Source organism: Lissotriton vulgaris, chromosome 4_1 (genome assembly GCF_964263255.1).
Source record: "Lissotriton vulgaris chromosome 4_1, aLisVul1.2, whole genome shotgun sequence".
NCBI lineage: Eukaryota > Metazoa > Chordata > Amphibia > Caudata > Salamandridae > Lissotriton > Lissotriton vulgaris.
This window is the reverse complement of record NC_141691.1, coordinates 1,926,867,839-1,926,939,927: the sequence shown is the minus strand read 5'-3', so window position 1 is coordinate 1,926,939,927 and position 72,089 is coordinate 1,926,867,839.

The window sequence follows — 72,089 nt, the reverse complement described above, 5'->3', positions numbered from 1 at the left end:
CCACAGAGGAAGGGTTGCTCATTTTCCTCTGGAATGAACACAAAGGCTCTCCACAAGGGGAGAAGGGTTTCACCAACTTGAATTTATTTAGTGGGAGGAACTGTGGGGTGGTTTGCTGTAGGAAATGCGGCAACCGTGGTGTAGGATGATAGCTCTTTATATAATGTACTAAAACAAAGTACACAGTGCAGAGAGTCCAGTGAGTTCATTATTGGTTTTCAGAGGCAAAAGTAGAAAATACTAAGGCTCTATTTGTGATAGAAGAGGCGAGCAGTTATGCTTATTAGAGGATAGTGCTAAACCTTTGCTGTACTCACTGAGGCAATTAATGAGACACACACTCAAGAATAAATCTGAGACCAATTTTTAAAAATAGCATCAATTTCTATGTGATTTTTAAAACTAAGAACTTTGATTTACAGTAAGTAATTTCAAAGTTGCGATTTTGAAGAGGTCAGAAAATATGTCACTTTTGTGCACAATTAATCACCATTGAAGTCAATGGGGAAAATCAGACTAATGCATATAAATTAAGGCAAGGCTTTCACAAAGTTTACCTTCTTGTTTTAGACCAATAGCCGGATCAAGTCTAAACTTCCAGCAGTAGAATATCAGATTGTCCCAGAGTGCTGAGGGTGATGGAAGCTGGTGCGCTACAAGGAAGGGGGCCACCTAGATGGACACTGCACAGGAGGACTTAAAGGTAAGTGCAGTGGGTCCCACTCAAGGGAGGAGGTTGCAGGAGAATCAGGACCAGGGAAGTGTCTGAAACCGGTCCCAGGATGCTTGTTTCTGGTCAAGGGCAGACATGGCTTGGCAGTTCGGGCTGGACTGTTCCTATGAGGCACAGGGTCAACACTTATTTGCATATAGCTGTATCTGAACTGGTGGAGGCTAAGTGAGCTAAAGAACAATGATGGATTCAACCCAGGTCTGTAACTGTGTGTGAATGTCTGAAAGGTTTCAGCGCTCTGTCCGTCCGTCCTTGTATTAACTTTCTAAAATAGCCATTTTTAGAATTAAGACTTAAAATCCGACTTTACCATTAAAGAGGATTTTAAACTGCCAATCATTTGAGCTTAAACCATATTTTCTAACTTCCCAACCCAATGTTATCACTTGTTAAATGTAAGTAGGTAACCCAGTGTTAGTCAATTGTAGGGATATGCCTTTTAATAGTGAAAAACAACCCTAGGAGTTTTTCACTGCCATGACATTTGAAACTTAAACACATATGTCCAAATTTTAAATCCAATGAACCCTGTCTTAGGACCTATCTTAGCGGTGAGTTATTTGTTATGACAATGAGGGTAAGGTGTAGGCCTGACAAAAGTAAAAGGTTTATTTTGTCAAGTTGAAACAGCAGGCTGCAGTGGCAGGCCTGAAATGTTTCAAAATGCTACTTTAGTGGGTGGCAAAAAGAGTGCTGCTGGCCCACTAATAACATTTAATGGGCTGGCCCCAGGTACCTCTGCTACAAATCACTGAAGACTTAGTTTAAGTGTGACAGTTAGGTGTAAGCTTATTTTACTACGGAGTCCAGATGTCAGCAAAAACCATTTGGCAATAGAAGGCAAGCATCTGGGGGAATCCCTGCAAAAAAGATCCAGGTACAACAGTGAACTTTAGAGGAAGAGTTTCTTCCAGAATGTTAAAGGTGCTTCGTTCCTGATTAGGTGGGTCTATTCATTTTATTTTGTAACTAGATTTGTACTATCACATTTGATTACATTAGTTCAAGAGGGGACAAATTATTATAATAATTATAATATTTTTTATTTTGATCTGATGTTATGTATTGTTGCATTTTGTTCTGAATTGTGATTCACTAAGCCTATGTAGTATTGTGCTCACCTTTATGATGACTCTGTTTGCTGTATATTTCCCTATAAAAGAAGGCACATTTTGGAGAAGAGCCAGATTTGCTTTTTGATTTGCCTTGCCTGTCTCAGAAAACTTTCTCTCATACATGTGGAGAAATCCTCTTGATTTATTGAAGAAGACTCCATGTTAGATCTCATGCTGCTTTACTCATCTCTGAAAACTGATTGAGCGTTGCGCTAATGCCCTATTTGAGCTCCAATTTATCTTTTGTAATGATTCTGAATTTTCAATATCTCTTCATTATTTCTAACTTTTACTTGACTCGATATGGCTTATTTCACCAACTATACTACTTGCTTTATAGACAATTTTGATCTTGTTAAGTGCACATTACCTTATACTTTCTTAAGGCTAACAACGCCCCCAAATTTGCAAGGTGGTTTATCTTCTATCTTATCAGATATTCAAAGATAGCGTCAACACATGATGTAGACCTTGACTATGATGCGGCTTGAAAAAGCAATATACCCTGGCAGAGCAATGACCTACTAATTCCCTGTCAATCAAAAGAAAATGAGAAAGCCTTTTATCTCCCTATCCACACACTGCAAAAGCGCAAATCCCTTTCTATGAAATGCACTAACTTAAACTAATATCACAGTCTAACACTGGAAACATTATCTAACAGACAGTAAAAACACTGATAACCAACATGCAAGATACATGATAATTCCTACAATTTGATTGATGGTTGTCCTAATACTGCACAAAATGTCACCCACATAGAGAAGGTTCTTGGATGTAATATGGTTAATTTTGCACAAATATGAACATAACATTACATAACATATCGCAACATAACATCACATAACATAACATTATAACTTAAATTCAAACTTGCCTGCCAGCTACACTTCTTATGTTACAAGAAAGGACAACTGAGAAAAAGAGGCATAATAGACACCAGAAACTGCCTCTTGAATTGATAGGGCTTTCTGCAGAGAATCTTTGACAGTTGGATGATGGTTGCTTCAGAAACACAAAACCTGCAAGAAGCCTACTTTACTGAAGAGCCCGGGTGATAAAATCCTACTGGAATTGCAATGGGCTTTGCTGGTGGCTTCTTCTAGAGTGAGTCCTGACACCTAAGAGGCATTCTTAATTTCCTCAGGGCTTTGAATATGTGTCAGAGTATACTCCTCCTACCTAACCCTAAAAGCTGGGACAATTTTTTCAAAACTATTTGCCTTGAGAACTGCCAGAAGAAAGGGACAAACATGCCATGTCAGTCTGACAAAAGTGCATTACTGCGGGGCTAAAAATTGAGGTTGCTTCCTCTTGGAGCTTTTCTCCAGTAGCAAATCTGTTTCAGAGAAGACATCGGGGGAACGTTTACAGCTTTGTGAAACTCTGTGTGGCTACAGCTATGTCCCCATGGGGGCATATGAGTACCTAAAGTGACTAATTCAGAATGTAGAAATCTTCACCAGATGAAGGTGCCAAAAGTATCCTGCGGCGAAGGCCCTTCTTTGGGTGCAAATGTAGATTTTCCCTGCTCTGAGCTTCCGCGCCAAACATCAAAGGCTTCACCAAGACTTCATCTGAGGCTATCCTGCTTCGTGGAGTCTACCTCAGATGAAGCCTGCTGCTTTGCCCCTCTGAGGATCTTTTACTTCTATTTCAAACGCTAAGGACCAGATTTACCAAATTCTCACACAACACAGCTTAGCATCCAAAAATGCTGCACTGTGTTACATGAGAAGGAGAGAGCAGCAGAGCACCATATATTCAAAATTATGGTACTTTCCGCCCCTCCTTATTGCTCCGCCCCAGAATTTTGCTGCCAGATGCCACGCACACGTCTTTGCGCAATAGTGCAAGCGTGTTCATAGGTCTTCTACTGGAAGGGTATTCTCCCAGTACAAAATAATATGCTTAGACTACATTTAAAATTTTTCATTGTATGTGTGCTGTACAGTGCAGTACACATGCAAAGTTGGCTAAAAATGAGAAAGGATTTTTTTCCCTGTTAACATTTGGCGGTATGTTTTATGCAAAACCTTGCCTCAAATTTTGGGTACATGGGTTTTGCATTAAAAATCATGGGTGGTCGCATGAGAATGCCAATGTACCACCCATGGCACGCCCACTTGGTGCTAAGTAAGGCAAACGAAGGAAAGGCTAACAGTTTTTGCACTGGAAAATGTGAAAAATATATATTTTGATTTGGCTGTAAAAAGTCATATCTCTGGTTTCACCTATTCAATTTTAGTCATTTTATTGTCATTTCGTTACATAACATATTTAGTATTTTTTAGAATCTAAGGGGGTCATTAGGATGACGGGCGGACTTAGTCCGCTGCCATCCTATCGGGACTAGGGACCGCCCGCCATAAGGGCGGGGGTCCCGATGGTGGAATTAGGATGCGCCCGCCACTGTGGCGGGCGCATCCCTCCGTGTTAACATTATGGTGGGCGGTGCTCTTTGCACCACCCGCCACAATGTCAAAAATGAATGTATGCATTTGCATACAAGAAGCGGCAGGCACCCCTCTACTCACCTTCACTCTGGGGGCCCGCAGGGGGTCCCCAGAGTGAAGACCGCATGCCTTTCCATGGCGGCATCGCTGCCACGGAAAGGCATCTCCTTTGGCCCATCATAATATGTCTGGCGGTGTCTATTAGACACCGCCACCATATTATTCTATTTCCGGCCCGGCCACAAGGCGACCGGGACGGAAAGCGACGGACGGTCTTTCCATCCACCGCGGTCCCCCCGACCATCCTAATATGGCGGGGAGAATTCTGGTGATGATGTCGGGCGGATTTCCCCCACCAGACCGGCGGTGGATACCGCCAGCCTGGCGGGGGCAATCCGCCCGACATCATAATGGGCCCCTAAGTTTCTATATCTAAGCTTGTCTGCTCTGTGCCATAGATATGAGGGGTTGAGTTCAAGTAAAAATTACTGAAACCTTTATTAGACCTAACAAGAATAGTAACAATATTATTTGTAGTGAATTACTATTCACCCCAAATAATTATCTACTTTTTCACATTGGTGGTAGAGGTGGGATTCCAACTCATGCCTCCCAATAGACTGCAAGGCTGGGTGAAGGTTATTGTTGACAATTAGGATGGACAATTTGGGTATGTCAGAGCACATCTTTAGTAATTGTTCTTCAGAGTTACACAAGCACCTAGTGGACTCCAAGCTTGCTGACCCAGAAAGCTTGGAAGGGCAGCTGATGAGTGGGTACACATTAGGGTGCTGAACATATCCGAGGGGGTGACCCTAAGAAAGGGGAGCTAGGCCTACATGACAGAATCGAGGGGAGCAATAAGCCTCAAAAAGAAAACTCCTTATGGTCCCAAACATCTGACTAAAGGGAAAGTCCTATCTCACTCCAGACAAGCATGAAATTGGGAACCCAGGGGAAAAGACATCCTTTAGGAAGAGTAAGTGTTTTAACTGTCAGCAGCGAGGGCACAGAATCGGGGATGCCTCTTGCCTAGAACTGAAAGCTAACACTGCCAGGCACTCCACCGCCTTGACTAGTATAGCTTTGGGAGAGGGCTGACAATAGGAGGCCTTTATGACCTATAATAGGTAGGTGAACTGAGATGGTAACCAGCTAATGCCTGAGGGCGGTAAGAATTACTCTCACAAGATCACAGTGAATGGGCTCTCTTTTACTGCTGTGAGGGATACAGGTGCCAGCTACACCTTGGTGTTGGAAAGGCTGGTATCCCCAAATACGAATATGCCGGAGAAGGTTTGCAGGTTAGAGAATGCCAGTGGGACAGAGTATGTCCACTATGTGGCCTTGGTATACTTAGAATTGTTTTTCCCAAGATGAGGGTAGTTGTCAGTCTGGACCTACTTGTAGACTGCATCCTTGGCAGTAACTTCCACAGGTGAAAAAAGAGCCCAGGGCACCCCATAAACCCAGATTTCTGGGGGTACTCTTCCTAAGTGAAAGGTACTGAGGCCCTGGAGAAGAGTAAGGTGTAGGAGGAGGAGGTGTTTGTGCATAGTGGGAGAACAAGGGAGCCTTTGCATACCTGCTCTGATAGGAGAGGACACCTAGACTGATAATGGTAAGGCCACTGAAGACCTGGGACTTCTGTCTGTACTATCACATAGACAGGAGCCAGGGGACCTTGCCCAGATAGAATCCCCAAACACACCATCAGAGTGTGTCACCCTTTAGGGGGACTTTGTGTCGACCTTCCAAGTCCTGGATTGCCAGCCACCTGCATATTTTCATAGTAAAGACCCTGATAGAACAGATTTGAGAGTTAAAGGAGGGTGTCCAAAGGGATATCAGGAGCAATTGGATGACTCATAACAAGTCCCAAGGCTGAAGGTGAGGCCTATTCCAGGTACGAGATTGGAGCTTCAATCTGTCAGCGGATGACTGAGGCCCTGGTTCTTGACACTGACAGATGGTAGTGGTTTCTCATAGTTACTTTCCTTTAGGGCAACACTGACCCTCAATTGGAGTCAGAAGCCTGACCTGAGAGGCAAGATGGGCCACATTACCTTGTTGACCATGCTGGTGCACTTCACCTGCTGGGTCGTCTCTTTAGGCAGGCTACAGGTAGATAGATCACAAGTGAGGTCTATAGATGAGAAGGGATTCTCATAGACCAGGAGCAGCATGGGCAGTCACACTTTCTGGGTGTGATGTCATCAAGTTGCACCTGAAGAGCAGATTCGCTAAAATTGCGATTTCTTATTTGCAAATTCGTAAATAAGGAATCGATAATATGCAGTTCGATTTTTAAGGAATTGCTCAATTATTGCGAATATTTACTTACATCATGGTTTGCGATTCTCAAATTGCGATTCGCCTAAAATCACAATTTCAGAATCGCAAATAGCTTTTTTTTATACATATGCCTCATACTGTGTTTACATATATATATATATAAATATATATATATATATATATATATTTATATATATATATATATATATATATATATATTACCTACTGGCGGTCACCAGTAGGTAGTTATAGTTAGGACCTATTGTCCATAGGAAATCTGCAACATTCTATTTGAAATAACTTTGGCGCCGGTGGACGAATCTTCGTTAAAACTGGTGGCCAGCTCCAGTTTGCTCCTATCCTGAAAGTCTCGGGGTGATTTGTCAAGCAGGGGCTGAGAAAAAAGAGGGGTCCCAAAACCTGTTTTTTCCCATACAATTTTCCATACGAACTGTTAATCGCAGCTACAGCATGAACTGCTGAACGAAATTACACCAAATTTGGCAAAGAGGTAGAGCTTGATTCAGACTTGTGCCTTTCGGTTAAATGATGAAAATTCACTCAGTAGTTGCTGAGAAAATCAAAAGAAAAGTTATGGATATATCTATGGCCGCTGTGGCCCCGCGCATCCTGAGAACAACCTGTGCGCACCCTTATGATCACGAGCTGCATGCTAATTGGCTGTCAACTGTTTGTTAATATTCTAAACCAGGAAGTGTTGGCATCCATTTTGTAACCATCCATATTAAAACGCAGATTGTAGTGGTAAATGGACCCCATCCTATAATCTCGGAGAAAAGCAGAAACCGATTTATTGACCTGTTTTCTAGCTTTCTCAATCTGTGGATAAAATTGATTTGACCAGTTCCATTTCTGCCTTTGGCATATGTTAGAATAGACAAAGGCAGTTTGGGGGAAAAGTGAAATCAATTTTCCAAAGGTGTCCATAATAATAATAATAATAATAATACTAATAATAATAATAATAATAATAATAATAATAATAATAATAATAATAATCCACATTTGTAAAGCTCAAACCATCACCCGTTAGGGTCTCTAGGCGCCTGGGGCCATCGGGAAGATTAAGCAAGCTATTGCCCAGAGCCACATGGTGTTGGGCTAATCTGCCGCCAGCCCCGGGGATCGAACCGTGACCCCAGATTTAAAAATCAGTCACCCTGGCCGCAGTGCTACACCTCTCCTCTCCTCACCTCTCATAAGTATTTACAGACCTACCCCATTAAAAGTGCCTAGGTTATTGCCACCACAGTGAACAATTATGAGGTCAGGGTGTTGGAGATGCAAAAAGGCTTTAACCAATGGCATCAATTGATGCCACTTTAACCCACTCTGTCCAATCCATGTAATGTCGACATTTGGCACTAGGTCTTTGTCGATGCCTTTATTTTCTACATACCTTTGGCTCCAGAAAATATAGCTGTGTCCCACAATCTACACTCTAAGCATCTTGAAGTGAGGTCTGGATGTACTCAGAAGGTGTTTGTTTGAGAAATGGCAGTTTGAGAAGTAAGATTTTTCTAAAATGGTGGATAAGATGCAGTTTTGAAAAAAGAAAATAAATGATTGGCTGTTTAACAACATTCGAGACAGAAAAGTAGGCTGCATGTTTCTGTTTTTTAAAAGCATGTTGCTTATTGGTTAAGAAAAACTGTTTGAAAGGAAAATTACATAGGATCAGCTGATATTTTGAAAATGCAAGCACAATTGCTGTTTGGATTAGCAAGATTGTGTGCTGAACTTGTGACCTATGTGCTCAGTTGAGTGTTCAATGAACTGTTACCATGGTAACAGGCAGTAAGCAGATTGGGGATAGGGTTCAATCTTATGCAAATTGGAAAGTATTGAAATGTGTAACCAATAGAAATGTGTGTTAGCTTTTCAATTAATGTCGGAAGCAATGTGATTTGATATTTACATGTATATGTGTGCAGAATGAGAGGGAAAGTTTGCAATTTTTTGGTTTTGCTAAGATCAGTGCGGTACAGAGATTTTGATTAAGCAAATCTTGTGTGGCTGACATAGTTCTTAATCTACAAATCAAGTTGAAAGGTGAGTTATTAATTTGTTTTTAATAGGAGTAATGTATTTCTCCTGCTAAAGTGCAGGGGGCAGTCTTGTTTGTCCAGAATGACAGTGGGGCATATTAACTACGGCCATTTCGCCACATTTTTGGCTTTGAAAGCAAAAAATGCGGCAAAAATTACATTGTCCTATTCACTATGCACCTCTAACATGCATTGATACATGTTAGCAGCCGCTTTGCTAACGCCTCGCTTCGCATCTGCCATGAATTACAATGTAGAAGTTCCCAGAAGCAAGGTAGGTGTTCCTATGACAATAGAATATGGAAGAGGGCGTTACCTTAACAGCGGTATATTTACAAGGCGGCTTTAGACTTGAGGAGTGACAGCAAAACTCATGCTAACCATATTAACAAGGTTTTCACTTGCGAACATGAATTATCGCTCTATTTTCCAAGATATTGGTGCTTCTCGCCGATATAGCTGGATTTTTTTATCGCTTTTGAAAGCGCGTTGGTAATACTGCGCGGGCTCGGCGTTGAAACCCAAGGATAGCTGGTGATAGGATAAACAGCGCTGGGTGTGCTTTGCAGGCAATATCGCAAATTGTTTTTAATATGGCCCTTCATGTGTTTGCTGACAGATAAGTGATTTAAAATGAGTGCATAAGTACTCATGCACTGATCAAGGGCCTTAGCAACTACACAGCGCCAGCCGACACGTGTTTTCGTCAAAGTATATTACACTCCGACTCTTCAGGGCTTCCTACAATTAGAAGCGAAAGGTTAACTTCCACTAAACCGGTGATACTTCCGACCCGGTTAGGGTTTCTGTAGAATATTCCGATGGTTATGTGGGTCAGGATTCTTGATCGCTGTTGCGGCGTCAACTGTATATCGAGCTGTAATAGGTATCGGGGCAGAACAGGGCTATCAATTCTGTTGCACAATATTGTTAAAATCGACTATCCTTGTTGTCCGTATCTCTAATTCTCCTGCTGTTATCTTCTCCGATTGTTGCCCTGCCGGCCTGTCCTGCCATGGATCCGGTGTCTCCCTCAATGGTGGAAATGCAGCAGCCTGCACTTTGTTGTCGGAGGAAATGTACTAATGGACATAATATATGTTTTAATTGGCTGTGTGTGCACAGGATTGTGTTCATAAATATGGCCTATGCATGTCGTCATCTATATACCTACACTTGTGTTTCAGGCCTACAATTCCTTTGTCAGTATCCACACACTGCTACAAACACTCTATCAGTGCTTGTATTCCTATACAGTTATGTATACACTTTGAATTACAATTTTAATTAATAATATTAAAAGAAAGTGGTTACATGGTTTTTATATGAAATGTGTTTGTAGTGTAATAGAAAAGTATAATTTATACATTTATTTAAATACATTTATTTATGTTAATTTTTTACAGATATAGTTTATCGTCATTGAAATAAAGCTATCATGCCTGAAAAATCAAGAAAGAGAAAAAGACTCCCAAAGGACAATTATTTGAAGAAAATTCAACAACTAGTATTGGATGACCAACATGATGTGGGTAGAAAGAAAAAATCTTCTGGTAACTTAACAAAGGATTTTATTAAAAAACTTGCAAAGCCCACAAATAGTGTGCAGAATTTGGAAACTAGTGACAAAGATTCAACCAGAAAAAATTAAATGAGTAATAGGAAAGGAAAAAAAGTAATTTTGAAGTCAAAAGATTAGTTGTACGGTAAAAGAATGCAAAATCAATATAAAGAAATGGTGATTCTTAACTTGCTTAAAGAGGTGAAAAAATATAGAAAAAGAGCACTATTTTACAAAAATAAGTATATTGAATCAATTGTCTAAAAGGCTTTTGAAGTAAAAAGAAAACTTTTTATTTTAGTTTTAAACAGAATTAGATCACTAGATAAACCAATCCATTTTACGAAGGCAAAAAGTAAAAGGAAAAGAGTAAATAACAGAACTAATTTTTTTAATTTTTTTGGGGGGAATGGAAACACAGTTCAAGTTCAGAGCCTTTAATTAATGAAGAGAGTTATTTTGAGACCAATGATCTATTGCATGCCGTTGATATCAGTGGTCAAGCTTATTATGAGGTTAGAAATGGTTGTCCAATTGAGAAAGAGAAGATGGTTCCTATAAATGCAGAAGTGTTAGCTGATGAAGTTCTAGGCAGACGTCCTAAATAACCCTGGGTGAAGCACTATATTACGCTCGCGGAGTTTGTGTAGTTTGCGCAACTTCGCACTACACGAGCTGCACGTAGCACAGTGCGAACACGCCTAGTGCAGCGTAGCATAGTGCAGCGGTTATTTTTTGCTTGTTTGCGGTCCTCAACGTCATGTTCGCGACCGCGAGCAAGCAAAATGACATCCCAGTGAGATTCTCAATGCAGGGAGGTCAGGTTTCTCATTGTGAGTGGTTGCGCATGCTCGCGACCGCTCTCAATGAGAAACTACCAGTTCGCTTTGAGAAAGCTGCCGCTCGAGTAATAATCTACTCGAGCAGCAGAAAACTACATCTTCACTGAGCAAGATGCCATTTTCAATGATTGCACAGTGCTGGATACTTGTCCACACTGTGCAATCATTGAAAATGCATCTTGCACAGTGCGAACATGCTACTACGCAGCTCGCATAGTGCTACGTGAAGTTCGCGTAGTGCGAAGTGCAATTCGCGTCGCTTCGCAAAGTGCACTTCGCGTAGCTTCGCGTATCGATACTTCGCGAACTACGCCCACCCCTAGTCCTAAAGCCCTAGTCCTAAAGCCCCAGTGTACACTTGAGATTGCAGTAGTATCTATTGATATTTTACGCAATGTCTTATGACAATACAGTAAAAAAAGTATTAAACAAAAGATAAAGATGTTGCAAGGACTAGACCCTTGCAGACTGAGAAAAAATACTGGTATGCAAGATCATTCTCTGGCTGGTCTTTCTAGGAAAGTATGTCAAAGTGTTTTTCACCATTTCAGGATGTTAGCAGTACATCATACTCAAATGCAGAAGTTAGTCAGAAGATTGTATTATGCAAAAGTCCAGCACTAAAATTAAATGAGTTGAACGGTGCTCTTTTGCGTGGGTCAGTTTCAGATGTGAATATGATTTGTGATGACATTGAGTTTTGTTACTTTGGTCCTGAACAAGAGAGTGCAGAAACTGAGACATTATTAAAAGAGAATGTTCAAGAGAATGTGCAACATAGTACTACCAGAAATTTTGAGGAAGAATTTACAAGGTTTAAGGTGATTTCAGGTGAAAGGCCAAATCTTGTATTTGTTGTTGACAAACTCACTATAAAAATAAGAGTGTTAATATGTTTCAGGCTATTGTTCGTATCGAGCCTAAAACAGGAAAATTGCCTCCTTCAGATTTACAGAGAGAATTAAAAGGAAGAGTGGTATATTTACCTCCAGATTTAAAGAAAAATGTTGAAACTATTGGTGTAGAGTGTGTAGAAAATGAACCACTATTTATTCTAGTTAATGGCATGCCTACTAAGAGTAAGAAAATCTTGCAAGAATTGGTAGATGTTAGAAAAGTGCAAAAGGCAACTTTGTATCTTATAAAAAATAATGAGTACTATAAAATGTGTATATGGGAGAAGCAATACTTTTAGCAGAAGATACTGAAACCTCAAGTGGATAAATTGAAAAAGTGGACATGTCCAGAAGTGAAGAAATCTATGAACATTACAGTATACATTCACTTCATTCAAAAGAAGTGATGGGGAATACTATTGAGTTATTCCAAATGAAAAAAGCAAAGGAAAGTCCCATGAGTGTATGGGAAGAAGCTTGTAAGCTTGTTGTTTTCCACAGTTATTCCCAACTGTAAAAGGAGGACGGTATGATGAATGACCTGTGCAGATACCTGCATCTGAATATCGGATAACAAGATTGTATGCAGAAGATCCAAGATTTCAACAATGTATCCCACATATATATTTCATCTTTCGTTTGAGAGTGACTTGTCTGGACTTTCATATGCAGTCAATCACGTATTGAAAACGAGAGTACAAAATGTTTCTGCAAAGGACTTTATGGATAAAGTGCACCAGAGAAAAGATCATTTAGAACATCAGCTGATTAATCTGATGGCATGTTAGCGTGGCACTAATGAGTATTGGTATCGTCATCATGGAGAACTTAAATGTATGCTAAGGAACTTAGGAACTCCTACATGGTTCCTTACCCTAAGCTGTCTGAATACGCATGAGATGATTTACTTGAATTTCTTCTAGAGGCAAATTCAAATATAAAAAGTATTGAGTACAAGACAACTGGAGAATTGTGCTCTTTGCATCCAGTTGATGTATTCAGGTATTTCAATCATAGATTTGAAGCTATGATGTCTTTTATCTGCAATAAAAAAAACCCTCCTCTTGGAGAAGTTGTAGATTTCTTTTGGAGAAAGGAGTATCAAGCAATAGGTGATTCTCATATACATATGCTAATATGGATCAAAGATGCCCCCACATTTGAACAGATTCGGATGATACTGTTTTGTCTTTTATTGAAGAATATGCCACATGTGCTATACCCAAAAGCACAAAAGAAAACAACTTAAGACAACAAGTCTTACAATTCCAAAGACATCGATGTGGAAAATACTGTCAACGAAAGTACACGTCTAAGGAAAAGTTTTATACCAAGTGTTGTTTTGGATTTTCACATCCTGTAATATCCAAAGGAAGAGTAAACAGTTTTATGTCAGCTATGCAACATACCATCACAAGAAAGTCTCATAAAAAAATACCTGCAATTTGAGAAGAAGCGAAAAATCCAAATATATAAATGATTACAATCCGGTTATTCTGTCAATGTGGAATGCTAACATGGATATTCAGTACGTTGCGGACAATTCCATTTCTGTTGCTCGATATGTAACGTCCTACATTACAAAATCAGAAAAGACGGAATTGAAAGAAATGTTGGAAGAGACTTCTCACGAGAAGTTTCTAAGTAAGAAATTATACAGTTTCAGTTTGAAGATGTTATTCTATCGAGAAATCGGAGCGTATGAATGCTCAGATCAGTTATCATCTGCAAGTCTATACTCAAAATCTAGAAGAATTATTTGGGTGAGTCTAGGTCTTGCTCAAATTGAAATCGGGTACTTAAATCTGTTCAAGAAATCAAATATTTAGCAGAAAAAGATCCAGAAAGTACAGATATTTTGAAAACAAATATGTTGGACACATATTATCCAAATAGAAGTTATCATCTTAAGAACATATGTCTCTATGAAGTGCTGCAAAACTACACTTTTGAACGGAATACTACAGAACACATCAATGAAGGTAAATATGCAGTTATTGGTTCTGAAGGATGTTTGGTGAAACAAAGGAAAGGAAATTTAATTAATCACAGAAAATTGAGTTGCGACACTGCTGATAAAAGAGAATGTTACTATTTAGCCCTTTTGCAACCGTGGTGTTCAGAATTGGAATTACTTGGAGATTTTCAGAGCTAGGAAAATTCCTTCAATGCTTGTAAAAATACTATAGAATTTACTGTTTTTGCAAATCATGTAAAAACAATGAAATTGATCAAGGAGCTACTATTGCAGCTGAAATTGCTACAGACAGTTCTCAAGACAGTCAAACTTCTACTCTGCTGAGTCAAGGTCCACTAGGACAACCAATTGTTGAAAATGAAGCAGCAATTGCCATGAATGAGGTGGAAACAGCAATGCATCAAGCACATGAAGATATTTTGGACTTAGAAAACTTGAAAGAATAACTAAATGTTGAACAGAAAGAAATATATCAGCAAGTAAGAGAAAAGATTGATTGAGCATGGATTACTTCATGAAAAGAAAGAATGTACATGCACATCATTTCAACCTATCCGAATGTATGTCAGTGGTCAAACTGGAACGGGAAAACATTTTTTAATTAAAGTAATGACCAGTTATCTACAGAAAAAAATGGACACACATTTGTCTTATATTTTAACTGCTCCAACTGAGTTAGCAGCACACAACATTAAAGGAATTACATTGCATCGTTTACTTATGCTACCTGTGGAGCATGAAAACAAATTGGAATATCATCAGTTATCTGGAGATGCTTGTTATAACGTTTCAAGAGTGATTAAAAAAATAAACTTCTGATTGTTGATGACGTAAGCATGGTCTCAAACTTAATGCTTGCTTTTGTGCATTTAAGAATGCAGCAAATTCTTAAAACAGAGTACAATGTCTTATTTGGAGGAAAACATATCATAGTTTTTGGAGATCTCCTGCAACTAACTCCCGTAAAAGGACAACCAATATTTAAAATACTTGCGCATAAAGACACCAGAAAGTCTTTGTGCAGCGTTGGAAACGTTAACATTTGGTCATATTTTGAATACAAAGAACTCATTACAAATATGCGACAGGCAAATGATGTTGATTATGGAAGTATTCTTCAAGATATAAGAATTGGACTACTGACGGAACATGGCAAAGAAGCTTTGCAGAGGCGATTACTTTCCAATTTGTTTCCAAATGAAAATATAGTTCCTGAGAAAATATATATTAAAATTGCAGAAAGCAAATCTGTGATCTGCTTAATGCCAACACTGCGTGAGTGTTCTATATTCAATTAACAACTTTTGAAGCTGGAAAAAGAAGAAATAATAAAAATGGAAGCTATTGATAAAATGAAGCTTGGAGGAATCACTATTATTTTGACAGAAAAATTGAAAATAAAATTAGATTCTTTGGAAAAATTGATATCATAAACTGTTGTTTTAGAAAATAATCTATATGCATGTATAAACTGTCGCGTAATTCTAAGGCATAATTTGGATGTAGAAAAAGGTTTAGTTAATGGATCAATGGGGAAAGTTGTGGATTTTGTTAATTTTTAGAATGAAGATGGAATTGAATTTTTAAAAATGAAATTTGATAAGATTGAATAAGTGAAACAAATTGATCATTGTTCAGTTTGTTTTCTGCTTGTGAAAGATTTATATGTCCGTAGAAAACAGTTTCCAGTTTCTCTGGCATATGCAGTCACTATTCATAAATCTCAAGGTTTAAGTGTAGGCAGTGCTTTGGTGCACATTGGAAGTACTGTGTTTAAAGAGGGTATGGCATATGTTGCTTTGTCCCGAGTCAGAACTTTATCTGGATTGTATTTGATTGATTTTGATGAGACAAAAATTACTGCAGATGCAAACTGTGTAAAGGAGTATAATAGATTAAGAAGAGCATATGCTCCCAATTTAGGTCAATATCCTTTGTTTAAAAAGCGTGTGGTAGGTCGTAAAATAAGGTATGATAATACCTGTAGTGAAGGTATAGAGATGGAAAAAAAACAAGATAATGTTGTGAGTGAAAGCAAAAAGAAAAAGGATACTCTTGAAGAGATTGTTGGTTATCAGTTTGAAAATAGTTCAGGTGTCAACTGCTATGCTAATGCAGTGGTCAATGTTATTTTTTTTGTTGAAAGTTTGCAACAGCAAATTATGGAGAATCGGGAAAAAAGATTTTCTTCCTTGTTGCAATGTATTTATGAAAAACTGAGAACTGATAAAAACAAAATACAAAGCGTTTGTGATATTCGTAATCCTTTGGATGTATGTTCTGGCTCAATACAATTTACGCAGGATATCCAACAAGATGCTCAGGATTTTCCAAAGTATATGCTTGCCATATTGGAAAATGAAGGAATAGGAATTGAACATCTTTTTGGCCTTTGTTATAAATGGGAACATTATTGTGAAAACTGTATGTATACATATAGCACTAATATAGACACTGAAAGATTTATATATTCGACATTACTAGACTGTAAATCAGTATCTTTCAATAAACTAGTTAATGCAGCAAATCAAAACATGGAGTGTAGCCAATGCAAATCAGAAATGTTATCAACATTATTTATACAAAGATATGGACAATATATAATTTTAATGATGCAACATTGTACAGCTGATGGAAGAAAATTGGACACTTTATTAAAACATTTTGTAGCAAGTCAACTAGCAATATCAGGAAGGACTTTTGTAGTAGTAGCAATAATATTCCATGATGGTCCTTCCACAACATCTGGACATTACACTGCCTATCTAAAATGTGACAAAGGCTGGACATATTGTAATGATGCTCAGTTGGTTTTTAAACAATGTTTGCCTAAAGAATTACCAAATTACTACCTAATATTTTTAAAGTCAAAGGTTTAGGAACATAATTCGGCCTCTAAGGAATGTATTATTATGTATTATTATGATTACTATTGGACAATTTCAATATAAAGGTATTTAAGAATACCATTTGGTCAAGAGGAAAGGTGTTTGTTTGAATTACGGACTTTTTCTTGCACATTCTCTCATCGTCTATTTTTATAAAACAACATTTATTGTGTATATAAATTTACATTAGAAAATTTTCTTAGGAGTAGGCATTTTATATATGTGTGATTTGCATTATTTGCTATGTAATTCAGAATGTCGTCTTGTTTTTTTTTAAACAATCCTATTGATTGGCTTTTTTTTACCCGCTGTTATGTGATGAGTACGATTGAAATAACTGTTTCAAGTGAAATTCAATATATTCTGAGAACAGCTAAAAGGCAAAGATAATAATTTGAAATTTTTTCAAATAAAGCTGTATTGTAAAACATAAAATAATATATATTATAACTATATTTTTTCTTCTCTTTCAAAGACCCTAATTCTAAAATGTTTAATTTTCAATAATTCAGATTATAAAAAACAACTGAAAAAAATGTGTAGAGTTTTTTATTTCTATTACTGTGAAGGTAAGTTTAACTAAGTATTAAAATGCACAATGGCCTGTGTTTGTACACAGTTAAAGAAAGGGGAGATGGACGGAGTAGATATGTGTGACAAGATACTTTGTGGGCGTTTTAAGTTACAGGATAAAGTTACCATAAATACTGACTGTCACTTGGGGCCAACTAGCCCACCAGATATGTGCATAAAGTGCCAGAGAGTTGCATTGCAGAGAGGTATAAAATAGGACACGCCTTCAGAGCACCTCTCTGCAATGCTACTGTATAGTATTTAATAGAGAGACGTGATGGGATAGTAGGGCCCAAGGACTTTCAGGATTAAGAGAGACAAAACCCCTCAACTTAAAATACGTCACAAAGTTTGTTTGCACTTGTCACATCAGGCCCCATCCCTTCCCTTCATTATTCTATAAACGTGTACTATCAGTTTGCCAAAACGTAAGTCAAAGGGACAAACAAAACAATGCATTTTAGGGCAAAAAAGAAGAAAAACTCTAACAGCAATGGTTATCAAGTGCCCTGCAAACTAAATCAACAGACTGCTCCCCATAGCACAGGAATCTATTGCATTTTACGCAGTACATTTTTGCGTTAGCCAGTTGAGGATGTATGTCCAAATTGGAGCTTGAAGTGGATGCCCCAGAAGTGCTTTGAACTAGCGGTAGTGGTGGCAGACTCTCCTGCAGTCTTCTGCATTCCTCCCTGGCTAGGTTTAGTGGATGCAAACTTTGCAAATGTTTCAGCATGCTTGCTGTGCCACAAGAATATTTTTTGTTGGGGTCTCCACGAGATAAAACTCCTTTGCAAATTTTGCATGTTACTTTTGTGGCATTGACTTTTTTAAGTCCCTCTTGATAGGTAATATTTCCAGACAATGGAGACATACTTTTGGGGACGTGGTGGTTCTGGAACACATCCCTCTTCATTGGAGTGTTCAGATTCGGAAGATTGTTGTTGTTGTTGTGAAGCCATTTTTTTAATGTAGAGCAAAACTAAGTCTGCAATCCCAAAAAATGTGGTTCTTATTGCCACAGGTCGGCTCTCAAGGAAGTTCTAAGAAGAGTGATTGAAATTAGCGGGGGTCCCTCAATAGTTTTTTCTGGTCACATGGGATCTGCATAGGGTGCGCACATGCAGCACGCACCCACCGCGACTTCGTTAAAAGTAATATAACTTTATTAAAACTAAAATAATATTATTTTTATGGTTAGCTCAGATAATGTCTTGCCTTAATATTTATATTAAATACATATATATATGTTTTAGATATTAAAAAATGTTGTGGGAGTCGCGCACCCACCACGTAGAATACGTATATGATGTCACGTGGAAACATGCGAGCATTGCATAGCGTAATACGTACATGTCCCTTATGTGCCAGAAGTCGCGTACCGGTCGCATAGCAATCGCACAGAGAAATACGTACCCATCACACACCCTGCGCGGATCCCACACAACAATCCGGAAATGGCGGCTAGGTTCCGTGTAGTAATTGAAGAAGGTGCGCTTTGGGTGCGCGACTCCGGAAAAAAATTGAATAAAAAAAAAGAATACAGAAAATATTATAAATATACATTAAAAAATATAAAATAAAAAATATAGCATATCAATATTTTTAAAAACATTTATTTTTTCAATTTAGGTAAAAATCTAAAAATAAATAGTTTAAAAAATGTAGTAAATCAGTATCAAAAAATAAATATAACAATTAATACATTTAAAAATTGTCATTGAAAAAAACCTTTGAAATTCACTGAAAAAAATAGTTTTCAGACATAATATAGTTAGAAATTAGCATTTAAAAAACCTTTAAAATTCACTGAAGAAAAGATAGGTTTTGAACATGTTATAGTTAGAAATTAGCAATTAAAAAACCTTTAAAATTCACTGAAAAGACCATCAGTTTCAGGCCTGTTATAGTTAGGAATTAGCCTTTAAAAAACCTTGGAAATTCACTGAAAAAAACATAAGTTTTAGAAGTGTTTTAGTTAGCTGAACATTTCACTAGTACAAAACCAATGAAATTCCTCCGTTATAGTTAGTTGTACTAACTATAACTCGCACGCCCGCAATCCACTGCTGATGATGTCACGTATTACATCATTCATGACATGGTCAGTGACATCACTCATGACATCACTGATGACATCTCAAATTACATCACTGATGACATCACTGATGACATCATCCACGTGACAACCAGGTACACCTAATCATACTCTAGTATAACCTTTCAGCACTCACTATAAAATATAGAGTGCCATGTTTAAACCATTGATACACCAATAAAAGTTTCTAAAAAACAACTCACTGATTCCTAGGTCTACACTCACATGTAAACACTTACTTATAAATTCAGTCATACTTGTTGACAAAGATCAATAGATCAATATCAATATTACCCACCAGCACACATTTTATTGACGTATACAGTCATCCTACTCACTTATAGAAACAATTGATCATATTTACATTTAGTCAGCTACACACTTCTACTAACATCACTTTATTTATTCATATAGATAGTAACTCATACTTAATGACTTATAAAATCACTATTACAAGTATACATTTATCTGTACAGTCACTCATAGAATCACTGATCTTATGTATACTTATTTATATACAACAACTGTCACATACACTGCGTTTTAAATTTCTACTTTGTTGGACATGTATCGTTGAAAAATATATTTACTCATCAACACACCCATAAAGAGATTTACTCACCCAATCAACTGTTTTCACATGCAGTCTAAACCTCAAATACCTATGAAATCAAATCTTAACTAAGGGTGGGCGTAGTTCGCAAAGTAGCGCTACGCGAAGCTATGCGAAGTGCACTTCGCACTACTCGCACTTCACATAGCACTACGCGAGCTGCGTAGTAGCATATTCGCACTGTGCAAGATGTGTTTTCAATGATTGCACAGTGTGGACAAGCATCCGGCACTGTGCAATCATTGAAAACGGCATCTTGCACAGTGCGAGCTGTAGTTTTCTGCTGCTCGAGTAGATTATTACTCGAGCTGCAGCGTTCTCAATGCGAACTGGTAGTTTCTCATTGAGAGCGGTCGCGAGCATGCGCAACCACTCACAATGAGAAACCTTACCTCCCCGCATCTCGCCGGGATGTCATTTTGCTTGCTCGCGGTCGCGAACAAGCAAAAAATGAGCGCTGCACTATGCTACACTGCACTACCCCTGTTCGCACTGTGCTACGTGCAGCTCGCGTAGTGCGAAGTTGCGCAATCTTTGCAAACTCCGCGAGCGTAGCGTAGTGCTTCGCCCAGGGTTACTCTTAACACATCTTTGTACAGTAACACACCTCCACACACACATTCACTCTCCTATACAAATACTCACTTAACTATTAAAAAACTAATATACAGTTTCACATTGCTAATAACCAACTTATACACTAGTTTACACAACAAGAGACAGAGTAATACAGATATTCACACAGTTAAATCACTATCCCATATATTAAGTGAGACACTTTAAATGTGTCACTTAGATAGTCAATTACAGTGCTACTAAATACTCCATCCAGACACTTATATATCCACTTAGTCTTCAATGCAGATTGGTTTATTTATAATACTTATTAAATATTGAACCAAACCACATTCACTGGATGATGTCATCAGTGATTTCATCAGTGGTGTCACCAGTGATGTCAATGACCATGCCATGAATGATGTAATATGTGACATCATCAGCAGTGGATTACAGGCGCACAAGTTACAGTTAGTACAACTAACTATAACTGAGAAATATTCAGCTAACTGTAACACCTCTAATACCTATGTTTTTTTTCAGTGAATATATTACCTACTGGCGGTCGCCAGTAGGTAGTTAGGACCTAGCTACTATAGGAAATCCGCAACATTCTATTGGGAATAACTTTGGCGCCCGTTGAGGAATTTGCGTGTAATTTTCTAAAATTTTGGCCAGCTCCGCTCCGCTCCTTCCCTGAAAGTTTCAGGTGGATTCGTGAAGTGGGGGCTGAGAAAAAAGGGGGGTCCCAAAACGTGTTTTCCCCATGTTAATTTCCATAGGACGGCCTGACAAGTCAACAGCCCGAACCGCTGAACGGAATTACACCAAACTTGGCAACATTGTAGGGACTGGTACGCAGATGTGCCTTTGCTATGTTTGGTGAAAATTGCTCCAATGATTTTTATGAAAATTAACTTCGAAAACATATATATATCTATAGGCGCGCTCCAAGTGCTCACCGGTACGCATACCGGGGAGCGCACCCGGCGCGCTACGGGAGTGCGCGAGCGGAAAGGTGATTGGCTGTCAGATGTTTGGAGAGTCCGCCATCTTGTGTCTTGGTGAAATCGAGACACCTGAGGTGAAAATAAAAAGGGGGTAATGATTAAAAGGGGCAGGGTAGACACCCCCTGACCCTCTAGGTTTTCTGAGGGGGGCCTACAAGGACCCTGAAGGGCAAAACAAATATTTCTTTTTTTTTTTTTCTCGGGGTAAGCGCTGGGTGCGTTACCATGTACTCTCTCCGGTAGGCGCAACCTGAGCGCACCACAGGGTAAAACAGTGAATGAAATTAATTTTAAATAAGATTTTGGATTGCTTAGAGGTAGGGTAGCTCTAAAAACAGCTGTTGTTTTATGTGCGTGATTGAAGTACCTACAAGTAGGTACTGATGTAGAGTCTAAAATTCAAGAGCAAAACTCTGTTCTATTCATCTAAGAAATGTACATTGTCTCCTCTGTAGATATCTTGCATGTTGTAATGCAAGTTATTGTGGTATATTCAACTCATACCATAGTTTCTCAGGAAAGCAGAAACAGATCCTTTTGGGACCTCCTGAGAAGGTCTAGGGGCTGAGGGGCACTCTACCCTGCTTTCTTTTCAAGTTTTGAAGTATTACATTTCACTCTCTTCTGTTACTTCACAAAATGGTGGCAATAGGGTGCATCAGAGACAGACAGTGAGAGAAAGGAGGCAGAAGATGAAGAAGAGATGTCAAATATACATTGGCAAAAATACAGTGGGAGAAGGGCAGTAAATATGAGTAAACTTACTATGTAACATAAAAATGTTGCACTCTATACTATAAGTATTACATTATACTACATTCACTTGGCTTTTACCGCATACATTAGAAATACAAAAGAATAATATGGCAACTCATTTTTAATTTGTAATTAATAATTTATTGTTTAGATTTCTCATAATTTAATAGAACTTGTAGCATGTCCTCATCTGGTATTTCATCTTCATTCATATATTCAATCTCCTCATGAAAATGTGATATTGATGTTTGTTGGTATTCTATTTCATCCAAACATTCAATTAATTCTTCATCTAGAGATTGTTTCAAAAAATATTTTAAGTCATCTTCTCCTTGTGATGAAATTGTGCTTTCAATATCCATGACATTTTCATTTTCCAGATATGTTGTTTTAATTTCAAAAGACATTTCCTTTCTCTGCTCCATTTTAATTTCAAATTTCTTGCTGTAAATTGCAGAAAAAAATAATCACTTTCATTTATCGTTTTTGGTAATACATAACATAAAAGTAGCCTAATCAAGTATTTATTTCTTTAAAATTAATTGGGCATTGTATAGTATCAGGCAGGTATTAGAAATATAGGGCACTGCATGAAATGAAGCCTATATTAATCCATAATTATAACAGAAGGACTGTAAATAACTAACAGAATACATTTTCCAAATTATCATAAAGTGTACAATATATTTCCCCTTACAAATTAACAACTCACCTTTTTGAAAGTAGAATAGTAAGTACTGTGTATTTGAAAGTCCAGAAATTGGGCTGCCAAAATTCCTCTCAAAAGTACCTCTGACAGGAGTATCACAAAATGGCAATGTTTTCCTCTCATTTAGGATATATTCAATTCAATTCAAAAATCTTTATTTCGATCATGGAAGATCATAAAAGATGTACAATTTAATCAATCATTATGAACAGTTTAAAAAGCATTATACAAATATACTATCCTTTTAAAATACAGTTTCCAAAGGAGATGGTTATGCCGATGCTAGGTAAAATACAATTTTTAAGAAACAGAGCTAAACCATTTATGCGAGGGATTAAAAAAAGATATTTCACACGGTTATAGTGTCCTTGATTATTCTTGCACGCACTCGCCACATTGCAATCAAGAATTTTACCATAGCAAACACTGTTGGTGTGGATAGATCTGTCTTTAAAACTCTATAGGCCGGGGCGTATGTTCTGAATCCCAGGTTTTTTAAATGAGGGACCAACCAGTAGCTCCTAATTCTACTGTAAGCTCTACAGAACAAGACCACGTGCAAATCGCTTTCCAGTTTGTATGCACAGGCCGGACACGCCCCTGACTCCAAACGGCCAGCCCAAGATTTTGTGAAGGACCTTAAGGGGAGACACCCATACCTCCATTGCAGGTAAATCTTCCGTGCGAACACCGGTGTCATGCCATCTAGTACGTATTCATGGCGGTATGAGTCCTTTGTTTTGATGAAGAGGTCGGTTAGAGACCCTTCTCGAGTGGAGTTCAGTATTTTTTGGAGCATGAAGCTATAGAATAGATTCGAGAGTGCTTTTCTGGAGATCCTCACGGACGCAGTTTCTGGGTCTGTACATAGCTCTGGCACTCCGAGAGTCGTGCACATACTTCTAATGTACTTTAGCCAGGGGATTTTGGTTGCATTAGGTAACCTGAGAAATTCCTGCAACTCATTTCTATAATTTACAAGGTCCTGACTACTCCACAGACGACGCCAATAGGTCAGCGGCTTGAGGCCCAGTTCCTCAGTGATTGGTCGCAGTGCCAAGTCCAGTCTTAGCGGGAGAAGCGGAGTGCTTGGGGGGAGTGCAACCAGTTGTCTGATAAAATTATTTTCTGCAGCCTGTATAGTATGTGACAAAATATGTCCCCAAAGCTCGCCCCCGTAAGTGATTCCCCCCGAGCTTGAGCTTTATAAATATGAATGGCAGGTACCAACGGGCGAAGAGGGGATTTCTTAGCAATTCTTGTGATGCCTCCCGCCCTCTGAGCTAGTTTTGTGGTTGCTTTTGTTATGTGGGCCGACCATGTTAAATTCTGGTTTAGGGTTATTCCGAGATATTCTATTGTGTAAACCCTTTCCAGAGATGTTGAGCCCAGGCGAGGGTTTGGGCAATTTTTGGACTTGGGGTTAAGGATCATAAATTTTGTTTTTGAAGGGTTTATTTCAAGCCCCCTTTCATTGCAGAAACCCAAGAAGCCATCCAAGACCCTCTGTAACCCCATTGGCGATTTGGACAGCAGCAGGGTGTCATCCGCGAACATGATCGCGGGCACCCTGCTGCCGTTCAATTGTGGTGCGTCAATATTGGCAATCCTACTCAGATGCTCTATCACCCCGTTCACAAAGAGGCAAAACAGGGTCGGGGCTAATACGCAACCCTGCCGTACCCCTCTGCGAACGGGAAACTTGTCGGTCAACCTGCCACCTTTCCCACATCTAACTCGGGCGTAATTGTCTTTGTGCAGTTTAATTAGGATGTGAAGGATATCTCCTGGGACTTCTAACTCAGCCAGTACCTCTCACAGTTAGGCCCGCGGGACCAGATCGAAGGCGGCACGAAGGTCCACAAAGACCGCGTAAAGTGTACCGCCCTCGATCAGTACTGTCTTCCAGTAAATAATGTTCAATCGGAGTATTTGATCGACTGTGGAAACTCCTTTTCTGAATCCCGCCTGCAATGGACTTAGGATATCAGTCTCCTCTAGCCAAGTTTGTAGCCTGTTGAGTATTAGTCTGCCAAATAACTTCTGCGAGACATCAATGAGGCTTATTGGGCGATAATTGGCTGGGAGCAGGGGGGAGCCCTTTTTAAAAATCGGGACCACCTCCGCCCCCAGCCAAATATCAGGTAATTCCATCCCCTCAAGCACTGCATTGAATATCACTAGCAGATAAGGTGCCCAGATTCCTGGTTCCTGTTTGAATAAATCACCTGGCACCCCGTCCAGGCCAGGTGCCTTTCCGCAGGATAACTGTAATGATTGAAAGCAGCGCAAGAACACGCATGCGCCACTAACCTGACTCCGATGCCCAGCAGAGACGAAGGGATGACAGTCCTCACTACCTCCCTCTGCACAACACCCAATAATGGGACAATCACCGCTATTGGAGCGAGCACAGTCGGAGGACGCAAGGTGAAATGGCGGAGGGGGTGTTTCAGATATCTTCAGTTCGAGATATGGGCTCAGCGGATTACTGGTAAGACCTCCCTGGAGGTGGGTGAGAAGACAGAGAGAATAATGTAGATCCATACTGCCTAGAATAGTCCCCCTTCCCCTGTGTTCTGGGACTTACCACTTTCTCGAATATGGACTCCGTGAATGACTTCTAAACCATATACTGGTGGAGGTAAAGTCTGCCCAAAGGTGTCGAAAAGTTGACTCACTTCTCGAACATGATCCGGAAAGGAAAATCAGGTAAGCATTGTACTCCACGATAAGTATTCTAGGTAAGGTAATGTCTCTAGGAAGACCCAAAATAATCCTTTTGGGTAAGAATAGCCGTAGTCTATCTGCAGGCTAAAACAGGAATGTTGTAAGAGGATTCCAATAGAAAACTAATAAAGGAAGGTGCGACCTGCACAAAGTATTAAACGTTGCTTCAAACAAACGAAAAGAAAAATGTAGCGGAAGAGAGCGAGCCCGCTCTCCTCGTGGATTCCAATCCAACGCGGTTCTGTTTACTCACAGGAACTCTGCGGGTGACTGGAACTCTGACCACGCAGGCACTTCGTCGTCGCGGCGGGTGTCTGGAACTCTGACCAAGCAGGCTAGTCACGGACTCTCCAAGGCAGGACTCCAAACGAACAAACATACGGAGGACAAACCTGGAACAGGATTGACAAGCCCCGTTTTGTTCCAGGGGTGGAGCTTAAGTAAGATCCTCCCATTGTGCCAGATCCCAGCGCCGCTTGGCCTTCTGGGACTGGTAGTTTTTCCATAGGTGACATGAAACATGATGTCTGCTGCAACTTGCTGCCCTGCCAAGGGTGATCGCTACAATAACCCTACTATCGCCATCCTAACCTCTTTCTCTGTAAAAAGATCCAGAGCCTGGTTGTTTTGGATGATGGGAAGTGGAGGTTCTAGCCCTCCAGCCTCCGGGGAGTATAGTGACTGGTAATGATTTTGCCAGACACTCGGGGCGATGTTTGGTTCGATTGCCGAGGGAAGGTCTTCAGAACCATGATTGACTACTCGCCAGAATTTGCGGGAGTCCCTCGTTGCTAGTGACTCCGAGAGGTTCTCCCAGTATTGGAGATCCCACTCTATCTTAGCGTTGGCCACGAGTGTCTTATATGCCCGCCTTCTGGTGCGGATCTCTTCCCTCGGACCTCCAGCTTTAATAGTGAGTAGTAGGTCACGTTTGACGTTTCGACATGAGGTATTAAACCAGGTGCCTTTATGTGATCCCTGGGTCCTGGGAGGTCCGCTACTAAAGAGGTCTGTCTCGAGAGTTTTAATTAGTTGTTCATGTACGTGCCTGAGGTGCTCTCTGTTTTCCTGCGTACTCACTGGGGCCCACGAGTCAAATGCCTCTGCTAAGATTGGAGTGATCCTAGCGTAGAGGGTAGCTAACTTATCTTCACTAGTGGACAGCTTTTCCCATCTTATCCTCCTTCTGTTGTTTTCTAGGAGGTGTCCTTCCCTGGGCTTTTGTCCTTTTGATGCCAGATCCTCCATACGGGGGATGGCGTATTCCAATTCCAAAGCGTTGTGGTCACTGTCCTCTCTAGATGTTACTCTGAAGTCAATCACCCTTTTCCAAGCATATAACTGTACCAGAAAGTAATCTAATCTTGATTCTCTCCCGATTTTATTGTATGTACATTTGCTCGGGATATCGGACTTGACACGACCGTTGCAAGCCCTGAGGCCATGAGTAAGGGTAAGCATATTTATCTGCACGGCTAATGGTGTCCATGCTCTCGGAGGGGGGGTCTCTGTCGGTGGAACCTGCCAACTTGAATCCTCCTCTAGGGAGGGTCCATCAAGTAGGCCCGGTAGTGGTTCAAAATGCGAGTTGAAGTCTCCTCCTACTAGGTGTGATGTACCCTCTGGAATGGCTTCTAGGAGAGAGGACAGTTCTTCGATGGTTTTTGAAGTGCTGGATATAAAGAGCGGTCTGGAATAGACGTTTATTATAAGTAATTTGAATGATCTAGGCCATTCAAGGAGGACAGCCAGTATGTCTTCTGAGTCCACACTATATCGTGAAGCTATGCAGCCCAGATCCGATGCCATCCAGATTGCCAAACCTCCCGATGGGCGGCCTCTCCCACCCCATTTTGCTGGTATCGAAAATATCTCAAAGCCCCTGAAGGTATGCTCCTCCCTTGCCCAAGTCTCTTGAAAGAGGCAGACACTTTTAGAGTTAAGTAATTCAGCCCATGATTGGGAATCTATTTTATTGGCCAATCCTGCGACATTCCATGAGAGCAGCTTTAGTGTGTGGGGGACATGCTGGCTGTTTCGCCTCGTGCCTTGGTTTGTCCTTAGATTTATGTGGACTTTTGGGGATGTCCCCCATGTGGGCCCTTGTCCCCTATGTACATCCCCTGATTCTATTTCCCTATCTACTCTCTGTGGGAAATTTTCTGGGTTTCTGGGAGCAGAGTACTCCTCCCCATGGGTAAGGTTGGAGGGTTTATGCCCGCCGTCACTGATGGTGTTGGGTGTGGCTTGCTCGAGTGGGTACGGGTGTGCCCTGTCTTCAGAGTCATACTGTCAATCCATTATTTCAAGGCAATCAAATCAATTGAAAGTCGGAAGAAATGTGGGTTGGTAGTATCTGGGGGGCCAGATTGCTCCTCGCTCAAAGCCACCCCTTCCCATTCCTCTTCTTTTGACAGTTTCCCAACCGTGAACGTCATCGTGAATCAGAGGGTGACCCGGTGCCATTCGCGTTTGGTTGTAAGGATTTCTCCTCCCTCTCTGGTTTCCCCCCCAGTTTCCCAGTGGCTCATGTGGGTATCTCCATCTCTGGTCGTTGGCTATGTGGGTATTTGATGGATAAAAGAACAAGAGGGGGAGTGGGTGAATGTTATTTCCCTCATCCTCTGGGAAGCAACCACAAATGTAGGAAACTGTTCCTGGTTCTTTAAAGCTGACCAGTATACAGTCGCCACTGATTGATTTGGGCATCTTCCCTACCCATGAAACTCTTCTCACCATACGAATATCACTAGTCATGCCTCTGGGAAGTGGTCTAAATGTAGATAACCAGTTAATCACTTTATTTTTTAACGAGGCCCCTGTTTCGCTGGTCGCAGGTTTTAATTCCGGTGCCCCGGCTAAAATGACAGTGTATGCAGCTACCTCTGGTGGAAGATTTACTGTTACTGTTTTTTGTGTTTTTTGCAATGTAGTATTTTGATTTTGGGGATTTTGTGTATTCATTTGTGAAGGTTTGGATACAGTTATGAGTGGTGACTGTGAATGTGTTGCGTCGGTAGCTGCTATTGTTTGCTGTAAGCAGGGGGGTTGTTTGTGAGATACACCTGCGGGTGTTGCTGGTTGCTGTACACTGGAGGGGGGATTATTTTGCTTTAATCCAGGTGCGTGATGGGTGGCTGGTTTTGGATTTACAGTTAGGGTTGAAGGTTTCGTGTTTTCAGCCTCCTTTTTCTTAGTCAAGGTCTGAGACTCGAGGCCCTTCTTGTGTTTTGGGTCTGCACTTGGTACTATGGGGCAGTTGTTCAGAGCTTTCCAACTATCCATAAACTGGGAGGTGGATTTCTCAAATTTAGTAAGCCTCGCTTCTATTTTAATCAGGCGGGCTTCTATGGGACTGAGCAATGACCTGAGCAAATTTCCTATGTCTGCGAGTGTAATGTCCTTTACAGCTATCTCCGTGTTGTGGTCTGTTGTGGAAGGTCGAAGTTCGGTGGAAGTATTGGGAGCATTGACTGGAGGAGGGTGTTCCGTTGTAACTGGTGGTTGGGTCTCCAGTCTGGTGTTGTCAGAGCTACATTTATTATGTGTTGTAACTAGCCTCGGCGTTTTCGCCTTCCTTTCTCTATAACTCGGTTTCCCCATTTTCCTTTTTTGTATTGCTCCTTCCCTTACACCCCTAGCTGTACTTGGTGGATCTATTGTGTCTAGGGTGTTCATTACCGATGGAGGTTCTTCCCTGGGTGAATTAGGAGTTAGTTCAGTGTGTTCCGCCACAATATTGGAGGTTGAAGGTTGTACAATTTGGGTCAGTGGGAGTGTCAATAGACTCATATCATCAAGGTCGCTTAAGGTTTCCTCGGAAAGATCTAGACTGATATGCGGTTGGTCCCCTCCACAAGCTCCATCCAGCGAGCCATTTATATTCAGCCTTTCCTCAGGGGTTTTAGCCAGCGCAAGGATGCCCATGGATGATCTCCTAACCCACTCAATTTCCTGGGAGATACGTCTTTCTAAAACAGTGATATCATCAATCAGCAGGGAACCCGCCTTAAGAAAGTAATTGTCAATTTTACCTTGGGCCGTTTTGGCCGTGATAGGTCCAGCCGCAGCCAAATTGGTTTTACTCCTAGTCTCCATTTTGCTCATTGTAGCAGAACTGTTTATGGAGGCTGGCAAAGTCCTAGTGATGGTATGCTGAGGGGGGTTTACAGGAGCGATTTGGGGGTGGGCCGGTCCGGCCTCTTCCGTCCTCGAACGGCCTCAAACGGCCCGCTCTTTGGCCGGTCTTCGCCCGCGCTTCCGTCCGCGCGCGTCCCGCGTTCGCGTCTGGGGGCTGGGCTAAGTAGGGAGAGGGGGGCGGGAAGAGTCACCAGGTGCGCACGATATCCTGGCGCAAGCACCTCTGGTCCTCGCAGTCCCGCTCCCGGTGTCAGGCGTAGGCTCTCCCTTCAGCTGCACCCAGTCAGGTTGCTAACCGAGCACACGGGCTCCCAGGTTACAGATCAGTTCCGGTTGGCAAAGGCAAGTCAGAGCAGGGAAATCTCTTTTGCCTCTCCAATCCCCGTCTCCGAGCAGCGCCCACGGAGCGGGGGCCGTGAGTCGCTGTATAGCCCACAGGTAGGAGGGGGGCGGGAAGAGGCACCAGGTGCGCGCGATATCCTGGTGCAAGCACCTCTGGTCCTCGCAGTCCCGCTCCTGGTGTCAGGCGTAGGCTCTCCCTTCAGCTGCACCCAGTCAGGTTGGTAACCAAGCACACGGTCTCCCAGGTTACAGATCAGTTCCAGTTGGCAAAGGCAAGTCAGAGCAGGGAAATCTCTTTTGCGTCTACAATCCCCGACTGCGAGCGGCACCCGCGGAGCGGGGCCGCGAGTCGCTGTATAGCCCACAGGGAGGAGGGGGCGGGAAGAGTCACCAGGTGCGCGCGATATCCTGGCACAAGCACCTCTGGTCCTCGCAGTCCCGCTCCCGGTGTCAGGAGTAGGCTCTCCCTTCAGCTGCACCCAGTCAGGTTGGTAACCGAGCACATGGGCTCCCAGGTTACAGATCAGTTCCAGTTGGCAAAGGCAAGTCAGAGCAGGGAAATCTCTTTCGCGTCTACAATCCCCGACTGCGAGCGGCACCCTCTCAAAAGTACCTCTGACAGGAGTATCACAAAATGGCAATGTTTTCCTCTCATTTAGGATATATACATAACCAATCATACTTCATCACATACAAATTCCAAATGTAAGTTACATTTTGATTGGTTCTAATTTTCAACAGTTTCAAATGTGTTTTCCCCATGCAGTTTTCATGGGACATTTAGATACGGCTACAGCTTGAACGGCTGAAAGGAATTACACCAAAGTTGGCAAAATATGTATGTAGTAGGGCATTTTCCATATTTGTTTAAAATTGCTCCAGTGTTTTTTTTAAAAATGAACTTCAAAAAACATATATATCTATAGGCAAGCTCCAAGCGCTCACCGGTACGCGCACCGGGGAGCGCACCCGGCGTAATACGGGAGTGCGCGAGGGGAAAGATGATTGGCTGTCGGGTGTCTGTCAACATTCTTAACTGTCCTTAGAGTCCGCCATCTTGTGTCTCGGGAAAATCGAGACACCTGAGGTAAAAAAAAGGGGGAAATGTGTAAAAGGGGGCAGGGTAGACACCCCCTGACTGCCTAGTTTTTTTGAGGTTGGCCTAGAAGGACCCTGATAGGTAAAAAAAACTATTTTTTGTGTGCTATTTTCGCAGGGTAAGCGCTGGGTGCGTTCCCAGGTGTACTCTCCAGTACGCGCACCCTGAGCGCACCACGGGGAAAAACTGTGAAAAAAAATTGAGTAAAAAAATCATTCAGAGTGCTTAGAGGTAAGTTAGCACTGAAAAGAGCTGTTGTGTTATGTGGGTGTTTTTTGTACCTACAAGTAGGTACCTTGCAGAGTCTCAAATTCAAGAGGAAGACGTTATTCCCCTGATCTGTAAAATGTACACAATCTCTCCTATAGATGCCTTGCATGTTGTAACGCAAGTTGTTGTGGTTTATGGACCCCATACCATAGTCTCGGAGGAAAGCAGAAACAGATTTATTCACATGTTTCCTTGCTTTCTCAATCTGTGGATGAAATTGGTTGGACCAGTTCCATTTTTGCCTTTGGCATATATTAGAAAATACCAAGGAAGTTTTTGGAAAAAGTGACATCAATTGCCCTTTAAAAGCATTTCCAGACCTACCCCAGTCAAAGTGCCACGGTCATTGCCACCACAGTGCACAATTATGAGGTCAGGGTGTGGTAGATGCATAAAGGATTTTACCAATGGTATCAATTGGTGACTTCTTAATCCTCTATGTCCAATCCACACAATGTCCACATTTGGTAAATCAAGGTTGTAAATACCTCTGTTACTTGCACATTTTTCACTCCTGAAGACATAACTATGACCCACAAACCAGACTTTTGGCATTTTGAAGGTAGATGTGCTTGTATTCAGATGAGTTGTGGAAATGAAATGGCAGTTTGAAAGTAGGAGTTATGAAAAAAACGTGGTTGAGATTCAGTGCACTTGAAAAACAAGAAATGATTGGTGCTTTCTTAAAATTCACCACTGAAAATTAGGTGGCATGTTTTTTTTTTAAAGAAGTCATTTTAATGGTTGAGAAAAAGTCATTGAAAGAAACATTGCAGTTGATTAGCTAGTACATTGAGAGGTCAAACACCCTTGCTGGATTTTTTTGCAACATAGTATGTTGAACTCCTGAACTGTGTGCTGGGTTAAGAGGGAGTTACCATGGTAACAGGGTGAATGAGCACTGGGGGATGGGTGAATGTTATGTGATTTTCAAAGTGTTCAAATGTACAACCAATTAAAATGTACAGTTTGGTTTTGAATTTGTGTGGGAAGAATTTTGATTGGTTATGTACAGGAATATGGGTCTGTATTGAGAAAGAATCTGTGCCATTATTCTGAGGCTCCAGTGAAAGAAGCATTATTCAGAGATTCTGCTTTAGAATATATGTTGTGTGTGACTGACACTGTTCTAGATCTTTCAAAGCATTTTTAAAGGTGAGTAATGATTCTTTTAAAAAAGATAGAGTGCTGTATGCACTATGGGGAAGATTAAGAAGCATATTGTGCTTCTTTATTCTTGCATTTTGTGTCATGTATTTTTGTAATGTTGTTTAAAAATTAGAATGGTGCATATTGGAAATGTATTTTGAAAATGAGTTAGGTTTCTGCTTTGTTTCTGTAGTGGTCACTTAAATAAGCTGTGCTTTGTGTCAAAAACGATTTAGTATGGAAAATATTTTCTGGAAAAAAGTCTGCTTTTTTTGGTGAAGCATCATACTGACTTTCTGTTTGAAATAAGAGAATTTTTTTTACATTTTTCAATAATGTCACCTGTGCCTTGTAACAGTTTGCCTCAATTAGCTTAAAGAGTATTCTTCTATCTGATATTTGATTCATTTAATGAAGATATACTGCTGTATGTAGTATAGGGAAGATTAAGAAGCATAGAAAAGTATGTCAGAGTGTTTTTCACCATTTTAGGATGTTAGCAGTGCATGATAATGAAGTGAGGAAATTAGTAAGAGGGTTGTATTATGCAAAAAGTCCAGCACTTACAGTTAAACAGTGCGCTTTTGCATGGAACTGAATTAGATGTGAAAACAATTTGTGAAGAAATTGAGTTTTGTTACTTTGGTGAGAAAGAGGACAGTGCAGAATTTGATACAGTAATAGAAAGTAATGTAGAAGAGAATGTAGAGACTTCAAGTACAGAAACATTTGAACATGAAATTCCAAAGTTTAAGGTCAATTCAAGTGAAAGGCCTAATTTTACTTGTGTGTGTTGTCGACAAACTCATTATAAGCATCAGACTAGATTAGTTGATTTATATGTAAAAAGCAAAAAGATAAATAATAATGAGTGGAAGGATTTTGCAACTTATTTGTTAGTAGAAAATTGTTTTGATTTGTGTTCTGATCAACGTATTTGTAAATATTGTTATAATAAATTAAATGAAAACAGAATGCCTGCTAGAGCTGTTCATAATTATCTAGAGTTGGTAGACATTCCTTCAAGTACAGAAACATTAGTAAGCTGTGCTGAGTATGCTTGGGAAGACTTACTTGAATTTCTACGAGAGGCAAATAAAAACATTGAAAATATTGAATGCAAGACAAACAGAGGCGATACGGGGGGCAAGATGGCCGCCGTAGCTCTGTAGAGGACAGTCGCTTATTCTCCTCTCTCCCATCCTAGGATGTGAATGGACTTGTGAATACGGGGATGTGGGTCCGGGCTGGTTTGCTGTCTCGTTTCACGGCAGGTCTACTCAGGCCAGGTCTATTAAGAAGACTTTCAGTTAATACGGGGACAACTTTGCTTGGCTGCTGGAGAAAAATATTCACTTCTGCTAAAGCACCCCACAAAATGTCCCAAAAAAGTAAGTTGGATAAGGACAAAGATAAACCAACATCTTCTGGGCCGATCAAAGGCTCAGCAGCAAGAGAAGGAGCAATACCAAAGGTACCAGCCGCTGCTGCCAAAAAACAAACGGAGCACATTAACCGATCTGCTAAGAGCGCCCTGTTCAAGAAAACGGAAAGGCAAGAGAGGAAGATTGAAGCAAAACCAGAGACCCGCTTGGCAGCGAGTAAGGCTGCGAAGGAGGTAGTACTGGACACAGAAGGAAAAAACCATCGCACACAAATGGTGGCAGCAAAGGAGCAGATGCGGCAATCAACCTTACCGGAATCCTTCACCTCCAAAGTACCCCCGCTGGCTCAGATGCAGGCGCCTGACCATCGGCAGTCCGGGGCAGCGAGTGGACTTCCATCGGGAAAGCAGATTGAGACGGGATCTCCGACGATTGCAGCTGGGCTGAACGCGGGTGCCGGAAAAACAGCAGACCGCGAGGACGCAAGCGTCGAGGGCCCGGTTGCTGGGCAACCACGGAATGCTGCGGGAGACAGCACGCAGCAAGCGTTGCAGAGTGCAGCTGCTGAGAAGGCGAGCGGGGAGGAGAAAGCCGACCCAAAAGGTAATGCGTTAGAGCAGCTGGAAAGGCACAATAACACTCAAATGCTAGACGCACTGCTGAATGTCGAGTTAGGCTTAAACAATAAAACTTTACAACATCTCGACCCGAGCTGGGGGAGCGCACAGAGCTTAAGAGACCAGCAAGACCTTGTGTATGATCAGGATAATGGTAAAGGAGGTAGAGAAGATAGAGGTATGAGGGGAGGCTCCCCTGAATTGTTTTCAGTCAACGAGGGCTCCGACACTACAGACATTAGTGAACCTGAAAACGAGGAAGAGGGGAGCAGTACGGATCAGTCATCTGGCTCAGCCACAAGTAAGGACTCCAGGGATCTAGCGACCAAGAAGAAAAAGAGAGCTGGAGTTAGAAGAGATGGAAGAGGGTCTAGAAGCAGCATGAACAAGAAATTGTTGTGGGACTACTCGGCTACATCAGAAACCTATCAGGAAAAAGATCAGAATGAGGGTGAAAATGAGGAAAGGGTAAAATCGCAAAATGTAACTCTGGAAATGTTATTTGGAACTCTGAAGCAGATGCAGTCTGAGGCCAGAGCAGAAAGCCGAAGAGCAAAAAGAGACACAAAAAAACTTCAAACCTCTCTCAGAAGAGTAAACAGAAAGCAGGAAGAGGTCGAAGTGAGAGTAACTCAATTTGAAGAAAGGACTAGCAGAGTGGAAGACGAGGTAACAGATTGGAAGACTTTTAAGATGGAACAAGAAAAGGTAGTGGAAGACCTACAATGGAAGCTAGAAGACTTTGAAAACCGCCAGAGGCGGAACAACGTAAGACTTTTGGGACTTGAGGAAGGGCGGGAGGGACAGGACCCTAGAGGTTATGTGATAAAAGTACTAACAGAAGCCTTCCCAGAATCAAAATGGCAATGGGAACTTGAAGTACAAAGGGCCCATAGATACCCTCTGTTCATAAGGAAAAATCGTGGGGGGCAAGAGAACGCGTTACCAAGAGCTATGCTGGTTTTTCTAGGGAACTTTTTAGCAAGGCAAGAAATAATTGACAAAGCTAGACCTGATTCCAGAAAGACTGCTGACGGAAACACATTATTTGCCAGACCTGATTTCTGCCACGTCACCGTGGAAAGAAGGTGGAAGTTAAGGCAGATGATAGTACCCTTCCAAAAGCAAGGTGCAGAAGCCTATTTGTTATTCCCGGCAAGGCTGAAAGTAATTAGAAAGGGGTATACAAAGATGTTTACATCGGAGATAAAAGCGGGGGAGTATCTCGCAGAGATCACGGAGTTAGACAAAAGAAAAGAGAGTAGAGTCAGAACCTCACCAAAAACCCCAACAGACAGCCCACCAAAAACCCCGTAAAGGTAACAGCAAACAAAAATGTGTATAGAATAGTTGATAGCTGTGGGAGCAGGATGGGAGAGAGTAGCGATTCTACAGACTACAGGGGCTACATATAGGTCAGGATTGACCTATTTGCCTGTAGTAAGGGGGGGTGGGATCCAGAGGGGAGGGAGGCAGAGGGGGGGAGGGGGGGAGGTTGGGGGGGGGAAGACATGCACTTAGGTGGTGGGCACAAGCATAAGCACAAGCACAAGCACAAGCACAATACACGTAGGAGAGTAAAGAAAGACTTGATGGACAAGGTGCACAATAGCGTTGTAATAAAATGTGTAGGTAAGGAAACAATGGAGTTTATTGAATATTGTCGGCACAGGTATACACAGAAAGTGGGAAAAAAATATGAGCTATAATGACTTGTAGGATAGTCTCGATAAATATTTGTGGATTAAATGACCTAAATAAAAGGCTTAAAACTGCTGCCCTGTTAAAATCATTAAACCCCGATGTGGTGTGCCTTCAGGAAACACATATTGAAGGTACTAAGGCTTATTTACTAGATCAACTTGGTTTTAACGTATTAGTGAAAACTAACCAAAACACAAAGACGAGAGGGGTGGCTATTTTAGGCAAGAGATATGACACGCAGGTTAAGAGGAAGAAGGAAGATCAGTGGGGTAGATGGGTTATAGTAGAACTAGTGTTTAGGGGGGAAACTATCACGGTTGTTTCGGTCTATGGATCTACAGGAGATGATCCTGAGATTTTTCAATACTTAGACACAGAATTAGCGCAATGGCCAGAACCCATCATACTCTGCGGGGACTTGAATATACATGATGCAGATAGTAGCTTTTTAGACCCTGGTAGGAATTATTCAGGGAGGAAAAAGAGGACCTATAGAGCCTTAGCAAATATGGTAATGAATATTTCGTTAGAAGATCCATGGATAAAATGTCACCCAAATCTAGATGGGAGTACCTTCTTCTCAGCTCCTCACCAAATATTGGTTAGGCTGGATTATTTTTTAATTACGAGAAGTCTGATGGATAGAGTAAAGATAGATAGGGAACCGAGGATTATCTCAGATCATAATCCATTAGTTTTAACCGCAATAATTGGGCAAAAGAGAAATAAAGAGCTGAGACAATGGACCTTTGACAGAACACTACTACAGGACCAGTGCTATAGGGAAAGAATGAGCAATTGGATCAAGGAATACTGGGAGATAAACAGGGGCACATCATCACCAGGGATAGTGTGGGACGCCTTTAAGGCCGGTATAAGAGGGGAAACCGTGAGTTATGTTATTAAGATGCAGAGAGAGTCAAAGGCAAAAGCTGAAAAAGATATTAAACTAGTCAGGGAAGCAGAGGAAGCACTTATCTCAGCTATAATTACACACTCCCCTATCGACCAGATTTTAGTGAAAATAGTTGCTCTTAAAACTGAAGCTATGGATGGGATGGCGAAAAAGACAGTTGAGAGGTACATAGCAAATAAAGAAAAGGTATATGAACTTAGCGAACGAGTAGGGCATATATTGGCTGTGCGAGCCAGACAAAGGGAGGGATTGGCTGATATCAAGGAGATTAAAAATTCTCAGGGAGTTATAGTTAAGGAAGTTGAACAGGTTAGAGAGGTTTTCAAACATTTCTATATGGAACTTTACACACTAGATGGTCAGGAGAAGGAGGAGGATATAAGGACTTACCTAAGCGAGATAGAGCCCTCAGCGCTACTAGAGGAAGACAGAAATAGATTGGAAGAGACATTGCAGCTGAACGAACTGGTCGAGGCTTTGAGGGATTTACCATCTGGGAAAGCAGCTGGCCCGGACCAGTTACCGGTAGAATTTTACAAAATCTTTCAACCACCTCTCTTAAAAGAAATGTTTAATGTGATGCTGTGATAGCACAAAAGGGTGAGTCTGTTCCAGAGTCATGGGGCGGTGCAGACATTATTGTAATACCAAAGAAGGGTAAACCCACAGATGTTCCGGGGTCCTACCGCCCCATTACTTTAATGAACGCAGATGTCAAGGTGTTCTCCAAAATTCTGGCAAAAAGGCTATCTAGGGTAATAGAAACATTGGTAGTTCCTTCGCAGCATGGTTTTATTCCGGGAAAGGGAACAACCCAGCATATTAGACAAGTAGTCACGACATTTGATGCAGCAAACATTTTAAAAGAACCTATGGCTGCTTTGTTTTTGGATGCTGAGAAAGCATTTGACAGGGTCTCCTGGAGGTATTTGTGGGAAGTTCTGAGTTGGAACGGTATAGGGGCAGGATTTATAAAGGCCTTGCAGACCCTATATATAAACCTGACTGCCAAAATAAGGGTCAACAGAGGACAATCCTCTGCAGTCAACATACAGAGAGGAACAAGGCAGGGGTGTCCCTCTTCCCCTCTGCTTTTCGCTTTATATCTTGATCCCTACATACGAAAGTTGGAAAGCAATGCTCAAATTCCGCCATTAGTTCTAAATGGATGTAGATTTAAAACGTTAGCATATGCCGACGATGTGGCCATTCTGACTGCACAACCTACAGTAGCTATTAGAGCAATTGAAGATGAAGCTGGGCGATTTGGGCAGTTTTCAGGGTACAGTTTGAATAACACTAAAACCCATATTGTAAAAAACCAGTGGGTAGTATGTAATGACGATAGAGTGGAGGGAGCGGCAACTTAGTTAGGGGTGCGAATTACAGCAGAAGTAGATAAGATTGTTAAAAGTAATTTGGACCCTTTGATTGCTCAAGTTAAAAAGGATTTGGAAAAAATGAACAACTTACACTTATCATTGGTAGGCTGCGCGAACATCATCAAGATGATGATTCTACCTAAGTTTTTGTACTTTTTTAGGGCCATACCTCTGCTGTTTGAAGCCAGTTGGTTCAATGGTATAGAGGCCATATGTAACAGGTTCATCTGGGCACATGGTAAGACCCGGAGGGCCTACAGATTTATGACACTTCCTAGGGAAAAAGGGGGGTGGGGCGCACCAGATTTTCGCTTATATTATATGGCCACTGTTTTGCAATATATACAAGGACTAATTGGGGGGAATACTGATGATGTAAGAATGCAAAATATGTCTACTGAGGTTTATGCTGTTGTACTAGGGCCAAATGCTTGTAACTGTTTTCTAAAATGTACAGATTTTAGTTATTTCAAGAGAACCAGGTTTAAAACTGTTATGGCGGCAGTTACGGTATGGAATGCTTTTTTAAAGAAAGCCAAGATGGGGAGATATAACAGATATGTCTCCCTGATTAACAACAGATCACTCCCAGCGGAAATATTTGCTGATCAAACTATGGCAGAATGGGCAGCGAGTGGGATTACGCAAATTGGAGATTTGTTTGCGCAGGACGGTTTTAAGCAGTTTGCAGAGTTGAGAGAGGCATATGGTATAGATAACAGGGGTTTTTTCAAGTACTTGCAGATTAGAAGCTTCTTAAAGAATAAATCGGGAGGGCCAGCAGGCTTTAATAAAATAGAAATAATGGAGAAAATAAAGATGATGGGGGACTGCACAATCAGGTCCTTTTATGCAGCTTTGTTGAAAGAAAAGCACAATGATTTAGAGAAATTCAGCATGAAGTGGGCAGACAAACTGGGGGTTGATAGCAATTTGTTTTCTGATTCTCTAAATTTAGGTTGCACAATTTTAAGTGCAGCCCCTCTGCAGTCCCAACACTACAAAACATTATACTTTCTTTACTTTACTCCTGCAAAGATAGCAAAATGGGGCGGGAACACAGGACTAAACTGCCCCGATGCAACGAGTTGGAAGCAGATAGCATTCACATCTTTGCAACATGTCCCCAGCTGCATTCATTGATCAGAGAGATAGAGGGGTTTTTAGCAAGATCCTTGGGTATTGTGATCTGTCTCACACCATCTTGGATTATGTTAGGAGTGGCTGAGCAGGAGCATGAGCAATATACAGAATTTCTGTTTGTATTAATGGCAGTTTACAGACTGACAATAGCCAGGGCTTGGCTAGATAAAAATCCTCCAAAATTTCAAAATTGGTTGGCAAATACGCTGTATGCCCAAAAGATAGAGGAAAACATCTATGCTCGGAAAGGGAGGAGAGGAAGATGTCTGGGGAGAAGAATTTGGGAGCCATTAAGTAAATGGAAAGAGAAGCAAAGAAAGGATGATTAGGGGGTGGATGGGGAGAAGATTGTGAGGACTTTTCTTAACTAACTGTTTTTTTTATCATTTCTCTTCTTTATTATGCTATGCTTTGTTTTGTTTTCTTCTTAAACGGTATGATTCTGATTCATTTACTGCTCAAATGTACTAATTTAATTAGGTTGAAGTTATCCTTTTGTTGGGCATATTCCAAAGATGAGTTCTATAAATTAGAAATTAAGTAAATTACTGTAAATTGTTAAAATGTATTTTGTGTAAGTTAAACTGTGCTTATGTTGGCAAAGAAAAATAAAAACTTAAAAAAAAAATAAAAAAATAAAAATATTGAATGCAAGACACCTGGAGAACTGTGCTACTTGGATCCAGTTAATGTATGCAGGTATTTCAATCATAGGTTTGAAGCTATGATGTCTTTTATTACAAACAAAATAAATCCTCCGCTTGGAGAGGTGTTGGATTTCTTTTGGAGAAAGGAGTATCAAGCAAGAGGTGCTCCTCACATACATATGCTGCTATCGATTAAAGATCCACCAAAATTTGGAACAGATTCAGATGAGAAAGTGATGAGTTTCATTGAGCAGTATTCTACATGTGCTGTTCCGAAAAGTACAGAAGAAAACAATTTAAGACATCAAGTTATACGCTTTCAAACCCATCGTTGTGGGAAATACTGTCGTCGAAAATACAAATCCAAGGACAAGTTCTACACGAAATGTCGTTTTGCATTTCCACGTCCAGTCACATCGAAAGGAAGAGTGAATAATTTTATATCTTCTCTACGACATACTGTGACAAGAAAATCACCCAAAAATACATACAACCTAAGAAGAAATGAGGAGTCCAAATACATAAATGACTACAACCCAGTCATTTTGTCCATGTGGAATGCTAACATGGATATTCAATAGGTTGCTGATAACTCTATTGCTGTGGCTCGATATGTGACGTCTTACATTACAAAATCAGAAAAGACGGAACTGAAGGAGATGTGGGAGGAAATTTCACATGAAAAGAGTCTAAGCAAGAAATTATACAGTTACAGTCTGACGATGTTGTCGCATAGAGAAATTGGAGCATATGAATGTTATGATCGGTTATCATCAGCAAGTCTGCCAAATCTAGAACCATCATTTGGGTGAGTCTAGGTCTTGCTGCAACACGAAACTGAGTTTTGAAATCTGTACAAGAAATTGAGTATTTGGCAGAGAAAGAAACAGACAGTACAGATATTTTGAAGACAAACATGCTGGATACATACTATCCAAATAGAAGTAGTCATCTTGAGAACGTTTGTCTCCATAAAGTTCTGCAAACCTATACTTCTAAGAGGATCGTCACAGAAGACATCAATAAAGGTGTATATTCTGTAATTGGATATGAAGGCTGTCTAGTGAAACAAAGAAAATGACATTTGATTAATCATCGAAATTTGAGTTGTGAATCTCCAGAAAAAAGGGAATTTTATTACTTCGGTCTTTTGCAACTCTTTAAGCCTTGGCGTAGAGAAGAGGAACTACTTGGAGATTTTGTTACTTATGAAGATTCTTTCAATGCAAACAAGGATACCATTGAATGTCCTGTTTTTTCAGATTATCTGCAAATGTTGAACGAGGAAATACAACAAGAAGCTACAATTGCAGCAGAGATTGCTTGAGACAGTTCTCAAGACAGTCAGAGTTCTGCTTGATTGAGTCAGGATCCACTAGGAGGACGAATTATACAAAATGAAGCTGCCACTGCAATGGATGAAGTGGAAAGAGCCATGGAACTAGTTCAGGAGGATGTAGTTAACTTAGAAGATTTGGAAAAAAACTAAATGTTGAGCAGAGGCAAATATATGACGAAGTTACAGAACACGTTGAGCATGGTTTATCTCATGAAAAAAAGAGTGCTCATGTACATCATTTATACCTGTTCGACTGTACGTGAGTGGAGAAGCAGTAACTGGAAAAGGTTTTCTGATTAAAGCAATTGCAACGTATCTGCAGAAAAGAACGGAGTCATCGCTGTCTTGTGTTGTTACCGCTCCAACTGGGTTGGCAGCACACAACATTAAAGGGATTACTTTACATCGCTTATTGATGCTGCCAGTAGAGCATGATAACAAATTACAATACCACAAGCTATCTGGAGAAGCTTGTTGGGAAGTTTCAAGAGTCCTAAAGAAAATGAAACTTCTTATCATTGATGAAGTAAGCATGGTATCAAATGTAATGCTTGCTTTTGTGCATTTAAGAATGCAAGAAATTCTTAAAAATTAGTATGATGTGTTATTTGGAGGCAAATACATCATCGTTTTTGGAGATTTACTGCAACTAACTCCAGTGAAAGGACAGCCAGTGTTTAAAATGCTTACACATGAAGATACCAGGAAGTGCCTAGGAAGCATTGGAAATGATAACATATGGTTAAATTTCAAATATGCAGAACTGCTTCAAAATATGCGAAGGGCAAAGGATGAAGATTATAAAAATATTCTACAAGATGTTAGAATTGGAAAACTAACTGAGCATGGCAAAGAAGCTTTAGATGGACGATTAATTTCAAATTTGTTTCCAAAAGAAGACATTCTCCCAGAGAATATTTTTATGAAAATTCCTGAAAACAAATCTGTTATATGCTTGATGCCAACTCTAAAAGAATGTTCAATCTTCAACAACAAAATGTTAAAGTTGGAAAATCAAGAGATTGTGAAATTGGAAGCTATTGATAAAATAGAACATGAAGGTGCAACTATTGTTTTGTCTGAAAAGTTGAAATCAAAATTGGATTCTTTAGAGAAGACAATATCTAAAACTGCTGGTTTGGAAAAGACTCTGTATGCATGTTTAAATTGTCGTATAATTTTACGACGGAATTACATGTGGAAAGAGGTAAATGGAGCAATGGGTCATGTTTTTGATTTTGTGAATTACCGAAATAGAGATGGAATTGAATTTATAAATATTAAATTTGATGGTATTGAAGAAGTACAACAAATCAGTCGTTCTGCTCGATTTTTGCCTGTGAAAGATTTATATGTGCGCCGAAAAGTTTCCTGATTGTTTGGCATATGCAGTGACTATTCATAAATCTCAAGGTTTAAGTGTGGATACTTCTTTGGTGAATATTGAAAGTTCTGTGTTCAAGGAGGGTATGGCATATGTTGCTTTATCTCAGAACTTTATCTGGATTGTACTTGATTGATTTTGATGAGACAAAGATAAATGCAGATCTAAATTGTGTAAAAGAATATAATAGGTTAAGAAGAGAGTATGCTCCAAATTTACCTCAATATCCTCTATTTGAAAAGCGTGTGGTAGTCCAAAAAGGAAGAAATTTGTAGAAAAGTTGTAGCAAAAAGAAAAAAGTAGATGAACCAGTAATTGTAAGCAGAAAGGAAAAGGATTCAGGTAAAGATGTTGTTGGATTTCAGTTTGAAAACAGTTCTGGTGTCAACTACTATGCTAATGTAGTGGTTAACGTTTTTTTTTTCTCCAAACTGTACAAGAACAGATTGCTGAAAATCGTGATCAAACATTTCATTGTTTATTAAATTCTGTGTTTGACAAATGTAGCAGTGATAGAACAAAAATAGAAAGTCTTTCTGAAATTCGAAATGTTTTAGACATATGTTCTGGTCAAAAACAATTTTCACAGAATATTCAGCAACATTGTCAGGAATTTCTAATGTATATGCTTGTTGTTTTACAAGATGAAGGTGTAGATGTGGAAAATCTTTTTGGCCTTTCCTATAAATGGCAGCATGACTGCGACAATTGCTCCTTTTCAAGTAGTACTACAATATACACTGAAAGATTTATATATTTGACTTTACCAGACTGCAAATCAGTGTCATTTAATAATCTAGTTAGACAAGCAAATCAAAGCATGGTCTGTACACAATGTAAATCTGCAATGCTATCTACATTTTTTATACAAAGATATGGACAGTATGTAATTTTAATGTTCCAACGATGTAGACCTGATGGAACTAAATTGACAACTTTAATAAAAAAACATTGTGGCTTCTCAATTATCAATTTCAGGAAGAACCTTTACAACTGCAGCAATTATTTACCATGATGGTCCTTCAACAACATCAGGACATTATACAGCTTATTTAAAGTGTCATAAAGGATGGAATCACTGTAATGATACTCAATTGACTTTCAAACAATGTTTGCCTTCTGACTTACAAAATTCTTACCTAGAGTTCTTACAACCGAAATTTTAGGGAAGGTAATTGGCCTATGAAGATTGTAGCAGTTATTAAAACTTAGTTTGCTGTTCAAAATTACTTTCCAAGTGACAGTGATGAAGATAATCAAAAACATGTAATCAATCAAAGACATTTATAGAGTGCACTACTTACCCGTAGGGTCTCAAGGCGCTTGGGGGGGGGTGGGGTGCCGTTACTGCTCGAACAGCCAGGTCTTGAGCTTCTTCCTGAAGGAGAGGTGGTCTTGGGTCAGGCGCAGGTCGGGAGGGAGGGAGTTCCAGGTCTTGGCGGCCAGGTAGGAGAAGGACCTTCCTCCTGTAGTCGCTCTTTGGATGCGGGGGACGGCGGCGAGGGCGTGGTTGGCTGATCGGAGGTGGCGTTTGGGAGCGTAGAAGTTGATTCGGTTGTTGAGGTAGCTTGGGCCTTGATCATGTAGGGCTTTGTGTGCGTGGGTGAGGAGACGGAAGGTTATTCTTTTGTTGACGGGGAGCCGGTGCAGGTCTCTCAGATGTCCGGAGATGTGGCTGGTTCGTGGGATGTTGAGGATGAGTCTGGCTGAGGCGTTCTGGATCTGCTGGAGTCTCTTCTGGAGCTTGGCGGTGGTACCGGCGTAGAGGGCGTTGCCGTAGTCCAGTCGGCTGGTGACGAGGGCCTGGGTGACGGTCTTCCTGGTCTCGGTGGGGATCCACCAGAAGATCTTCCGCAGCATGCGTAGGATGTTGAAGCACGACGAGGAGACGGCGTTGACTTGCCTGGTCATGGAGAGGGAGGAGTCCAGGATGAAACCCAGGTTCCGTGCGTGGTCCGTCGGTTTGGGTGCGGTGCCCAGGGCGGGGGGCCACCAGGAGTCGTCCCAGGCGGAGGGCGAGGAGCCCAGGATGAGGACCTCCGTCTTGTCTGAGTTCAGTTTCAGGCGGCTGGTTGTCATCCACTCGGCTACATCTTTCATCCCTTCGTGCAGGTTGGCTCTGGCGGCGGCGGGGTCGTTGGTCAGGGAGAGGATCAGCTGGGTGTCGTCGGGGTAGGAGATAATGTTGAGGTTGTGTTGGCGTGCGATGGCCGCGAGGGGGCTCATGTAGACGTTGAAGAGGGTGGGGCTCAGCAAGGATTCTTGAGGGACGCCGCAGATGACTTCGGTGGCCTCTGACTTGAACGGTGGTAGGCGGACTCTCTGTGTTCTTCCGTCGAGGAAGGAGATGATCTATTCCAGTGCCTTCTCCTGGATTCCGACGTTGCTGAGGCGCTGCACTAGGGTGCGGTGGCAGACAGTGTCGAAGGCCGCGGAGAGGTCTAGGAGGATGAGAGCCGCTGTTTCTCCGTTGTCCATCAGGGCTCGGATGTCGTCGGTGGCGGCGATGAGGGCGGTCTCGGTGCTATGGTTGGCTCGGAACCCAGACTGTGAAGGGTCGAGGGATCCGTTCGTCTCGAGGAAGGCGGCAAGCTGTCTGTTGACGGTCTTCACGATGACTTTGGCTGGAAACGGGAGGAGCGAGATGGGGCGGTAATTCTTGAGTTCGGTGGGGTCCGCTGTGGGTTTCTTGAGTAGAGCGCTGAGTTCGGCGTGCTTCCAGCTCTCATGGAAGGTGGCGGTGTCGAAGGAGTTGTTGATGATGTCCCGCAGGTGGGGTGCGATGACAGCGTCCGCCTTGTTGAAGACGTGGTGAGGGCAGGGGTCGGTCGGGGATCCGGAGTGGATGGAGTTCATCATGCGGACGGTGTCTTCGGTGTTGATCGGAGTCCAGGCACGGAGGGTGGTGGTGGGCGGCGTTGCTGTGGTCGTGGCGTGCGTCGGTTGAATGCTGAAGCTGTTGTGTATGTCCGCGATCTTGTTGTGGAAGTAGGAGGCGAGAGAGTTGCAGAGGTCTTGCGAAGGGGTGATGTCGTTGCTTCCTGCGTTGGGGTTGGAGAGCTCTTTCACGAAGTTGAAGAGTTCCTTGCAGTTGTGTGCATTGTTGTCCAGCCGGTCCTTGAATGCAGTTTTCTTGGCGGAGCGGATCAGTTGGTGGTGCTTCCGGGTGGCGAGCTTGAGGGAGGTCATGTTGTCCGGTGTTGGTTCCCTTCTCCAGGCTTTCTCTAGGGCTCGGCAGTTCTTCTTGGAGCTCTTGAGTTCGTCGGTGAACCATGGGGCTTTCTTGCTGCCGGGTCTGCTGGGCGGGGTCCTCAGAGGGGCGAGTTCGTCCGCGCAGTTGCTGATCCACTTCGCGAGGTTGTCGGCGGCCTGGCTGGGGTTCGCTGAGCTGGTAGGAGGGTGCTGGCTCAGGGAGGCGGCGAGCTGGTCGGCCGTGATCTTGTTCCAGCTTCTTCGAGCGGCCTGTTGCTGGTGGTGGTGGATCGTCGTTCTATCGAAGGTGAAGTGGACACAGCTGTGGTCTGTCCAGTGGAGTTCTGTGGCGTGGCTGAAGGCGATGTCTTTGCTGGATGAGAAGACGGCGTCGAGTGTGTGTCCGGCGAGGTGGGTGGGGGTGCTCACCAGTTGCTTGAGTCCAAGGTTGGCGAGGTTGTCGAGCAGGGTGGTGGTGTTGCGGTCGTTGTTGTTCTCCAGGTGGAAGTTGAGGTCCCCCAGGAGGATGTAGTCAGCGGAGGGGAGGGCATGCGGGCTGACGATGTCGGCGATGTCCTAGCTGAATTGTGTGCGTGGTCCCGGGGGTCGGTAGATCAGGGTGCCTCTGAGGGTGGTCTTCGGGTCGGTGCGGATCTGGAAGTGCAGGTGTTCGGCGGTGGTGAGGGTGTCGTCGGTGCTGGTCGTGATGCGGATGGTGTTCCTGTGGATGATGGCGATGCCTCCTCCCATCTGGTTGGCGGTGCGGTCCCTCCGGGTGATCTTGTAGCCCTCTGGGATGGCGATGGCGATGTCGGGAGCTGAAGAGGCGTTCATCCAGGTACCCGTGAGGAAGGCAACGTCTGGGGCTGTGGTGTCGAGGAGGTTCCAGAGTTCGATAGCGTGTCTGTGGACGGAGCGGGTGTTGAGCAGGATGCACTTGAGGTGGTTGCTGCTGGAGTTCGGTTGGGCAGGTGCTGGTGGCGGGCAGGTCCGGACGCAGGTGAACTTGCAGGCGAGGCAGCTGAAGGGTCCGTGGGAGCGTCGTGGGGTGGCTCGGTAGCATCCTGGGATTCGGCCGGTGTTGAGTGCGATGAGGGTGGCGGCGGAGTACGTCCGGCGGGCGGGCGGGGGTCCTCGAGGGCCAGGGGTCCTGGCGCTGGGCGCGGTCCAGGCGCGGACGGGCGCAGACGGGCTTACCTTTGGCGCGCCTTCGGCGCACAAACGGCGCGCCCGCTGCGCGTGACCGCTGCACGTTCGCACGGTCGCCATATATGGCGAAGTGCGCGGGGGCGGAGCAGCTGGGAGGGTACAGAAGGAAAAAAGGGGCGGGGTTTAGCGGCGGTGGCGGGAAGCGGGGAGCGGGGAGGGATGACGAAGGGGGCTAACAAACAGGAAATACAGAAAGAATTAAACAATTTACAGAAACCAGGCAATACAGAGACTAAACACAGTTCTAAACCATCAAATACAACAGGGGCAGGTCGGGCGGCCACGGACCACGCTGCTCGAAGGCAGGGGGCGTGGTCACTCGCCGGCAGCCGGGGCAGCGAGGCAGTATAGGCGGGGAGGCACACGCAGCAGCTGGTGGCCGTGCGGAGCGGGGGTGTCCTAGAACTAGGTCACACTCACCTGCGTCGCACGGTCGCCATATATGGCCAAGTGCGGGGGGGGCGGAGCAGCTGGGAGGCGGGAGCGGGGAGGGTACAGAAGGAAAAAAGGGGCGGGGTTTAGCAGCGGTGGCGGGAAGCGGGGAGCGGGGAGGGATGACGAAGGGGGCTAACAAACAGGAAATACAGAAAGAATTAAACAATTTACAGAAACCAGGCAATACAGAGACTAAACACAGTTCTAAACCATCAAATACAACAGGGGCAGGTCGGGCGGCCACGGACCACGCTGCTCGAAGGCAGGGGGCGTGGTCACTAACCGGCAGCCGGGGCAGCGAGGCAGTATAGGCGGGGAGGCACACGCAGCAGCTGGTGGCCGTGCGGCGCGGGGCTGTCCTAGAACTAGTTCTGATAGAGGTAGTATATGTATAAGCTAGAGGTGGAAATAAAACTATTGTTACATAATGTAAAAGATGTTGGAGCTTTTCTTTCAGAAACTCGGGTAAATTAAAGTTTAAGAATAGTTTTGACTAATTTACAAAGAAAAGGACTTTCCATATACTATTTGGCCTTGTGGAAAAGTACATGGATCAAAAGTGAGTTAAGATATGTTCTTTCAAAATGTTGAAATATTTATTCAAACGTACTATGGGTTTTTTAAACACAATCATTTTGATTGTGGTTTTTTTGCTCGCTGTTATATGTATTGAAGTCACTGTTTAAAGTGAAATTCAATACATTCTGAGAACAGCAAAAATAAACCATATAACATGTTGTACAAATTATTTTGTATTTTGTATTATCTAATTTATATTATTTTCCCCTTTTCTTATGCTCACTAACCTATTTCCACCCTCTATCACTCCTTTTAACTCACCCTCACTGGCCTTTTCTCACTCTCCTTCACCTTCCTTCTCTTATTCCACTTTACTCACTTATCCTCATTCTCCACTCCTTCACAACCCTTTCCCTCTCTCCCATCCACCACTTTCCAGCTGTCAGTCACTCTAATTCACTTACCTTACCCTTCTTTCTTTTCTTTGTTCCCTTAATGATTCCTCTTTTCTAACACAAATGAGAATTCCACTTCACTCACTCCTTTTCTCACTTCCTCTGTCTTCTCACATCATCACTCTCCTTTCTTCACTTCGTCTCTCTTAGCCTCACTCTGTTGATACTCTCACTCTCTCACTCCTCTTCCATCATGCTTACTCCCTAAAACTTATCCACTCTCCCTTACTTACCTTTCTTTGCTCTCTCACTCAGTTCCTTTCTGCCACTTATTCCTTCACTACCTCTATGTTCTCACTCCATCACTTCCTTTGTCTCATGCTCACTTGCTTTTATCCTCTGTCTATCTTTCCTTTTTCCTCAATCTCACTGCCTTTCACTCACCCTCCCTCACCCTTGTTCCCTTACTCCAGTTCCTTCAGTTATTCTCATTCATCTTCCTTAACTCCCCTTCTTCTTTCTCTCCTCACGCACTCACTTTTTCCCAGTCCCTTTGCTTCACTTTTCTTCCCTTTCTTCCCTTCCTTTGCTGTCTCAGTCATTCTCCTCCCCTTAATCACCTTACTGCACTTTACTCACTCTTTCTCTTACTTCCTCTGTTCTCTCATATTCTCACGTGTCTTCCCTCACTCCCTCTCTGTTACCTTCACTCCCTTTGTCTCCTCACTGTCTTACGACCCTACATTCACCCTCACTCACCTTCCATGCCACATTGTCATTAATCCACCATAATTCACTCCTGCTTCTCTGTCACTCACTCCCCTTTCTTTACTCCCCTTTGTTTCTTTAGTTTTCCTAATGCACATTCCTTTACTATCGTACTCACTTTCACTTCATTTCTCTCTCCTGGTCTTCTTCTCTGTCACTGAATGTATCCATGTCATTATCCTTTTAGTAATTTGCTCTCCCTCTATTTCTTTTTCACTCTCTCCGACCTTCACCATTCCTTTGTTTTCCTTTCTGAGTCCTTCACTCCTACTTTATCTTTTACTAACCATTTATGACTTTTAATCTTCTACTTTGTCTCTTGTATTGTAAAATATATATTATAAATATTCAAACTTTTTTTTCTCTTTCACAGATATTAAATTTACTGAAAATATGTAATTAAGTTTACATTACTTATTATTATTATTATTATATCTGATTTTGTAAAGCGCACAGCTACCCGTGGGTTTCCCGGCGCTAGGAAAACAGAAGTAATAGAAGGCAGACGAAAATGTAGGGAACAGGTTATCGGGTAAACAGCCAGGTTTTCACTCCTTTGCGGAACTTAAGATAACATGTTTCAGACCGCAAAGGGATGGGAAGCGAGTTCCAAAGTGTGGGTGCCAAGTAAGAAAAAGAGCGCCCTCCAACTCTACCACGCTTGAAGCGGGGGACAGAGAATCTGCAGTGAGTGGAGGATCTAAGGGTGCGCGAGGGACAATATTGTTGAACTAAAGTGGATAAATAGTGAGGGGATTTTCCAGCTTTGATACGGTGCATAAAGCATAATGCTTTGAATTTGGACCTGGATTCTATGCGCAGCCAATGCAGGCTACGCAAGGAAGAAGAGGCAGAGGAAGTTCTAGGCAAATTACAGAGAAGACGGGCAGCCATGTTCTGAACCACTTGGAGCTTCCGGGTGACCTCTTTGCAAGCACCCAGAAGAAGTACATTACCGTAGTCCAGGTGAGATGTCACTAAGGCCTGGACCACTGACTTCTGGGTGTCTGGAGGAAGCATCCATGTGATTTTCCTCAACCACCTGATGATGGTGGTGCAGGTGGCTGAGACTTTGACCACATGATGTTTCATAGATAACTGATTATCAAAGAGGACCCCGAGATTGCGTGCTGTAGTTGCTGGGGTCGGCAATGGTCCCATTTGCTGAGGCCAATGTTGCGGGCCCCAGAGAGCAGAGTCCGGCCCAAACAGAAGAAGCTCTGTTTTATCGCCATTTAGCTTTAGTTTGTTCGTCAGCATCCAGTTGGCGATGTCAGTAAGTCCAGAACGAAGAGAAGAGGAAGGGGAGTGCTGATTAGAAGAAAGGGAGAAAATAATTTGAGTGTCATCAGCATAAGAAAAAATAGAAAGTCCAGCCTGTTCAGCAAGAAAAGCAAGAGGTCTAACATAAAGGTTGAAGAATAACAGATTAAGAATAGAACCTTGGGGAACACCATATGGAGAATTGTGAACAGTGGACACAGAAGAGGGGGAAAAAACCTGAAAAGTACGATTAGAAAGAAAATTAGAGATCCAGGCAAGGGCGGAGCCGCAGATACCAACGGACTTCAAGGCAGAGAGAAGGATGTTGTGGGAGATGGTGTCAAAAGCGACACTCAAATCCAAAAGGATGAGTGCCACTGTCTCCCCTCTATCTACCTGGCGCCTGACAGTCTCCGAGACTCCCAAAAGGGTGGACTCCGTAGAGAAGCCCGCCCGGAAACCCGACTGGGAAGGGTGGAGATCGTTCGCTGATTCAATATGGCTGGTGAGGTGACGGTTAACATGCTTCTCCAACACCTTCGAGAGGCAGGGAAGCAGAGAAATAGGCCGAAAGTTGGTAGGGTTGCAAACATCCGCATTGGCTTTCTTCAGAAGTGGAACCACCATCGCATGTTTCCAGATGTTAGGAACAATTGCCTCCATAAGAGAGGCATTCAAGAGAGCTAGGATACAGTCCAGCGGGGCGGTGGCTAAAGTACAGAGAATCTGGGGGGGCATGGGATCCAATGGAGAGCCAGATTTGATCTCTGCCAGCAGTTTCTGGAAAACCGTCATAGAAATACATTCCCACTTGTCTAATAAAGGAAAAGAGGATCGTTCAGGGTCGTCCTGTGTAGATGGACAGTCGTATTGCTGAGTAGATGACTTGGGTGAAGCAGATGGTGAAGCTGTAAAACCGGCATAGATGCTGTCAATTTTCGTTGTAAAGAAATCAGCCAAGGAATTACATTGATTGCTATCCAGACAAGGAGCTTTGGGGGCACATGACATACCGGATAGTTCCTGAACTGCCTTAAAAAGGGCTTTAGGTCGGTTCTGAGCTTTCAGTATCGTGTTGTTAATATGATTGGCCCTGGCAGTATTACATAAGATGTGATATTTATGTAATGCTAGTTTATAGTTTTCTTTGTCTGCCGAAAAATAGTTGGATCTCCAAATACGCTCCAATCTTTTGCAGCGGGATTTTTCAATTTTAAGTTCTTCATTAAACCAAGGGGCAGGTGGGTGCAGGAACTTTTGCTTGCATTTACGTTTCGGAAGGCAAGAATCAATCGCAGAGGTAAGCCAGGTGCTAATGTTACCCACATCATCCGTAGAAATCTTAGCAAGAGGAGGTAAGGTTTTTTCTAAAGAATTATTAAGTTGCTCCAAATTAAGTCTTTGCCAATTTCTAGTGGTTCTAAGGGAATGTGGGCTGCCAGAGGGGCAGGGTGCATCCATTATCTTAATGTGGAACTCTACAATGAAATGATCTGACCAAATAATAGGTCTAGAGGGAAGGCAGGTAGCAGTATTAAGATTAGTAAAGATTGGGTTGAGTAGGTTGCCGCCCTTGTGAGTAGGACCAGAGTTTAAGAGATTTAAATTGAGGGCGGCAAAGTCCTGTATAAAATGAGTGCTAATAGGGCATAGAGTGTCGTTGAAATGTATATTCATATCACCCAACAACAGGAAGTTATTAGAGTCTAGCAAAAGGGGGGCAATGAGTTCCGGAAGGGCAGCTGCCCATTCGCCGGCTGCGCCAGGCGGGCGATACAAAAGAGCACCAGACAATGTGAAGTTAGGGGATAATGACAATTTAAAATTGCCAGCTTCACAGTTAGGGATATCGAGGTCTTCCCACTTGCAGGAGTAGATCCTTTTAAAAATAATGGCAATGCCACCTCCATCCCTGAGAGGTCTATTACGCCCCACAAAGGTATATTCATCAGGGAGGGCGGTTGCAATATCCGGACTAGAACAATCCTTGAGCCAAGTTTCAGTTAGAAACAAGGCCGACGGGCTAGAAGAAGTGAGGAGATCAAATATGTTCCTCTTGTGTTTAGGCAGTGAGCGACAATTTAAGCTAATAAAACTAAAAACAGAAGAGGGCTTATAAGGTAAGTCTGATGTACAAAATTAACTTTCTCTAAGGTTTTTTAAATGCTAATTCCTAACTATAACGAGTGTGAAACCTATGTTTTTTTAGTGAATTTCAAAGGTTTTTTAAATGCTAATTCCTAGCTATAACAATTGTGAAACCTATGGCTTTTTCAGTGAACATATATATATGTATATATATATATATATATATATATATATATATATATATATATATATATTCACTGAAAAAACCATAGGTTTCACACCGGTTATAGTTAGGAATTAGCATTTAAAAAACCTATTAAATTCACTGAAAAAACCATAGGTTTCACACCAGTTATAGTTAGCTGGAAATTTTACTGATATAAAACCATTGAAATTCCCACGTTATAGTTAGTCGGACTCACTATAACTTGCGCGTGCAATGCACTGCTGATGACATCACATATTACATCACTCATGACATGGTGAGTGACATCACTCATGACATCACTGATGACACCATCCAGTGAATATGTGTCTTTCTGAAAAATAAATATTAGTGAGTTATGTTTAAATATTTAAATACATATATTAGTGTTTCACTTTGTGTATAAGTGGCTACATGTGTTGATAAGTAGCTACATGCGTATGTATATGGGTTATTTGATATTTTTATTAGTATCAGTTTGAGTGTCCATATGGTTTGGTGGGGGTATTACTTAGCACATAGATGCATGAGTGACTGACTCTTTGTTTGTATGTGTTTTGAAGACAGCATATGTACAGGACTGTATGGGTGGATGAGTGTCTATATGTGTTTGTTAGTGAGTGAATGACTGTCTCAATAGTGTCTTTATCAGTAACTACATATGTTTTAATCTAGTATATATGAATATTGATGTATATAAGTGAGTATATGTGAGAGTAAGAGATTGTAAGAGTTCCTGTTTAAATAAGTATGTGTTTCTATAAGTGATTGTTTAAGAGAATAAATATGTGTAATTTTCAATAGAAGTAAGGTGGAAGTGTGTGTATAACTCTATATTCAAATAAATGGTTGTTCAATAGTTTATTTGCACGTGTGAATATGTGTGTGAGTAACTTTTGGATGAATGTCGGTGTGTAACAGGATGTATAGGTGTATCTCTTCATATGATGAGTGAGTATATGTATGAGTGACTATATAGAACTGTTGGTGAATGAGTGGATGTGTATATAGATAGTGGAAGTACAGAATTGCTTGTTGTAACTGATATAGGTATGTCCATTTTTTAAAAATTTCAGTTTCTATTTTTGAATATGTGTCTCAAGGGTTACTTTACACTGAGAGGAGGTCTGTCACTGTGTCACAAGGATGGTGTCATCAGTGATGTCATGAGTGATGTCACTCACCATGTCATGAGTGATGTAATATGTGATGTCATCAGCAGTGCATTGCACGCGCAAGTTATAGTGAGTCCGACTAACTATAACGTGGGAATTTCAATGGTTTTATATCAGTAAAATTTCCAGCTAACTATAACTGGTGTGAAACCTATGGTTTTTTCAGTGAATTTAATAGGTTTTTTAAATGCTAATTCCTAACTATAACCGGTGTGAAACCTATGGTTTTTTCAGTGAATTTCATAGGTTTTTTAAATGCTAATTCCTAACTATAACTGGTGTGAAACCTATGGTTTTTTCAGTGAATTTCATAGGTTTTGTTAATGCTAATTCCTAACTATAAGTTTCACTTTATAAATAAGACTGTTAGCACTCTAGTTGTTCTTTTTAACACTCTGGTACATTCTGTCATTGGGCTACAGTTGGGCTACATCTAGTTGAAATTTGGGCTACATTTACAATTTTTGGTCTCTGGTGGCCATCTTTGGGCTACATTGGGCTACTTTGGGCTACATTTGGGCTACATTTTGGCTCTAACATATATTAAGCCCAATGTAGCACAATACATATTTTTATAAAGTTAATTTTTTTACAAACCACTTCAGAATAGGGCTACCTGTCCCTACAATTATCCCATTTTTTTTTTTTTAATTTTTGGGGGGAGCGCTCCCGGAGCGCGCCCCGGAGTGCGCCCCGAAAAGCGTATTTCTGAAAAGCGCCCCCTTGCGCGCTCCGGGGAGCGTCCCGTGAGCGCCAATATCGCAAACGAAAACATGATCGTGACGTATCGCGTAGCCGCGACCGCGTGATACGCACGGCGTAAGCGCACCCGGAAGTACTCGAGCGAATACGATCGCACAACGTAAACTTCCGACGCGCTTACGCTGCGCGCCCCCGGGCGCGCCCCGGGCGCGTAGCGTAAGCGCGTCGGGTCATGTGAGCAGAAAATAACACTTTTCATTGGTTCATAACAGTTTTAGTTTCATAATGATGAAGCCCCTGGTCTTGTGACCTGAAAATAACACTTCTCATTGGTTCAGGACAGTTTTTTTTTCTAAATGATGAAAGACCCCACCTTTTTTCCTTATTCTGACTTTGTCCTTTGACTGAGGAAGACCTGTTTGTTGCTCTCTCTACTTTTTTGCTCCAAATAATGGCTTCAGTAGTAGCATCAGCTGGTGCATCTGCCCCACCACCACCACCACAACCACCAAGAGGACCAGCTCCAAATTATATTGGTGGTCAAGAACAGGAGGAGGAGGAAGAGGAAGAGGAGGAGGGGAGAAGAAGATGGCTGCCAGAAGAAAATACACCTTACAAACCCAAACCACACATTGTATGGCAGTTTTTTTCAATCCCAGAGGGGAAAAAAAAGGTGAATGCGCCCAAGGTGACTTGCCTCATCTGCAATGATGAACTTTCACGGGGCAACCCAAACAAAAAATATTCTTTTGGTAACTATACCATGATTCGGCACATGACCAGAAAGCACCCTAACATCTACTCTCGTGCAGAGTTCAGGGAACTGGCCAGTAACCTCCCCCAGTCATCAAGGACCCCCTCCCAAAGAAACCAACCCACCTCATCAGAACCAGAAACATCCGAGGTGATGCCTTGCATTCAGCCGAGATTTGCTGATTTTAAAATCACTTGTTCTGCATGTGGCAAGCTTATCGCCTATGGCGAAAAAAGCGTTAAGCTCATCGTCCTTGCAGGTGATAATCACAAGTGCCCCAAAAAGAAGTAATTTTTTGGGTTTTTTGTTTTTTTGCTCCAGTTGAGCCAGTTTCAATTCCCTTTTTTTGTTTCTCCCCCTAAAAAAATACAAAAAAAATATAAAACTGTTTTGAAAAGCCAAAAAAAGTTCAAAAAGTTCAAAAAACACAAAAAAAATATAAAACAACAAAAAGAAGAAAAAAAAAAGTTCTTTTTAGAACTACCTCCAATTTCTAAATCAAAACTTCATTTTTTAAAAACTCTGTCATCTTTTTCCCTCATTTTACGCTCCCCGGTGCGCTACCTGGTGCGCGTACCGAGCGCTTCCCCCGCGCAAAACGAAAAAAAAAAATATTTTAAATGCCCCGCGGGGCCCTTTTATAGCCCCCACATCAAACCTAGGGGGTCAAAGGGGTCTATCCCTGACGCCTTATGGTCAGTTCCCCCTTTGTTTTAGCCACCTCTTATGTCTCGATTTTACCGAGACACAAGATGGCGGCCGCTCTGGACTGTTTCGAATGTTTACAGACACCCGAGAGCCAATCAGCTTTCCATGCGCACCTCGCGTCACGCGCCCGGAGCGCTCCCTGGTGCGCGCACCGGTGCGCTGCTATAGATATATATATTTTTTGTAACCTAAATTACTCAAAATCCACTGGAGCACATATCTTGAGACATAGCAAAGGCACATCGGGCTACCAGTCCCTACAATTTTGCCAAGTTTGGTGGAAATCCATTCAGCCGTTCGGGCTAAAAGTGAAATCGACCGCCCTATGGAAATTAACATGGGGAAAACGCGTTTTGGGACCCCCCTTTTATCTCGGCCCCCGCTTGACGTATCCCCCCCAAACTTTCAAGGAAGGACCGGAGCTCGACGAGGCCATTTTCAGGAAATTTTCAGGCAGATTCGTCAACCGGTGCCAAAGTTATTCCAAATAGAATTTTGAGATTTAACATTGAAAAAAATCCTAACTATAACTACCTACTGGCGACCGCCAGTAGGTAATATATGCTGCAAGAACTCGTCTCAGTCTCTCAAGCGAAACCGACAGCCAGAACACGCAAAAAGACGAGGTAGACCCAATTCGGTGCTTCTTTTTTTATTTTGCTTTAAAGTGCAACCACATCAGCCACGACGCGTTTCAGCAGATCCCTGCCTTGATCACATGACCTATATATATATATTCACTGAAAAAACCATAGGTTTCAGCCACGTTATAGTTAAAAATTAGCATTTAAAAAACCTTAGAAATTCACTGAAAAAAACATAGGTTTCACACACATTATAGTTAGGAATTTGCATTTAAAAAACCTTAGAAATTCACTGAAAAAACCATACGATTCACACATGTTATAGTTAGCTGGACATTTCACTCATACAAAACCATTGAAATTCCCCCGTCATAGTTAATTCAGCTAACTATAACTCGCGCGCCCGCAATGCACTGCTTATGACGTCACACAGTACATCACTCATGACACGGTCAGTGACATCACTCATGACATTACTGATGACACTATGCCCCCGGGATTTGGTCCCCGTGGGGGCTAACTTAAAAAAAAGCAGACCAGATTTTTAAAAAATAATTTGGGGTCCTTGAAATACCTCGGCCACGCTTTGCATTTAAGAGGACATCCAACCTCAAGGATACCCTGATCCATACTCGCCCCAAGAAAACGAGCACCCGCCCAGCTAATACACTCTGGGACCTCCCACCGGTTACGGGACATTATCGTTGTGGTTCCTGTGTCGTTTGCCCTCAGACCATCCAAGGTAAAACCATAGAACTTCCAAAGGGTTTCACCTGGCACCTCAACAAGCACACAAACTGCAACAGCGCAAGATGCATCTACATGCTGACATGCCCAGGCAAGATGATCTACATCGGCATGACGATGCGCACTGTGAAACTACGCATCATGGAACATAACAGCAACATCCGCTGTAAAAAGACACACACCAGGCTGTATGAACACTGTAGACAACACAACCACCTGGCGGAAAACATACAATGGACTATCCTTGAATGCCACCCTTCCATTACCCAACAGGTATTATACAGAATGGAACAGCGATGGGTGCATCGTCTCCAGACAGATGAACATGGTCTCAATGATTCTGTGCCTTGGAATATGCTAGCCAGATAATCCATTCTTGGATTGTTCCTACCCAAGACTAAGTACCATCCTTCTATACCCATTGAAGGCACCCCTAGCATTCTCCCATTTGGGGTTACTCCGTTCCAAGATGGCGCCTTGCTGTGAACGCTTATTCGGACTGTGGCTGCCCTCTCTTTCCACACTACGCTTGTCCGCGTTACCTAGCAACGCTTTGCACACACGCCCACTCACGGCGCCCGCGGCATTCTGCTTCTTAAGCAGCTCAGCCACACACCGACTCACCGGCTGTCCTGCGATCTCGCCGCTGTGGTAGGGGTAGGTGCTTACAAGCCTAGTGCCTCGAACATACAAGGTAAGATGTGGTTTAGGGACACGATGGTTCTGTGTGCCATCGATTGGCGATCACCTTGGCTTAACCGCCAGGGACCCACTTGAAACCGCCTTGCTCCGTCAACCACAATCATAACCGGAATATTTACTCTATTCAGGTAACTACCTTCCAGCTCAGGCCCCACAAGGACAGTCAGTGGGGTCCGTCTACCAGGGACTAAGGGTAAGGACCTCTTGAGAATGTTCGACCCTGGTGTTCCCATTTGTTCTTCACCTATTGAAGTGCCAAGGTTCTGATTTTAATTTTCAAGTCTCATTTTTAACGAATACACTACCCCTTGGCTGTAAAACACATATGAGTGACTAAGCATGGAGTGTATAGCCTGATGTATATCAAATTTATGCACCCTTATCATTGATGACATTTGGCACTTAGAATGTAAACCCCCTCCCCGCTTACTTTATTTTGTAAAGTTTTCTCTCTCTCTTGCACCTTCACTTCGTTTTGGTAGGGGTCAATGTACCATACCTTATTTTGCATGATGACTCTACGTGTATAAATTTCCAGTTGCTAGGCACAAGATTGATTGTGCCCTTCTCTCCTTCTTTCCCAACACCTAGGGCGGGAAATCACGTAGGATTCCATCCTGCGATACCCTGCAGGTTGTATATCTAATTTTTGCTAAAGGTTGAAAATCCCTGCAAGTTGATGAGCATTTAGGTCCTGAAGAATTGCCCTAGTGGCATGAAACATGTTGACCGCACCATAGGCGAGGGTTGAACGAGGCCAAATCACCTTACTCTTTGTGCCTCACCCCTCCCTTCACCACTTTTAAACGAGGCAGTGAGCCATATCATTAAATGTTTCTTAATGGACTCTACTGACCTTTTTTAACTTTTCACTCACGCTCACTATTGCACTCCTTTTTTGGCTCCTCACACACATGCATCTATTGGCTGAGGAATAAAAGAACTCCACTAAAGAGTAGCACTCAGTGCTACCCGACAGGCATTGCACCGCCAGCCTGCCGTTGGAGCAGGAGGCCAATGATGACACGATACAATCATCGGGTGGGATGGCAACAGTCGTCCAACCTTTGAATTGTGTGAGGCATCCTTAATTCCGTCAAGGGATTAGCTTATTCCCTTTTACACAACACATTCTAGAGAGAGAGTCATTCCCTCAATTTACTCAACCCTTTGTGGGGAACTCTGTACACCCTTTTTGACTTCTTGTTACAGGACACGTACATTGGACCCCGGTAAACATTGTCCTCTATCTGTCCCCCTTGTTGTTATAATTCTCAGCGTGGGTTCCCCCCACGGGATTTTTGGGTTACCAACGGTGACAAATTCCCACCAGGTTGGCCCATCCCCAATCAGTAAATACTGATTACCCCATAATCAGAACCCGCACTACTCTGGCTGGCATATTCTTTCGCACCCTGATCATCTCCCATCAACATGGAGGATGTTCCAGGCCTGAGTTTCGACGAAGATACCATAGCCGAGGCGTTAAGAACAGCGCCACCATTACTGACCAACCCCCCTGCCTCTACATCTGGCACGTCCTCTGACGAATGGGCAACCCTAACGGAGATGAAAAAAGAACTTATAAGAATCACGAGCCACGGTATTATGATGACCGAATACCTGAGGAGTAACATAGCCCCACAGGGCCTAATCGTTAATATAGTTCCACGATTATTCCTGGAGGACAAGCAGTTTCAAGTCGACTGGTGCCAGGTATCCTGGAAATGTACTAAAGACCTACTATTCCTAATTTCGCAAACAGCAAAGCGCCTTTCTGATGCCTTACTAGAAAAAATCTCAGCCCTAGAAGCCACAATGAAGAGCGCCATACACAAAAATAACAAAGCGGCCTTCACTACTAAGCTAGCCGAGATTAACCAAGAAATGGCTGACCATCACGAGTTTCTCTTAAAACAAAAAACAACCAAACTTCAAAAAGATATCACCAAATTCGAGAAAGAGAAAGTCTACCCCTACCTTAAGGATGGTTTCAAAGGGAAAAGGATTAGTTATTCTTCTGACGATAACTCAGACAACAACAACAGACGTGGCTCAACAAGCAGCGATTCCAGTGGTGGCTATCCTGCAAGAAACCCTCGAGCCCCACCACGTACCAACTGGCAACACGGTTACCAACAAGGTCCAGCCTTCCATGGCCCGCCCCATATGGCACCACCTTGGCAATACCCACTCTTCCCACAAAGGCCCCCCACAGTTCTACCCTCTTAATCCGCCACCTTTTCAAGGCAGAGGTTGGGGCAGAGGAAGAGGGCGAAAGCGAGGTGGGCAGAAAGGAGTTCAGTGGCAAGACCAGCCGACACCGCCAACAGAAATGGAAACCAGGAGCACAACCTCCAGGGGGAGAAAAGTCTGATTGTTAATCTCTCAAAAGAAGTCCTCTCACCGACGGAGAAGAGCGTTTTGGAAAAAGGCCTCGGTTTTGTTCCAACACCGACCCCAGACAGCTTCCAAGAAATGATTGAGGTAAAACAACTATTCAGGAAAGTGCGGCTCCGTGCTTTCTTTGATAACAAACCTGAGCCCACCAGCCAAGACAGTGGATTGAGGAAACCGTCCACCTTTACCCCCACTGATGGGATGGTCCCCCCGGAAGTCCTGACTTTCGAACGAGCAGTTCTGACGAGCCTGCAGAATAAACCATACGTCAAACAGTTCCACAACTTGACCTCTGCAGAAAGACAAGCATCTATCAACCTGGGCAAGGATGAATCTATCGTCATCAAACAGGCAGACAAGGAGGGAGCAACAGTCATACAAGACTATGAGGACTACGACCGCGAATACAGACGACAACTGTCCAATACTACCCACTACAGACCCCTCACCCAGGACCCCACTAAACGGCTTACGACGACCATCATGAGCCTCATAATTGAAGCGGAGACCAACAAATGGATTAGTAAGAAAGAGGCTAATTTCCTGACCACCACGGAACCTGTTACGCCTTACTTCTATACCCTCCCCAAGATTCATAAAGGGACTACCCCAGTCCCAGGGAGACCCATTGTCTCCGGAATTGGGTCACTTTTGGAGCCACTATCCCAATTCTGCGATGCCTTTCTTCAGCCAGTGGTGAAGCAGATTCCTTCATACCTACAGGACACCAGAGACGTCCTCCGTCTGATTAATGAAGTGGACGGCAGAGAAGATGTTGATCTCCTTCTAACTTTAGACGTAGAAGCGTTGTACACCAACATCCCGCAACAAGCCACCCTGGAGGCTGTGGACTCCGTTCTGCGGCAGGAAGAATGGTCCTCCCCCACCCCGATAGCCTTCATCATGGAACTAGCCCATATAGCCCTCACTGAAAACTTTTTCAGGTATGAGTCGCAACTCTACCACCAGATCCGCGGGACCTCGATGGGTTCGACGTTTGCACCGAGCCTGGCCTGCATCTATATGGCAACCTTCGAAAATAACCACATCTACCCACCGGAACAGAACCCGTTCCGAGAACATCTCACACTCTGGCGTCGATATATTGACGATATTCTTGTCTTCTGGAAAGGTGATCGGACCAGCTGCGAAGCCTTTTGCACGTGGATTAACCTGCAAGACCCCTTTTTGAAATTCACAGGCACGATCTCTGAGGAGTCTGTACCCTTTCTAGATCTGACAATCAAGCTAGAACCCACAGCAATCACAACAACGCTGTTTAAGAAAGAGACAGACAGGAACAGTCTGCTTTTGTACAACAGCCACCATACCAGAGCCCTAAAGGATAACCTGCCTTTTGGGCAATTCCTACGGCTTCGCAGAAACTGTACATCAATAACAGACTACAAACAAGAAGCTAATAATCTCCAACACAAGCTTCAGGACAGGGGGTACCCGACTCGACTTCTCAAGTCATCATCAAAAAGGGCTCTCAATAACAACAGAGACTCACTGCTGGAAGTCCATACTAAGGAGCAAGACGACACAATCACATGCGTAACATCTTACACAAGAAACTCCAACTTCATAAAAAAGACTGTGAACTCGCATTGGGGAATCCTCAATACGGCGGGCCTGGAAATACCTCGGCCACGCTTTGCATTTAAGAGGACATCCAACCTCAAGGATACCCTGATCCATACTCGCCCCAAGAAAACGAGCACCCGCCCAGCTAATACACTCTGGAACCTCCCACCGGTTACGGGACATTATCGTTGTGGTTCCTGTGTCGTTTGCCCTCAGACCATCCAAGGTAAAACCATAGAACTTCCAAAGGGTTTCACCTGGCACCTCAACAAGCACACAAACTGCAACAGCGCAAGATGCATCTACATGCTGACATGCCCATGCAAGAAGATCTACATCAGCATGACGATGCGCACCGTGAAACTACGCATCATGGAACATAACAGCAACATCCGCTGTAAAAAGACACACACCAGGCTGTATGAACACTGTAGACAACACAACCACCTGGCGGAAAACATACAATGGACTATCCTTGAATGCCACCCTTCCATTAACCAACAGGCATTATACAGAATGGAACAGCGATGGGTGCATCGTCTCCAGACAGATGAACATGGTCTCAATGATTCTGTGCCTTGGAATATGCTAGCCAGATAATCTATTCTTGGATTGTTCCTACCCAAGACTAAGTACCATCCTTCTATACCCATTGAAGGCACCCCTAGCATTCTCCCATTTGGGGTTACTCCGTTCCAAGATGGCGCCTTGCTGTGAACGCTTATTCGGACTGTGGCTGCCCTCTCTTTCCACACCACGCTTGTCCGCGTTACCTAGCAACGCTTTGCACACACGCCCACTCACGGCGCCCGCGGCATTCTGCTTCTTAAGCAGCTCAGCCACACACCGACTCACCGGCTGTCCTGCGATCTCGCCACTGTGGTAGGGGTAGGTGCTTACAAGCCTAGTGCCTCGAACATACAAGGTAAGATGTGGTTTACGGACACAATGGTTCTGTGTGCCATCGATTGGCGATCACCTTGGCTTAACCGCCAGGGACCCACTTGAAACCGCCTTGCTCCGTCAACCACAATCATAACCGGAATATTTACTCTATTCAGGTAACTACCTTCCAGCTCAGGCCCCACAAGGACAGTCAGTGGGGTCCGTCTACCAGGGACTAAGGGTAAGGACCTCTTGAGAATGTTCGACCCTGGTGTTCCCATTTGTTCTTCACCTATTGAAGTGCCAAGGTTCTGATTTTAATTTTCAAGTCTCATTTTTAACGAATACACTACCCCTTGGCTGTAAAACACATATGAGTGACTAAGCATGGAGTGTATAGCCTGATGTATATTGAATTTATGCACCCTTATCATTGATGACATTTGGCACTTAGAATGTAAACCCCCTCCCCGCTTACTTTATTTTGTAAAGTTTTCTCTCTCTCTTGCACCTTCACTTAGTTTTGGTAGGGGTCAATGTACCATACCTTATTTTGCATGATGACTCTACGTGTATAAATTTCCAGTTGCTAGGCACAAGATTGATTGTGCCCTTCTCTCCTTCTTTCCCAACACCTAGGGCGGGAAATCACGTAGGATTCCATCCTGCGATACCCTGCAGGTTGTATATCTAATTTTTGCTAAAGGTTGAAAATCCCTGCAAGTTGATGAGCATTTAGGTCCTGAAGAATTGCCCTAGTGGCATGAAACATGTTGACCGCACCATAGGCGAGGGTTGAACGAGGCCAAATCACCTTACTCTTTGTGCCTCGGTACCCCTCCCTTCACCACTTTTAAACGAGGCAGTGAGCCATATCATTAAAGGTTTCTTAATGGACTCTACTGACCTTTTTTAACTTTTCACTCACGCTCACTATTGCACTCCTTTTTTGGCTCCTCACACACATGCATCTATTGGCTGAGGAATAAAAGAACTCCACTAAAGAGTAGCACTCAGTGCTACCCGACAGGCATTGCACCGCCAGCCTGCCGTTGGAGCAGGAGGCCAATGATGACACAATACAATCATCGGGTGGGATGGCAACAGTCGTCCAGCCTTTGAATTGTGTGAGGCATCCTTAATTCCGTCAAGGGATTAGCTTATTCCCTTTTACACAACACATTCTAGAGAGAGAGTCATTCCCTCAATTTACTCAACCCTTTGTGGGGAACTCTGTACACCCTTTTTGACTTCGAGTCCTTGTGGGACCCCCTGAGCAGGCCTAGGGGGTCAGGGTGTTTCTACCCTGCCCCCTTTTTGCGTTCTACATGTTTGTTTTTCTGCTTTCTTGTGCCTCGGTCTACCGAGCACAAAATGGCTGCCAACACTTCCTGGTTTGGAGTGTTCACAGCCAATGAGCATGCAGCTCGTACTCAGAAAGGTACTCATACGGTACTCGTACGGTACTTGTACCCCGCGATCTTTGTCAAAAAAAAATTTGCGGGGGGCCTTGGGGGTCCTTGTGGAACCCCCTGAACAGGCCTGGGGGGTCAGGGTGTTTCTACCCTGCCCCCTTTTTGTGTTTTACACATTTGTTTTTCTGCTTTCTTGTGCTTCAGTCTACCGAGGCACAAGATGGCTGCCAACACTTTCTGGTTTCGAGTGTTGACAGACAGTTGACAGCCAATTAGCATTCAGCTCGTGCTTGGGAAGGTACAGAGTACAGTAAGCTTACAGTAAGCTTACCTTACGCACCTCTAAATATACTTATGATTTTACTTTTAATTTTCTCAGGAACTACTGAACAGATTTACACCATTTAACAAAAAGGCCCATCTGCGAACATAACTCTACCTTTTTGCCTAGTTAGGTGTAATTCCGTTCAACCGTTCGGGCTGTAGCCCCAGCTAAAGGTCCTATGGAAAATTGCATGGGGAAAACACGTTTTGGGACCACCCTTTTTTCTCGGCCCCCGCTTCACGAATCACCCCCAAACTTTCAAGGAAGGAGCGGAGCGGAGCAGGCCATCTTCTTGGAGAAATTCGCGAACATTCATCCACTGGCGCCAAATTTATTCCAAATAGAATGTTGCAGATTTCCTATGGAAACTAGGTTTTAACTATAACTCCCTACTGGCGACCGCGAGTAGGTAATAAATACGTATGTATATTTGTATGTCCGAAGCATCTGTCATGTTAACAGACAGTGCGCAGTTCAAGTCTGCAGTAAGTGTGTAACTATTTTATTGAGAACGAGCAAAACATCCAATGTGTTTCAGCCATGCAGCCTCGCTCAATTATAAAAATATATTTAATTTACTGTAAAAAAAATCACAATAGACATTGGATTAAATATAATTTTTATTAACTTTTAACCTGGTTTCTCTAAAGAGGAAAGGCATCCAAATAAAATAACAGTAAAACACTTTAACATAAATAATTAAGATTAAACCATTATCATGTAATTACCATCCTTCACTATTTCCTTAGTAAACCATCAACCCTCTACTACCTTATAAATAACTAATTATAGACACAAATACACATTTAAAATTATTACCTATAGTTCACAAATTTGTTACAATTATGCTAACAAAATTATTTTACTAACTAGTACATGTTGCATGTAAAACAATAATTATTAGTAATATATTATGGTAAACTATATTAAATACAACAATATTCTTCAAAATGATATTATATATCCCAAAAATATATTCTTACTTTAAATATTCTGTTCAATGATATTTTAGCAATCACAATATCTTTAACACAATTTTATAATTTGATATGTTGATCCAATTCTGAACATGCAGGCTAACCTATCAATACAAACCTGTTTGCCGGGAAAGAACCCAAAAATTAAATATTAAATTAGTCAACCCTAAGTATGCCTTGTAACCCTAAATATAGGGTGGCCAATATTCAAAAGTGGTATATTCAAGATGTTAGTGTAGACATGTACCCACATTTAGCCCCCTAAAACTAATTCACTGTACACTTTATTTGTCTAAACCTCCACTAGGCTAATTAGCATTAGCCTCCTAGCAGCGGATCCCCGTCCGTGTTTCCCATTAATGAGGTACGAAAACTGTGCGAAACAATGGCTTAGCCCTTTTGACAGGAAGACTTGGGTGTGAGTCATGTGACTGCTCTCAGCTCAGTAAGGGAGCACAGAGAGATCAGGAACTTCAGTAACTTGAAGAAGATAAGGCCTGCCGATTCACAGTTAAGTGGAAAGACAGACCTAGGGGTTAGAAGCATTTGTTTCCTGAGCCACTGGTAGAGAACTTGGTACAAGCCCAGTAGGAGGAAGAGCTGGCCCACAAACAAGTTTAGCATACTTAAGGAGGAGACAACTGCTCATTTTCCCTAACACATCTCTGAATAGAGAATTAGCAGCCTTGAAGGGCAGCAGGGTGCTGCCATATGGAATTTGCCTTAGAAGAAGGTACTGTGTGATAGTTTGCAGTGAGGCAAAGAGGTTGTACTTCAAAAGTGGAAAATATTGCCTCTGGGAAAAAATGTTGGTATTAGAGTGTCCTGGGCTTACCCTCGCCCACTGACTGATTAATGAAACAAAAGTGGCCTCTCCCCCATAACTCATCAGAACACATATGGACCTGAGGACGAATAGAAGAAGACTACACCTACTGTGTGAGACCTGGGTGGAAATCCGGGTGGTTGGACCTGTTCCCACTTGCACCCAAGCCTGAGAGGTGGACTTCATGGGTTATTTGATTGACCTCTTGTGTGACTACAGGGTTCAACAGCATCTGGACTTTTCGTTGGACCATAAGCAGTATACCAGAGGTCTTGGCAGCCTTACTAAAGGTCAAGAGGAACGACTACTGACAGTCTGAGAAGTCCTAACTTAGAAATACTTTAACCTTCCAAGGATGCCTGAAGTGTCAGAGTGCACTTGCATCTAAGATACATTGAATATAGCTTCACTGTTGACTTGCTGGAAGATTTTGAGCTCCATGCAAAGGACTGGGGGCTTCATTTAGAGATTGGAGGAGACAACAATCTATTGCAAACTTGACAGATGTCCTGTTTGCTGTATTACATGTTTATTATAGGCTTTGACACTTCTAATACAGTAGAGGGGATATCCTCCACATTTTGAAGGAGAACGCAATTCGCAAAATTATACCTCATGCATTAAGTCTGACGGTACAAATCCTGACTGGATGGAGGGGCTAAAAATACCCGCCTGATGACAGGACTTAGGCAGTCATAAAATATGAATTTTCCCTCTCAGGGCTTCTCCCACTGATATCAATCTGACTTGAGGAGGACTTTGCCATTTACAGCCTACAGCTTTTCCGGGCAGGAAAATTTTAATTTCTATTTTAAAGGCTAAGAAGATAACATTTTTGACTGAGATGACTTACCTGGAGCATCCAATCTCCACCCCTATCATGATCAGCCTGAAATTGCACCTGCTTTCCGTCAACCATGAACAGTGACTGTCAATTGGACCTTTTTGGTGCTTTTTGCGCTAAAACTTTAAAATCCCCCTTATTGTGATTCCCAGCAATGTGTTTTAGTTGCTTATTAGTCACTTTTCTTATAAAACGTTTCTCAATGTTTAGAAATTGGTTGTGAGATTATTTTTATTGTCACTGCTAAATATATTACACATTTTTCTTACATTAAGCCCTTCTGCTCTTTGCCATAGCTACCAGGGGTTAAGTCTAGGTTTATTTATTGATACTTTTGTGTCGAACCTAACAGACTTTTTGATTTATGACTTAGTAAGAACTTTCAGCTTCTCCAATTAATAATCTATTATCAGCCTCTGAAGAAATGTACATCTCTCCAGGACAACATTGTTATTTGAGCTTTACGCTTGTCCCACGTCTTCACTATTCATATTCATCAACACTAGTTGCATTAATCTCCACACCTGAGAAGCGTGTTCTCTGGGCATCTTCAGGCAGCGCAAGCCCCACAAAGTGCACTTTCAAGTTGCCTCCCTGGCAGTCCTCCTTGCCAAACGTACCCTCACCTTGCATTGGCGATCCCCGACAACTCCTTATCTGGCTGCCCGGTATGGAGCAATCCGTGATTGGTGTGCGGCGAAGGAGGATGCCCTCTTTTATGAGGAAGTCCGGGGTCTTCACAAGCAACCCATCTCCCCTTAATGGGCAACCCTTCTTTTGCAGTTTCTACAGCACACTGAGAATGATGATCTTCCTCCTTAAGGGCCCTGTACTTCTTCCATGCCTGCCACTACCCACCATTCACCCTCCCAACTTTGTTTATTTATAACATAATGCATCACTCCTTTCTCACTGGAAGACCCTGCCCGCACTGCCACTATATCTTTGTCTTAGATTGCTTTGATGACACAGATCCCACTGATCTCCCTCCCCTCACATCCCCCTCTACCCCAGTTTGGACATCATACCTTTTGTTACGCAGATTCGAAACACATATGCACAAGTACATATTGTATATGATAGTGCACCCACTGTACTTGCTTGCTGGACTTGCATGCTATGGTTCATTCAGCATATGTCACTTTGATCCTGTATGGCAAAATGTGATTCCATCAGTTTATGCTGTTGACTGTGAAATTTCAATGTTTATCATTTTGTGTTCCTTTACTTAAAAGAAATGCCCTACTGGTTGCGCAGAGGCTACTGCAATTGTTCGGATTGTGCCCCCTCTCTGAGGTTGGAGTAACTAAGTACTACTATTATCGAAGATGCTGTCTAGATAAGAGATGAAGATAACAATACCAAACAGCATATCTAAGTACCTCAGTCATAAATAATACAAAAAAGTTGGCGGTGAGACCGTGGTGCATGCACTCTCCGTCTGTACACTTCCCGCAATTGAGCAGCACAATTCTGAACATTGAACACTGAACATTGAAGATAAGCGATCTACAAGCGCTGTCGCCAGAAATGTGAATCTTTTTTGCCTGATTAAGTGATCAGGCGCTTAACTGTGTGGTGGCAGGAATCAACCAGGCAAACTTGAAACCCAGAGAGAGATGACTTCTAGGAAATTACGCTCAGGGTGTGTGCTCTCCTCCTCACCAGGCCATAAACTGAGAAGATTGTTTAGTGGCACGAGACAATTACAGCATCTCTGTTACAAATCCCACCCTGTTATAACTGTTTTTTTCCATAGGATGCCTTGGATTGACCCTGAGGTGGCAGCTGTGGTCCAAGAAGGCCAGACCTTTAATTGTCATCCTGTAATGCCTTTAGTCTCTTCTTCATTGCCTCCTGCGGATTCACTGGAACTTCAAGGGAGCCATGCTGGGTGCCAGGTGTAGATTAGTACAGGGCCCGGGTCTCTGGATCAGATTACTGAAAGATGAAGGATGGCTGCAGTGAGCAACCGTTTGACGTACCTCCTGATGCCGCTTTGGATTCTGATCTTCTTGCCAGCCAGCAGAGTCAGCCAATCACCTTACTAAACAGGACAAAGCAGTCAAGGAATGACAGTATTACTGAGATTATATCGGTTGTTTCACCAGCCCGGGCGGACTTCCATAAGGGATCAGTTGGGGAAGCCGCCCGGATGATCGCCTTGGCACTCCCATGGTGGAGAAGGCAAAGTTATGTGAAGAGTCATCGCCAGGGATGATTTTACACTCCCGGACATTGACATAGATGCTCAAAAAAGGAATTGGGGAGACCTTTTTGACTGTAGGCATAGGGACAATCAGTTAATGAGTGGTCACAGGGCACTTTATATGCCTCTCCAATACTGTAGTACAGGTCATCTGGTTGGTACCTGCATGGAAGCACATGATGTATTCTTGCCTGATTCTCAATCGAAAAGGGGAAATAAGAGAGAGGGTCTGCCCTCAGAATACCTTGTTTGTATTGAAAAAAAAATAAACACCATACTTTCCTTATTAGAAAAATCTTTACTGAGTTCTGACCACATATTGGAAATTATTTCTGTAATGTTATTTGAAGTGCAAAAGGTAAATAAGTTAGTTACCACTAAACCTATCTCTACGATCCTCCCTCAGATGGGAGAACGGCCAAGTGATAAGCCTGCACCATACCTCCTTTCAGGGGAGCCAAAAGACATCTCCGTACAGGCAGGAAGTCCTCTTTTCCAGATGCCCCCATGGCTCCTGTATGTAATCTTGAAAAGGAAGAGTTATGTTTGAGTACATTATTTGAGGAGGCCAAACTTAATCCTCCTTTGGAGAAGTCCATCTTGAAAATCTTGCCTCTGCTTAAGAAGGGTATAATGGGGGGCGCCGGAGAAATTGAGAAAGTCAGGGGCCCTGTCAAGCAAACTAATCAGGTGACAAGGGGGAGAAGGAGGGGGAGCCGTCAATCTCTTTTTCTACCACTCAGGTGTACTCCCCAACTTTGCTAGGGAAGGGAGGACAGAAAGTAGGTAAGAGGGATAGCTCAGCATCAAAACATAAAGGGGAAAATATGAAAAAGAAACATTAACAAAAGAGACAATTCTCCAAACGGAAAGTGTCAAAATTGCACTTTTCCTGGATTTTAGAAAGCCAGAGTGATACCCATTTAATAACGGAGAAGCGAGCTCCTAAAACATCATTAGTAGATGGCAACCCAAAAGAATCCATCAGAGTAACCACAGCAGTACCTGGGAGCTTGGGGGACTCTGAATCGGGAGTACTATCTCTAACCCAGTTGTCGCAGTCCCTCCAAGTAATCCATCCATCCTCTAATAAGTTAGTGGATCCATCAGGAGGGGAAATACAAATGGGTTATGGGGTCCCTTCACTGCAGACACGGACTGGGGCAATAGGTTCCACTGATTCCAGGGTGGACAGTAACCTAGAGGGAGGGCCCCAAGCTTGAATTATCCCACAGGTTGGGCCAAATAGAACCCATTTAGGGATCTCATTTCTATCTGATAGAAACATTGAGGTGCAAACTCTTAATACGGTTTCACACTCGAATATCCAACACCATGGTGGGACACAAGTTGACAGTTTTACGGATAGGGTCCCTTTATGGATTCCCTGGAAAGATGCCCCAAAGAAAACTAGTGGGGTACAGGCCGGTTTATCTCCCATGGGGGATTTCATCTGGCTATTTGACAATGGATTCACCCCAGTAAAGAGAGGTTACATTCTTAGCTTATTCTCGGAACTAGAGGCATTAAAGCTGATAGCAGCAAGGATATTCTAAATGTGATGATTAATGACACTTCTCCTTATTCTAGGTTCACTAGCAGTTACATGACACTGCTCTCTGATAGTGGCCAACTTGGTTTTGAAAAATTGAAACAAGGGCTTGATATTACACATGTTACTGAAAATGAGGAATATCAAACAGCGGACCCAAAAACCCATTATTTGAATGTTTCTAGGGCTACTAATTCAGTGGCGCTAGATGCAGTGGGCCCCAAGG